General features: G+C 39.0%; 1 protein-coding gene across 2 annotated transcripts; it reads left to right on the forward strand.

Annotated features, from left to right (window-relative positions):
• The first annotated feature begins 4,154 nt into the window (after positions 1 to 4,154).
• On the forward strand, positions 4,155 to 50,245 carry LOC137503013 (zinc finger protein ZFP2-like). Of its 2 annotated transcripts, none has more exons than XM_068230363.1 (5): positions 4,155 to 4,226; positions 11,459 to 11,588; positions 17,553 to 17,648; positions 36,558 to 36,640; positions 49,156 to 50,245. In XM_068230363.1, exons 2-5 carry the CDS (start codon positions 11,523 to 11,525, stop codon positions 49,760 to 49,762), a joined length of 852 nt encoding a protein of 283 aa, XP_068086464.1. In that variant the 5' UTR covers positions 4,155 to 4,226; positions 11,459 to 11,522; the 3' UTR covers positions 49,763 to 50,245. The 2 variants fall into 2 exon arrangements, with proteins under 2 accessions (XP_068086464.1, XP_068086463.1); XM_068230362.1 differs by lacking the exon at positions 4,155 to 4,226 and adding an exon at positions 10,239 to 10,487.
• The last annotated feature ends 21,844 nt before the right edge of the window (positions 50,246 to 72,089 follow it).

Genomic DNA, 72,089 nt, shown 5'->3' on the forward strand with positions numbered 1-72,089 from the left:
ATCAAAATCAATCAAATCAAAATCTCTTTATTTGCAAATGAGGTGTCTACCTCGGTGGAAAATGGTACACTAAAATACATTATTGTCAAGCACTAAATTTTAAATTAACAGGAGACGAAGAAAATTTTCCTAGAATACAATATTATACAATTTACGCTAATAATTTTTTCTATTAAACACACACATCATCCTTAATAAATTTATATTGTTTACAAAATTCTACTTATAATATCTTACAAACATAGTCAACTCATATACAGTACGGTATGTGAAATTACTTCTAATAATACTATACAACTGGTATAAGATTAAAATTAACACTGAATTTATTTACATATTTATATTTTACCCATTTTGGAACCTAAGTAGCATAACGACCTGCTGCGTCTTAACCAGAGCCCCTTTTGCCACCACTTTTCAGAGTTCCTGAAGGGCCTTCACAGCTACCGTAGCGGTCCCAGGGCCCTCGAAATCCCCACTGTACTTCACCCCTACAGGCAGTCCCCTACTTGGGCTGTCCAAACTCCTTAGACCAGGGGATGGAATTAATTTAATCACACACATTTATTATTTACAATATCCTGCATTGGTTGAATGCCCTCTAACATTTAATTTATTATCTCTGTTGTTGTTTATTCTCTTCTTGAATATCTGTACAGATTTTGGAAAAGGATCAAACACTACCCCTGGTAAACTGTTCCACTCCTTCACGCCCTTCCCAATGAAAGAAAATTTACCCCAATCGCTTCTGCTAAAATTCCTTCTAATTTTGTACTTGTGGTCAGTTCTACCAATATAATTATTTTCCAACCGAAGCCTCTCACGGATATCTCCCCATGCTTCTTCTCCTGTATAGGCTCTATATAATCCTATAAGTCTAGTTTTCTCCCTTCTCTTACTTAAAGTTTCCCACCCAAGTTCCTTTAACATTTCTGATACACTACTCTTTCTCCTGAAATCCCCTGTTACAAACCTTGCTGCTTTCCTCTGCACACCATCTAGTTCTTTTATTAGGTATTCTTGGTGAGGATCCCAAACACTGTTTGCATATTCCAATAATGGACGAACCATACTTAAGTAACTTTTTTCTTTTAATTCTTTGTTGCATCCTTTAAGTAGTCTCATTATGACATGTAACGATCTGTATGCTTTCCCAACAATGTCATCAACATGACCCTTCCAGTGCAAATTACTTTCAAATCTCACACCTAAGTATTTGCACTTGCCATCTTTTGGGATAACTACCTCATCCAAAGTATATTCAAATTCAGTTTTAAAGCTCCTGTTTGTAAATGTTGTAACAGTTGATTTGCCTCCATTAATCTTCATATTATTTTCTTCAACCCATTCTTGGATACTGTCAAGGTCCCTTTGTAATTCTGAACAATTCTCAATGTTATTTATTTCCCTATAAACAATTATGTCATCTGCATACAATCTTATTTTCGATGTTATATTGTTCCCTAAATCATTTGCGTATATTAAGAAAAGTAACGGACCGATTATACTACCCTGTGCAATTCCCTTCCAGACTTTCTCTTCCTGTGATATATTATTTCCTACTTTGACTTTCTGAACCCTTGAATTTAGAAATGTTCTTATCCAACGTATAACCCTTACATCCAATCCTATTCCCTCCAATTTCTTTAATAATATTCCATGTTCCACTCTATCAAAGGCTTTGGAAAGATCTATGGCTACTGGTATGCAATCTAACTGGCCTCCTGAATCTAACTGATCTGTTATGTCCTGCTGAAATCCCACCGGTTGTGCCTCGCAAGAAAATTTCTTTGTAAATCCATACTGGCTCCTCATGAACCAATTTTTATCATCACATATCCCTCTGATGTACTTTGCTATTAAACTCTCCAGTATTTTACAAACTATACTGGTCAGGCTGATTGGTCTGTAGTTCTCTGGTTTCCTTTTATCACCCTTTCCTTTATAAATTGGTATTATAGATTCCTTCCATTCCTTTGGTATTATATTACTATTTATAACATAGTCAGAGAAATTTTAAATAAGGCACTGTGTACCACCCCATTGTCTTTAATACTTCTCCAGTAATTTAATCACTTCCTGCTGCTTTTCCTTGATGAAGCAGTTGGATTTCTCTGAAAATATCTTCATTTGTGAATGAGAAGCTTCTTGTTTCCCTCTGTGTCTCTCCCTCTCTATCTTCTGTTACGGTTTCCAAGTCCTGACAATCTTCTACTGAATCTCGGAATTCCCTACTAAAGAGGTTTGCTTTCTCAGTATCTGTTAAATAGTGTTCACCCCCTTCTCCCACCATTGTAGGAATTTGGATTCCTTTTCCTTTTTGATTCCTAATATATGAATACAGCTTTTTCCATTTCCCTTTGTGGTCATTACCCTCTTGAAGAATGCCATTCATATAATTCTCTTTTGCTTCCTTTTTCACTCTATTCAGTTCTCTCATTAGCTGTTTTCTACTTTCTCTACTCTCCCTACCTTCTTTGATTTTCCTGTTTACTATTCTACATTTACTTTTTAATTTTCTTATTTCCCTTGTGTAATAAACAGGGTCTGAGGTCATTTTATCCTTCTTAACAGGTACAAATCTCTTCTCTCCTTCCCAAATGATTCCTTTAAATTTAGCCCAAAGTGTATCCACATTATTCCCTTCACTTATCCAACAACTGAATTGTGATTTAAGGTAAGTCCCAAATTCATCAACTTTAGTTTTTCTGTATAATTTCTTGTCTTTTGTGACCCTCTTATTAAGCATTTTTAGTACAAGTCCTACATCCATTATTACAGCCTTATGGTCACCTATTCCTTCAATTACCTCAGTTTTATCAACAATTTCCCATGGTTTAACCAAGAATACATCTAGCAAGTTATTGAGACGAGTTCGTTCTTGTACTACTTGTGTAAAACCTCCCTCCCAAATTAACTTATTTGCCAGTTTCTGTTCATGGGCTTCACTTGCAGCTCCATTCCATTCAACTTCAGGCAAGTTTAGATCTCCCCCAATTATTACCGTATCATTATTGTTTTTATGAGTATAATCTATTATTTTCTCAAATATTTCCATGTCTCTTTCCTCTCTTCCAGGCTTATATGTTCCTATAATTCCCACCTCCTTCATATTATCACAAACTAATTTTATCCCTAATATTTCATCCCTTTCATCTGTAAACCATTCATGCGAACAATAAGTTTCCTTCACCAGAATAAATACCCCTCCTCCCATTTTATCTCCTCGGTCTCAACGACAGACTGTATACCCTTCTGGAAATACTTCTGTATTACCCACCCCTTCTCTCAACCACAATTCCACTCCTATCACCACATCCGTCTCATAAGATTCCATCAATGTACCGAATTTTAATTGTTTATTTACTACACTCTGACAGTTTACCAAGAGCAATCTCAGATCTCCTTCCCCCCTAAAACGTGACTGTTGAAATTGGGTAACGTTTGACTCATGAGTTGAGAACTTCCCTGGAACCCAGATCCTTGTACATAGATCTTGATTTAAGAGTCTGGGTTTTCTGGCAAGTTTCCCTGCATGTGCCACTTTAGTGGTATGGGTTTTCTTAAGTACAGATTAGTTTGCAAATCTCTGTTGATAATTGTAGCAATTTGTCTACAGAGAGTTGCTTTTCCATTACCATTTAGATGTAACCCATGTCTAGTGAACATTTGCCTGCCAAGACCTAAAGTATCTACTACTTAGACATTTCTAAAACTCTTACTTAATCACCACTTATACCACGGATGCTATGATGACTCGAGATTGGCAACGTCCAAATTACGACCTGCGACATAATATCATGACGCGATTCGCTGTGCTTCGATTAAACTAATGTACATGAAAATATCCGATTTTGTTTCGAAGTGTGAGGTTTGTTATATAAGACGCGTATTAGCCAGTGGTACATCTTATTCCATTAATTGTGTTACAGATTTTCTTCATTGAGGAACTGTGATTTCTGTCATTTTACAGTGTGTTCACAACCTCTAACATATTGTCAGTAATGTTCAAGTTTCAATAATTTACTTTTGCCAAACTTACAGATCTCAATTGAGAATCGTAATAATATTTCTGCTTCAACATTCTACGCTACATATTTTTTATATTTAATTTTCTTAAATTTTACTTTTACTTAAGAATTAAAAATGTATAACTAGCTTTCTTTTTGAACCTTTGTCTCACAAGTGCCGGCAAGTCGTGTTGTAACACACACAGGAAAGAGCAGGTGAAGAAATGCGGACGGTAGTTTCAGAAAGAAATTACAAGGCGTAGTGTGTAATTTGAATTATTGTGTTCATGTTTTATTTACCTCTATGTGGGATTTGAAAGTGATGCAGTGAATGTTGAGTTTTACTTTACACTGTCGGCTGCGAAAGATGGTAGTAGGGTTCGAAATCTTCAGAGTTGTTCCGTTTAGGATATCTGGAATATTATCTGAATATGTAGAATTCTTGGTATATAAGTGTTGTTATGGAGATTCATTACTCCACAACACAGCTATATCCAGTACTTACTCCTCATGTTTTATTTATCAGTAGGTTGCCTCTCTTTCATATTTCCTCATAATTATTGGTTTATGAAATATCTTCTTCAGGAGTGAGTGGCGATGAGTTTGCACAGCTTCAAATTCCGCGATGGGCAGCCCTGAAAATAGTTTCCGTGGTTTCCCCATTTTTTCATTAATTAACCTTAATTAATGCTCCTGTCTTCCTAATCCTAGCCTATTACCTTTGATATGTTAGTGAAACGTTAAACCACTACTACGAATGAAGGAAAAATCTTCAGGACTAAATTCAGTCTCTGGAAACTGTACAAGGTAGTTACTTGCAAGTAAAACCAATTATATATTAATAGAATAACCAGTGATGGGCAGAACAAGTAAACGTGGCACTCTTTAGTAGTGTCCCGTATGATGGAATATGCAAAATTGAATTGATCATAGTTTCCTCAATAGATATGTAGTCTGCTTCCTGGTGGAAGTGGGATGCGCTTGAGAACGGTTGGCTGTTGAGAGAGCTCTTGCATTATTGTAGTGATAAAGTAGTGAAAAACCTACTGAAATAGCTTAATTTTGTGTATATCTGATTCATTTAGTGCTGTTTATATAGTGGTGTTTAGTGCTTGTTGGTAGGAATTGGGAGTAGTGATATTTATTTAAATGTTGTAACAAGTAATTCAGTTGGTCTTCAGTAAATTACGTTTTCTAGGTTAAGTAGGCTACCTAGGTGTACCCTGTTTCGAATTTAGGTTTAGGAAATACTTTAGGTAATAATATTAACTTTAAAAATATTTGTAAATATCGGTCGGTTTGTTGGTTATACTTACAAAGGCAGATTATCATAAGGAATAGTACCGTAACCTCTGCACTAACTTCTCCGGTATTTCGTATAGATATCCGTTCAAACTATCGCGAAGGTAATAATTTACTACATTAAAAACCACGATACGCCTGTAAACTTCTATTTAAAAAGAAGTTAAAGAGATTACACAGTAATAGTTAACAGTCGTCGTATTGTTATTGATTATTGTCGCTCCTCATATTCAAATATTGCATTGTTGGCTACAGTCATGAACAAAGGGTGTAGTGTAGTCAAGTAAATATAAATAAAAATCAGCTGACCTTGTATTCCATTCATTTGTACTTCTGAGCAGGTAGTTAAAGTATCCGTAATTTATATTTCGCGCCCTCGATCTTTCAGTATTTATGAGCGGTTAGCTAATAATAATAAAGTTCATATATCACAGTAATTGCAGTTCAAGTCCCTGGAGTAGTAGTAGTAGTAGTAGCTTTGATATAAATATTTGAGAAATTATTGTAGACAACTTCGTATTTTTCAGTAGGCCTAATTAAGGACACTTTTTTTTTCTCCATCCCGTGGAGTAGGGAAAATAATAGTAATCCACCAACTGTAATAATCACATAACCACATTTCAGTAGAATTGTAGTGAAGATAAGGTATAATATATTTGATAGTATCTTGCCAGTTATATTCGTGTTTTTCTTCGTGTACGGCAATCCTTTTGATACTTAAGCATTTAACCAAACGCAGTGTAGTGTAGTGTAGATACATTGTAGTATAGATACAGTACATTTAGATAGTGCCGTATCTTGCCTGCTATATTTGTGTGTTATCTTTCGTGTATATCTATTAGACCGTAATACTAATAATAATTTGTCTAAGCATTTAGCTTCGTTGGTAATCTTTGAGTACAGTAGTTCTTGCAAATTTCATTTCTGTTGTGCTTAGTAGTGACATACGGTACTGTACCGGTATCGTAATTAGGATACGTCTGAAAGTAGTTTAAAAATTACTGTAGTGTACTGTACAGTAGTATACGAGTAATATCTTATTAGAATTTAGTGTGCTTATTTTATTATTGTAAAATATTTGTGTAGTACTGGTGTAGTAGAGGTATCCGTAGAAACTCTTACTAAAATATTGGTGAAATTAGGATAGGCTTAATTGCAGTTTGGAATTGTGTAGTTCTTGTGTATTACTTTCGACATTCAGTAATTAACAGCAGTTTTTATCCTGTTAGGGGTTGTAGGGTAAAAAATATAGAGCACGACTAAGTAGTATTGTAGTGTAGTCGTATATTAATTACCTTATTGTTGTGTACTGTCTCAGACAATATATCCCTCCGTTCATTTATTTTTTGCAAATAAGTTATTTTATTTTTACTTTCATTTTTCCCCCGTAAAGAATGGCTAAGGAGTGTCAGTGTACTTACTGTGGGTGTGGCGAGGCATTGAGGAGTATGAGGGAGGAGTTGGAAAGTTTTAGGGAGATAATTAGGATTCTCACAGAAGACAGGAAGGAAGATAGGACTCCCTCAAACAATGTTCAGGTTACAGTAGGTGTACAAGAGGGAGGGGAAGGAAAAGGAGAAGTTGTAGAAGACAGGTGATCTAATGTTCTAAGGGGAAGGAGATTGCAGGCTAAGAGCTCTATTCAGGATCAGTATTCAGGACAGGTGTCTGTGCGAAATCGGTACGAGTCACTCCAGGTAGAACAACAGAGGGAAGATGAGGGACAGGGAACTGTTGCTGAGATGTGTGGAAGTAGGAGGAAGGGAAAAGGTAGGAAAGGGAAATGTAGAGTAGAGGATAGGAAAAGACAGGTAGTACAGGCTCATGGGAAGGAGGAAAGGGAGGAGGAAGTAGCTTCTGCAGCTATCAGGAAAGATAGGGCTGACCAGGAGGGGATTGGATCAAATGAGGTGGGTAGGGTTGACGCTCTGGTCATGTGGGATTCCATCTTTAGACACGTGGGGAACGTGTGCGGAGGAAAGGGAACCAGGGTAGAATGTTATCCAGGAATTAGGTTGAGGCAGATGTTGAGGAAAGTAGAAGAGAGAGGAGGGGAAGGAGAAGGTGGTAGTGTTTCACATTGGTACCAACAACGTAAGGCAAGCTGATATAAGTACCAACATAGTTGGAGATGTGTGGGATCTGGTAAATGCAGCACGGGTGAAGTTTAAGAAAGCGGAGATTGCTATTAGTGGAATACTGTGTAGGAGGGATACTGACTGGAGGGTGATTGGGGATTTAAATGAGATTATGGAGTGGGTATGTGGGAAACTGGGAGTGAAATTTCTAGATCCTAATGGGTGGGTAGGAGATAGGGATCTGCGCTTGGATGGCCTTCATTTAAACCGCAGTGGTACGTATAAGTTAGGAAATTTGTTTGGAAGGGTAATAGGGAGGTACATTCAGGGAAACGGGATGGCTTAGGGAGCGGTGATAAGGGAACTGGAAATCAAGTAGGGATGACATAAAATTGTTAGTGTTGAACCGTAGAAGTATTGTAAAGAAAGGAATAGAATTAAGTAATTTAATAGATATATATTTACCAGATATTATAATAGGAGTTGAATCATGGCTGAGAAATGATATAATGGATGCAGAAATTTTCTCAAGGCACTGGAGTGTGTATCGTAGAGACAGGATAGGAATGGTGGGACGGGGAGTGTTCATTCCGGTGAAAGAAGAATTTGTAAGCTACGAAAAAGTTAAAGATGAGACACATGAAATTTTAGGTGTAAGACTCATTTCTAAAGATAATAGGCAACTTGATATATTTGAAGTGTACAATTCGGGAAATGGTAGCACTGACGCGGATTGGGAATTATTCGACAGGATAGTCAGCTATGTGGGAAACGACTTGGAAAGAAATGTGATTGTAGCGGGTGATCTGAATTTATTGGTTAAAAAGTTCCCAAACCTTGACCTAAAGGTTGTTTACAGGCTGAAGATGCCCAAAATAATGGGTGAAACATGTACCTGACCAAACAAGTCTACATAAAATCATGTAGATAATAACCACATTAAACGTGGAAAGTATTGAATAGGTGGTTTTTTATTAAATTATCCTTGATATCCATGCCTAAGATCTGAATTTGCCAGATGTCAATTGGGAAGGAAATGCGAACGACAGGAAACATGACCAACAAATGGCAAATAAGTTAATATGGGAAGGACAGCTGATTCAGAAAGTGTTGGAACCAACCAGAGGGAAAAATATCGTGCTGATAAAACCAGATGAGCCCTATAGGGAAACTGAAGTAATAGATGGTATTAGTGATCATGAAGCTGCTTTTGTGGTCGTTAAAAATAAATGTGATTGAAAGGAAGGTCTTAAAAGTAGGACTTAGGCAGTACCATATGGCTGATAAAGCAGGCATGAGGCAGTTTCTAAAAAGTAACTATGATCGGTGGAAAACGGTAAATAAAAATGTAAACAGACTCTGGGATGGGTTTAAATAAATTGTTGAGGAATGCGAAAACAGGTTTGTACCTTTAAGGGTGGTAAGAAATGGTAAAGACCCATCTTATTATAATAGAGAAATAAAGAGACTAAGAAGGTGGTGCAGACTGGAAAGAAATAGAGTTAGAAATGGCTGTGGAAGTAAGGAGAAATTGAAGGAACTTACTAGAAAATTGAATCTAACAAAGAAGGCAGCTAAGGATAACATGATGGCAAGCATAATTGGCAGTCATACAGATTTTAGTGAAAAATGGAAGGGTATGTTTAGGTATTTTAAGGCAGAAACAGGTTCCAAGAAGGACATTCCAGGAATAATTAATGAACAAGGGAAGTGTGTATGTGAGGATCTTCAAAAGGCAGAAGTATTCAATCAGCAGTATGTAAAGATTGTTGGTTACAAGGATGATGTCGAGATAGAGGAGTAGACTAAGGCCAAAGAAGTAATAAAATTTACATATGGTAATAATGACATTTACAATAAGATACAAAAGTTTAAAACTAGAAAAGCGGCTGGAATTGATCGGATTTCTGGGGATATACTAAAGACAATGCGTTGGGATATAGTACCATATCTGAAGTACTTATTTGATTATTGTTTGGTCAGAGGAGCTATACCAGATGAATGGAGAGTTGGTATAGTAGCCCCTATAAAGGAAAGGGTGATAGACATAAAGCTGAAAATTACAGGCCACTAAGTTTGACATGCATTGTATGTAAGCTTTGGGAAGGCATTCTTTCTGATTATATTATACATGTTTGTGAAATTAATAACTGTTTCGATAGAAGGCAATTCGGTTTTAGGAAAGGTTATTCCACTGAAACTCAACTTGTAGGATTCCAGCAAGATATAGCAGATATCTTGGATTCTGGAGGTCAAATGGACTGTATCGCAATTGACCTGTCTAAAGCATTTGATAGGGTGGATCATGGGACACTACTGGCAAAAATGAGTGCAATTGGGCTAGACAAAAGAGTGACTGAATGGGTTGCTATATTTCTAGAAAATAGATCTCAGAGAATTAGTGTAGGTGAAGCTTTATCTGACCCTGTAATAATTAAGAGGGGAATTCCTCAAGGCAGTATTATCGGACCTTTATGTTTTCTTATATATATAAATGATATGAGTAAAGGAGTGGAATCGGAGGTAAGGCTTTTTGCGGATGATGTTATTCTGTATAGAGTGATAAATAAGTTACAAGATTGTGAGCAACTGGAACGTGACCTTGAAAATGTTGTGAGATGGACAGCAGGAAATGGTATGTTGATAAACGGGGTTAAAAGTCAGGTTGTGAGTTTCACAAATAGGAAAAGTCCTCTCAGTTTTAATTACTGCGTTGATGGGGTGAAAGTTCCTTTTGGGAATCATTGTAAGTATCTAGGTGTTAATATAAGGAAAGATCTTCATTGGGGTAATCACATAAATGGGATTGTAAATAAAGGGTACAGATCTCTGCACATGGTGATAAGGGTGTTTAGGGGTTGTAGTAAGAATGTAAAGGAGAGTGCATATAAGTCTCTGGTAAGACCCGAACTAGAGTATGGTTCCAGTGTATGGGACCCTCACCAGGATTACCTGATTCAAGAACTGGAAAAAATCCAAAGAAAAGCAGCTCGATTTGTTCTGGGTGATTTCCGACAAAAGAGTAGAGTTACAAAAATGTTGCAATGTTTGGGTTGGGAAGAATTGAGAGAAAGAAGAAGAGCTGCTCGCCTAAGTGGTATGTATGTCTCAAATATTATTACAATATTATAAGTCCACCTGTTCAATACAATACAATATGATCCACTATTTCATATGGTCAAAATGTTTTATACATAATACATAAAAGTCAATGGTACATGTTTCACCCTCCTTACGGGCATCATCAGCCTATATCAATCTTAAAAATAATACATATGGAGTCATTCCAATCTTATAAATTATAGGTTAAAAAGTTGAAAAATGATTTCATAAAACATTATACAATAACATCTAAAACAACGATAATGCACCAAAGTATGTTAAAAGAAAGTAAATTAACAGTTTTGAAGATTAAAACGTGGTTGAACATGAAATGTCGAGAGTTTAAAAACTAAAATGGATCCTTTTGTTATAATATCATTAAGACTGTGATGGCCTTGAGTCAAGCTAGCGTTGCTGAAACAACCTGACGTACTTAATACGCACCGTACGAAAAATCCTGATCATTTCTTCCAACTTATGTTTCAACGGAATTATAACATCAACTTGACTGTCTTTTAGATCCAATCGACTACCATAATTACTGAACTCCGCTAGCTTTGACATACGTTTTATCATTAGCAACGCCTCTACAAGAGTTCCATTTTCTTTGCGACTTTCAGATATACCAACCGTATACATTTTAACATGTTTATTACGTTCATACTTCCGTTTTAAATAACTGACAGTGATTTTACCATCTTGGATTCAAACTTTGGGAATTGAAGAAACATCCCCCTTTGATTATTGTGTTTACACTACGTTATTTGTTATTTCAATTTCATTGGGATACAGTTCAAAATGGAACATCATGAAATTTTTATCTTTAAATCTACAATCATGTAAAATTTCACGTCTTTTTAGTATGAACATAATATTGAAAGTCATGTAAAATTACACGCTCATTGCTTAGTGTGTTGTCAAATAACCTAAGTAGTAATGACAGCAGTAAGGTAATATGTTTTTCAGTGCAAGGTCATTGCAAGTAATCAACAAACCCAGTACCTTCCAACTACTTCAGTTGCAATGTGAAATGGACCTGGAAATAAACATCAAAGAGGAACCAGCCTGGCTTGAAGAAACAACAAATGCATCACTTGTAAGTCCCATTCCAGTTAACTTTATAGAGATCAGAATTTAACACATAGCTGAATAAGTTTGGCTGGGGCAAAATTTACTGTGTTTCTTACTCAACGTTAACACCAGCAGTCTTCATATGCTCCATGGGCATCTAGGCATGGTATGTCTCTGTTTTGTTTCTCTGCCTGTGATATGTGATAGTGTGCTACAAAAAGCTGCCAACTCTTAGGAACAACGAACAACAGTAGTTGTGGCATAAGCCCTCAGATTAGGGCTGCCGAGTGGCACATTGTCCTTTAGCATTTACTAGTGGGTGGCAGTGCATTCCTTGTTTGATGGTGACAAAAAGCTGAATTAATGTTGTGGGGTTGATAGTGAAGGAGCCTTGGTTAGGTCCAGCTAGTGAGAAATTTGTGATAGGCAGTGTCTCAACATCGAAGCTTCAGGGCATTTCCTGTGTTAAGTACCCATTGACTGACTGTCTGTCTGTTGTTAAGTGTTTACCTCTGTTGGTTACTGAAATGGATTTCTGGAGGTTATGTGGTTATGAATTTATTGTGCATGGTTTGATAATGAGAATTTTTGTGGGATTGACATTATTCCCTATCATATGTCAGCCCATTGCAGTGCTACTATTCGCTGAAGTGATGGAGAATCTTGGGTGCTAGATTGAATTAGGTTATGACCAGTAGTTCCCCCTGGCTCTCATGATGAGCATATTTTTCCTCCAAAATAAATTCCAGGTAAAATTTGCATCATCAAAACTTCTGTACAGTGTCACTGATGTTGGGTGAGCGTGTAGTAAATTCAGCGTTAGCATTTTGCTGTGAGTGTAGCTCATCCAAAGCAAACACCCTGATGAAGGTGGAGATGGAGTGAAATATTTTGGATAAGGAGCAAGATATTTTCATCACCTTTCCTTGCTTTGTCTGTTGATTCTCTAATGACAGTCCATTGCTATCTTCTGAGTGTGGATTTCAGTTCAGTGGCTCTTCATCTGATAGCTCAGAGGGTAAACTGATGACATGCTAATTTCTGGGTGGCGATTGTGATTCAGGTTTGGTCTAGAGGTATGTGAAGTAGCTGTATTTTCCCAGCACATGCCTGTAGTTGTACTAGCATGAAAGTGAATTCCTGCACGTCATTCTGGCACCTCAGAGTCTTTGGAAACCGTGAAAGTTGGAAGAGAGATGTTTAATGAATAACTGCGACTTGGCAGTAATAATCTATTGCAAACTCTGTGTATTGCTAATTTATAGATGTGTTATTGCCCAAGATTTGCTTAGAGACAAAATTCTGCAGTTAGTGCTCACTATTCTCAGAATAAATGTGTTCATGTTTTCTTCTAAGTTACAGGCACTACAGAAGGGAAATGTGTCTGAACATATCGAAGACCTGAGCGTTTTGCTGTTCAAGGTCTCTACCTTTGATATTTCTTGTTTTGTTCTGTGTCAAACTTGAACCTGACATATGTGCGCACTCCTAATCAAGAACTGTAGGTTTGATATATCTTATAATGCTACTGCATCAAACTTGTACAGATCTCAAAATTATGTTAAAGAAATATGTGTCATTATTGGAAACTTTTAGTTAGTGTGTTAAGTTTGGTGTTGGGTTAGTCTGTATTCTTTACTGTCAGTATCGAATTGAGTTTGGTTGTTTGGTTTAGTAGTCAAACTTCTTCTATTTTCCCCCTCTGATTGTAATAGAGAATGGTTTGTCCATTGTACATGTTTAAAACAGCAATATCCTCCAAAACCACTCTACCACCATTAACACCACATGTAAAAATTTATTACTCCTGTCTTAATTAGTGTAGAAGAAGTTGAATCACAAATCTTTCATCAGTGTTCTTGAGACTGGATACACCAGTCAGCTAAACAGAATGTCAACAGAGGTGTGATTACTCTGGGTTACCCACACATCCACAATCTGCTGGATGATATGTGTGTTAAGGAAAGAGCAGATATGCTGATGGCATACGAGAGTTAAAATCTTAATGTGATTCCGCTCAAAATAAGTATTTTGCTCAGACATTGAATTCATTTAGGAAGGCAGAATAGTGGTTAACCCATTTTATTCCTCAATACAGGTCAGTGTCTATGTTACGTAGAGAACCATGTCTACAGACTCTGGACTATATGATTTCTGAGAAAATTTTCTTTAATGTGCCCCGACACTTTAAGGACTTCAGGCACATTAAAAATTAACTTTTCTTTCCTCTTTGTTTTGTGCATCTTTTTTCATCCGTTCCTTAGTTCAGCTACTGTTCTCTTTCTTCTGTATTGAATAGGTTAAGTTCATATATTCTAGAATTTTATCCTCTAATTCACTTTTATTAATAAATTAACTTATATTAGAATGTAAGCTTTTGATCACACTCCCTCCCTCACCTTCTTTAGTACTGTCAAGGTTTTATGAATACATGTGAAAATTTTAAAGGTCTCATAAAAGATCGTAGAAGAGCTTTTGAAACTGCAGGTGTACACTCCAACACTGCTGATGGTGTTCTCATCCCCACAGTTCTTCACAGGACACAGCATAACATTCTTGTAGCAGTAAAATGTTTTATTTGTAGTCGCTTTGCGTTTGGGCTACGTCACATCTTTCCCTGCTATATGACTGTGATAAGCCTTCTCCTTCCATGATCGTTTTTTATTTTCACATGTGGAAGCATTGTAATATGCGGTTCGAAACAGCTGTACCAATGCAGCATGTACGCCCTGTGATCTCAGCAAAACCACAGTAGAAAATGTGATTCAGATATTTCAAGGTGTTTTTATCTGTCTAAAAACAACTCCATGCTGAGAACAAGGAAAGATTTAGAACTGTTTTAATACTTAAAAGTACCGAGCTCGATAGCCGCAGTCACTTAAGTGCGGCCAGTATCCAGTATTCGGGAGATAGCAGGTTCGAACCCCACTGTCGGCAGCCCTGAAAATGGTTTTTCGTGGTTTCCCATTTTCACACCAGGCAAATGCTGGGGCTGTACCTTAATTAAGGCCACGGCCGCTTCCATCCCACTCCTAGGCTTTTCCTGTCCCATCGTCACCATAAGACCTATCTGTGTCGGTGTAACGTAAAACAACTAGCAAAAAAAAAAAATACTTAAAAGCAGTTCAAACAACCTCTAAGATTTGATTGATATGATTGGACATATGAAAACAATACTGTACCAGGAAACATTAATGCCCTGAAGCATAATTTATAATGTCAATTAGCTGCAACAATACGGCCCGACATGCGAGGAACTGCAACAGCATGGCTCAGGCAGGCAAACATCTAGCTATCTACGTCAGAACTTCAATGTTGGAGACTGACGTCATGATCACGTTATCTACATTGTCGTTATTTCCCTCTCAATTTTGTGCATCTTTCTTCATCCTTTCTTTAGTTCAGCTACTGTTTTATTTCTTCTATGTTGAATTGGTTAAGTCAATATATTCTAGAATTTTATACTGTAATTCACTTTTAGAACATACGGGAAATATATTTACTAACTTTTTATCCCGCGGAGATATCAAATAATGAACTACACCATTCAGTAGCCAATGATTTAAACGTCAACATTTGTAATTGTTTTTAAATCAGCTCATGGAATTAAAAGTTATTCCGCAGTAAACAATGCAATTTTATCATAAGGGGAGGAAAGCTAACACAGCTTTTATATAAAAGCAGGCATTTGTCCTGGTCAGACAGTTCTCAACTCACAGCAATCACGTAAGCATGCTGTTGACCTTGGATATACACGTCGAAAGTCAAACATAGTTATTGCGTAGCAGTACTCTGCTTCAATTATCTTAGGACTTATATTCCAGTGAACAGTGTTGGATTTAGAAATTTTTCAATTATTACTATGATGACCTGGTAACTCACCATTTTTAAAGTGTTTAACAGTGCTGGTGATTGTAACTTTCTTTATGTTTTGGCTTTAACTCAAGTGAACTTGACTATTTAAAACTTACAATTTTCTTCGAGACAGAATAACTTAAAATATTTACAGCTGACAAACGTGTGAAAGTTATGGACATTTTCTTGTAAAATAATATATCATTTACTGAAGCAGGCTATCTCATACTAGTGCTTTAAAGTACAAGTCTAATTAAAATTTTGAACTATCAATGTACTGATCTTTTGTCACATGTGCGTTGTGTGCTGCATTCTACTCTACCGCAATCAGGACTTGTAAACATTTGCGAGATATAACATTCCATCATTCTGAATAGACTTTGATCTCAGTGTGACAATACTTGTAGATATTCATGAGATAATAACATTCGGTCATTTAAATAGACTGTGATCTATGTATGAAAACACTTGTAAATATCCTCAAACTGTGCTTTTTTGAACAATGATTTCCTAAAAAATAATTATTAACAATTTACTGCTAGTGTGCACTTAACATGATACTGTGTTCGTAGTCTGATTCATAAATGTGAAATGTAGGTTCGAGTCCCACTATCGGCAGCCCTGAAAATGGTTTTCCGTGGTTTCCCATTTTCACACCAGGCAAATGCTGGGGCTGTACCTTAATTAAGGCCACGGCCGCTTCCTTCCAACTCCTAGGCCTTTCCTATCCCATCGTCGCCATAAGACCTTTCTGTGTCGGTGCGACGTAAAGCCCATAGCAAAAAGAAGCATAAATGTGAAATAGGTCGGATAGGACACTCGATTATTATTACTAGTCAGTTGAACTTTTTTGTGTTTTTATATCCAACGCAAAATGCATTAAAACTCGACAAGTGCCTATTATAATCATGTGTACCTGTCAACATGGGATTGAAGACGTGGTTTCAATGTGGGATTGGAGACATGGTTTCAGCGAGGGACATGGGACGTGGTCTCAACGAGGGAGTTGAATGTGGTACCTTGGGAGATGACATCACGACACCGGCCACCAGACATGCTGTTTGCTGAACTGCATATATTCACAATTCAGTCCTGAATTCCAGATTACAGGCGATATGAGTGTTTTTCAGACTCTTTTTGAATTCCACATGACTAACTATTCATTGGTAGAATATTAGAATCAGAGATTCTGGATAGCAGTTCAACAAACAATTTATTGACTCTTACTGGGAATTATAATATTCCAACAATATTATCACATTATTTAAACTTCAATTCATAAGAAACTATAAGACCAAAGTTTGTAAGACGAATCATTTTGCGATATTTTGTGTAGTGTTAAATGATTAAAGAGACTCTAGAGAAGGCTTTAACAATTTCAAGTTTTAAATATTTAGAATAGACTCTGGGGGAAACTTTCATATTTTCAAGTGAATGAAACTTGAATTAAATCATTTTCCCTTTTCCCATAATTAAGATGACTTCATGAAAAAACTTTAATAACTTTTAAAGGAAGAGATTGTGCTTCGAAATGAAATTCATTTTGGAATGACAGACATTCATCACAATCAATTTGATATTAAAACTTCAATACTAATATGAGACCATTCATTAAAATATATTTTTGATGAAGCAAATAATAAGGAAATGAATGAATTTTGTCTTAAGAAAAATCAGCTATTATTTCGATCAGCGTATACTTCTCTCTGTTCCTGGTCCATAAGGACTGTTCACCCCTTTGTTTGATCTCATGCCCTTATTCCTTATTCCATATCTTTTCCCAGCAAAGTACATACAATTTAGTGTTAATGTCTATGGCAGTTTCCTTCGACATTTTGTGCAAGATAGCCCCAGTTCTATTTCTGGTAGTATATCTTCTGATATGGCTAGAAAATGTGTATCATTTTATATTTGGTTTTCAGTCCCATCCTTTCTTTGACATAAGGAGTGAGCAAGGATTGTAACCCCATTATCAGTACAGCCATTGGTATTAACAATCCTGTGCTGGTAGAAATCTTCTTTAAACATTAGTAACTCTAATACTGGCAGGCAATGAATTATCATGTTTATTTGTTGGTGACTATATTTGTAGGTGTGTGTTATGTGCATACCTAATATGTCTCATTTTCCACAGGAAAATATTGAACTTGTATCAGATGTGGTAGTTCTTAAAAAAGAAGTTAAATCTGAGTTAACGGAGCCAGGGTCAACACAGGAAGACACTCTACAGGTAATGTACATAATTTGATAAGCCATCAGCAGGTAATGAAAATAGTTAGAAAATGGCTCAACAGATATCAGTAGTTGACCCTTCATTTCAATGCATACGATTGATAGTCCTAGGGAAAATTTATTTTGTTATCAGATTGACTGTTTACTTACGTAATTTTCACATTTCCTTCAAGTTTTTCCATGATCTTGCGTTATGTATTGTGTGGCAGTTAGGATTACTTGAAACACCTCTACCATATTATCATTTCTGATCTGGTATCATTCCTTCTAATACTTTTGACTTCGTAAATATTCTCAGACACAGAGTTTCTATAAGATACATTCTTTTGTTACTGTTACTGGATGGTTTTCTAGTTGCTATCAAATGAAACACCTTTGTAATCGTATTGATTATATTAATTATTGATTTCTAGATAATACAATTATTTGTAGGTACAAGTTGCAGGTGACATGCTTGCTTACTGTGAGCTATCACTTATGTACTATGCACTTTGTAGCCATCTCGTGGCAAGCAAAATTATTCTTATTCTTCCTAATATGGTATGTGGTGTTACTAGTCTATAATGATTTATAATATTACGTAAACTTGCAATGAATAAATAAACGTATCAACAATGATCTTGCCTTTCTGTTTCATACTTCGTTAGGGATGGTGTTTTTGATAGTCCTTGTATTTTGACCGTTACTCACCTGTACATTTGTTACATGCATGAATCTGTCACTACCAGGATACACATTTGATCACTGCCATCGTCCACTGCATAGCATTTGCATTCCCTTCTTTCTGTATGACTATGTTGCTATGGGGTATTTCAATGCCCATTTTGCAATGGTGCAAGGACACAAAAATGGATATAGTAAAACAACAGATAACAACATCAAAGCTCAAAATTACTTACCTTGGGGCAGGAGCCTACAAACATAAAACATTGAAGGGGCCCAGGATAATAGACAGGTAAGGGGGCAAGATCTTAAATTAGCACTTACCTAGTTGCCAAGTCAAAGTAACTAACACTACCAAATGAAGGGACCCAATTAGAATTGGTGTTAAATATTTACTTAATGAATAAAGATTTAAATTTCATGAATGCTTACAGTAGAATTATCATTTTTAATTAATAATATTTATGAAAATAACAACAAATTTGATAACTAATAACTTTAAATAAATTACTAAATAATAAAAATTTAACCAGTTCTATAAAACAATAAGAATACTGAAAAGTTGATGCCTTTCTAGATTATTACTATGAAACTGAGACACTTATAAAAATTAATATTAAATTTTAAGGTGTACCTTTCTAAAACAAAATTAGAATTCTGGTCAATAACTGAGTATTAATCTGGTTAAATTGAACTTTGTTTCGATTCATACTTACGTGAATGTTTAAGCAATTATGGAAAGACGGACACACGCAAACTCAAAATGTGACTTGAACATCAAATAAAACCACACGGATAAAAAAAATAAATTTAAATGACAATAATAAATGGTAGAAAATTCCCCAAACCAATTGCAATCCGACAAGGAAAAAACAATATTAATGGTCTACAATTAACAGAACGATACATGAACTGAAGCCTACAGCTACCCAAGCCAAGCTATCATTAAACAATAAGAGGCAAGGTGTGCCAAAATTAAAGCCTCCACAAGATAAGGGATAAGAGCTTATTGACAAGAATTGTTACAATCAAAAATTTAGGGTTCCGAACATTTAAAACCAACAGCACCTTACGCCTCGGCACACACGCTAGCATCTTTGACTCTCAGCTTCAGGACTTTAAAGTAGCTTTATAAAGGTATGTCCCTATGAATAATGCACCCTTCGCTATTTCCATAGTCCCATACGACCATCTTGTTCCAAGTTCAGCTCTGAGCCCTAGACCATAGCTCATTCCTTTTGCCCTTTAGCTTTTACCCCTTTTGACTTTCAGTGCTTTTGCCAATTTTTGCCCTTTTGTCTTTTGCCATTTAACACTTTTTGTCCTTTTGCCTTGTAGCCGTTTAACCCTTTGGCCTTTTCCCCGTTTTGCAGTCACTCAGCTCCATGGTCCAAGGTCACCTTTCAGTGTTATGCCCCTATGAATAAAGCTCATGTAATAAGCCTTACAGCATCTCCCTAGTCCTATTAAAAGAATGTGTATGGTAACCATCCATTGTCAAGCTCAGATCCTAAAACCCATGGACCATGTCTCATCTTGTCTAATTAGGTTAAGTCTGTAGTCGAATCTCAAACTCGAATCTGTAACGCCCTTGTAAGGTTAAGCCAGGCATCAAATGTGTGCCTGTTAGCTTAACCCAATCACTGCCAAACCTTTATATATATGTTTTGATGGCGTGTATACTTCACCGATCTCACAAATGAACGCAATATAATGTCATGCTTTGAGATTCCGTGGAAATGAAGTTCGGTAAGGCAGATACACCACTCCATTTCACGTGTTTTGAAAGCAATCTTGTGTTATTTCAGCTTTGTTGGAGTGGAACATCTTTCCTGCTTACGTGTAGCCATCATGGTGTCTTGAAGTACACATTCATCTCTTGTTGACGAAGAAATTGAATGTCTCCTCATAAATAGTGATTCTGATAATGAAGGTGGAGAATATCTAATCGGCGACATTGCACTACAAGAAAGTGCGAGACAAAGTTGTAATGATGAGTCTCGTGCGGGATTGTCACCCCTTCCTCAGATAAATATTTTTTTCCCCAAATATAAAAGATTTTGATATTACCAGTTCTTGGATAAATAACTTTATATTATATTTCAGTAATAGTATCACCGAGCGGGTTAGCCGCGCATATTAACATGCTACGGAATGGAGCCAAGCTCAGCACTCGGCAGGCGAGTGGGTTCGAACCTCATCATCAGCTGTCTTGAGAATTACTTTTCATTTCTTTGTGGTTTCCGTTTTGCACTCCCAAGTAAATGCCGGACAGTTCCTATTCATAAGCCACAGCCGATTCCTTCCACTTCTGTACCCTGTTTTTTTCACCATCATCATCATTCATTTCATATGCATTATCTTCTTAACTGAAGTTTGCGTCGGGAAGGGCACCCGGTCGTAAAATATGGTGTAAAGTATACTCTCACTTCATCCCTGAGATCGTATTGGGGTGCAGGGCTAAGGGGACGATATGGAGACTAAGAAGGAGGTGCAGACTGGAAAGAAATAGAGTTAGAAATGGCTGTGGAAGAGAGGGAGGAGGGGAAGGAGAAGGTAATAATGTTTCACGTTGGTACCAACAACGTAAGGCAAGCAGGTATAAGTACGAACATAGTTCGAGATGTGTGGGATCTGATAAATGCAGCACGGGTGTAGTTTAAGAAAGCGGAGATTGTTATTAGTGGAATACTGTGTAGGAGGTATACTGACTGGAGGGTGACTGGGGATTTAAATGAGACTATGGAGTGGGTATGTGGGAAACTGGGAGTGAAATTTCTAGATCCTAATGGTTGGGTAGAAGATAGGGATTTGCACTCAGATGGCCTTAATTTAAACCGCAGTGGTACGTATAAGTTAGGAAAATTGTTTGGAAGGGTAATAGGAAGGTACATTGGGGGAAACGGGATGGCCTAGGGAGCGGTGATAAGGGAACAGGGAACTGGAAATCAAGTAGGGATGACATAAAATTGTTAGTGTTAAACTGTAGAAGTATTGTAAAGAAAGGCATAGAATTAAGTAATTTAATAGATATTGCGCCGTTCCCGCGTCCAGGCATGGACACAAGAGATCCTGACTAGCTCTAACTTCAAAAACTCTGGTAACTAAGTTCTACGGGTGTGAGTTCCGTAACAGAAAAACGTCCAGGTCGACCAACGGTAGTCTCTAACTAACGCAGAAAGACGTCTCTTACTCGTATCTAGTTAGGTACCATTCTCATTAATTCTTATGGAAATCGTCGTCGCTTGTTACTACTACAGTCTTACAACTAATCCTTATTCTAAGAACACAGAGAAAGAGTGTTTAGGTTTCACTATTCCATATTTATTTAAATATTAAATCAAATATTCAAGAAATTATTTCAAATTTTTACTAATGAAGTAGCTCTTGTAATGAGTGACTCTTTGTCAACCTAATAATTCATGTCCGTCAACAACTTTTAGAGAAATCACATCTTTCGACTTCAACCTAAATGAATGCCTTCTCGGCATAAATTGCTTCCTTTCTTAAAACTCATTTATCTCCAAAATCATCAATCATTAGTATAAATTACATGTAACATCTGGGGAGATTCTTGAAAAAGCTACCCTTTCCTTCTCTTTCAATTCACCTACCGAGTTGGGTGATGACTAAATAAATTAAATTGAACACAGATAATGGTATTTACAAGTGCCTTCTTGGCAAGAAAATCAACATTAAAATTAAGTACATTAAGACTATAGGATGCATCCTCAGAGAAGAAAATAAAAAATCCTATTAACTATTATTTACAGTCTTTCTAGTGGTATTCCTTTGAGAAATAAAGAATCGCAAATGGAATTTCTGAGCTAATGTTCAGTTAAGAAATGGAGTTCCAGTTGTTTAAGTCAATTATTCTTTGAATCTGCATTTGATTCTGGTAAATAACACCTAAAACTTACTCTAAAAATTGTCACATTACTTAAATTTTCACTGACTGATTGTCTGGCTGCAGTTTTAAGACTATCAATAAGGCTATTATAAAGCTCTTCTTGCATTGTTTTGACAAGTACACTCGTAGATGTTTTACCTTTTAAACATTCATTTCTGCCTACTTAGTTGCTTCTTATACGCTCATATTTCCTTGTGTTACACATCATGAGCTAAGCTACGTCCATTGTAAGCCGTAATCACCCTATAAGTAACATTTTCGCAAGATTTAATTTATGAACTTAAGGTAAAATGACTTTATCTTATTGACATTAGACTACGTGCGTACGAAGTAGCAAGAAACGTCACCACACTTGTCATACAGAGTTATCATAACACATACTACCAATGGAAAATCTATTTAATCGTATGACACTATCTCCAACTAAAAGAAAAATGATTCTCCTTTGAAAATCTAGGTCACCAGTGATCGGCCTATAGGTTGAAATTTATACAGAAATGTAGTTATATTCAGTGAGAGTTTTCAAGATCATCCTAAGTAAATCAGTGAAGGCTCAAATCTATCCAGAGTACATATATGCTTCTCTAGGTAACTTAATATGGATAAAAGAAAACATTGCAGTACACGTCTCGAGATCATATCCTGAGCTAGGTAAAACTGCGTAGGCTTCAGAATCATTGTGTGGAATTGGCTAGAAATCAGTGACCTTCTCAGCTACACCATTTGAAATCACGAGACCTTACTTCGTACAACTCTGACTATCTCTCTCGAAGAAACAATAACTACAACCATCATACATCATCAACAACTCTGTATCATATCCATGACGCGTCAATTATTACTCATATTTCATATAAAGCCACATTATCACTTCATCATGTAAATCATTACCTTTACTTGCACACCAACGTGCCGTGACATTCCTAAAATGCCTACTTTACTTACTACAGTCATAGTGCCAAATTTTAACGTAAACTTGGAGTAGTCTACTGCCATTCCTTCATAACACACATCCTATGCATGATCTCGAACAGACTGACGTTGCTTAACTTTAGGACACGCAGGTATTAATGCCAACTTCACTCTTTACACATCACTGATAATAATAATAATAACTCTAGCGATCTCTCCTCACATATCTCTGGAAAACATTACGATCGGGACATCACTTGGTGACCACGCCTACAAATGGAATTGACGTTTCATACGGATGAGTACCTACTTCCAATCAATTCAGCTAGATGTTTATCTACGCACTGTGTTCGCACAAACAAATATTAACAAGCAATAAAAGAAATAATATATTCTTACTTACGAAAACGACTTGGATAATGGACTTAGCTTTGCTCAAGATGGTCTCGGCGTTTCCTCATCTCCGGTCATCTGAGACTAGGATCTCGTCATCTGGTTCCTCCACAAGTGGTCGGGTACATCGTAGCTTCTCAACATCGATCACTGGTCATCCGGGACAGCCAACATCGTCTCGCCTCGTCAGGATCCAAGCAGCATCGCCTTGCTTCCTTACAGACCCATGGTGAAGACTCGTGTGTATGGAACAGAACAATGATAGAACATTTGACTCATTGCTGACATCTTCCAATTACTATAGCTCTTGCGTTGCTCAGATTGCATAGGTTTTACTGGGACACAGTTAATCCAATAAATAGTTCAAAATCGTCTAAGACAGATGTTCTGTATATTCTGATTTGAAAATAAATTTCTTTCCGCCGTCTTTTATTAGCCTAAATGCATTCAATTACTGGTCCGTAGGTGTCTTTCAATGTTAAACGGTATCGGGAAAATTTCACCGAGGTTTTGCGTCACTGCGTGACGTAGTTCCACTGTAGTATATTTTATCTCTTCTTTTACGTATTAAATCTCCCGCGCGGCGTTTAAATCTTGATCTCCGCAAATTAGCGTGTCGTCGGGAATTAAATTTTCGTTTCCAATCCCTAGTATACAACTCCGCTGGATAATCCCTTTTAAATCGAGTTTCACGTCTTCTCAACACACCGAAGTCAGATTATACAATAAATGATGAGCATTTTTTTTCTTGAATAATGGTTTCAAATAATGTCCATCTGTCATTTTTTTCTGCGCCTTCTATACGCGGCTATTACCGTAACTGACCGACGAAAAGACTTATAATTCGGCCCGTACTGACGTTAAATGTATTTTATTTGACATTTTGATCGCAGAGACTCCATCTTTGTTACTATAGCTCTTATAAAGAACTGTGAAACGGCACATTAACTTCCCCTACGTTAAAAGAAATATATGGCTTGCTATATATTTATTATATTCGTCTTCCTTCTTAAAATGGGACTTTTCACTGTTCTTTATAAGTTCTGCTTTCTACTATTACTCCTTTCTTCGGAACAATTTGTTTATTCATGATGTAAGTGGCTTCAATCCGTACTTCTTTGCCTCGTCGTCACCTGAGATGGTTTGCCCCTTCTCTATTCCTTGAAATATAACTTGATGTTTGCACTGTTATGTACTCCTTTACTGTTTCCATTGACGTCGTGAATTTCGTATGCATTATTTCTGAATGAACGGCTAATTCTAAATGGTCCTTCGAATAAATGCAGGAATTTCGCAAAGATTTTGTTCGTTGCACTGGAAATTGCGGGTTTCTTTATTAATACAAGATCGCCTTTCTTCAACTCAGGTTTGGATTTCTTATGCTGTACTCTCCTTAACCTTCTCTGTGCTTGTCTGTACAGACTCTCTCGAACCAGTTTGTTAATTTCGTTGATATCTAAGTTAGGTTCAGCAGGTAGGTGAACAATTGTGTCCCAAGGTCTTTCAGGTTTAATACTATGATGAATAATTTTAGGTATCTGTCCGCTGGATTCATGTATATGAATGGATGCTCAAAGTGCCTGTTTCCAATATTTATTTCCAAATATGTTTGTATATTGCATTCCACCGTTTTATCCGGAATTATACCTCTTATTTTAATTTTCGAAACTGGGATGGTTAATAATTTCATTCTTCTACTCATATCTTGGAATAATTCCTTCGAAAGCACACTGATGCTAGCCCCAGAATCAACTAGGCAACGTACTTTCAGCTCTCCAACTCTTGCTACGATAATAGGCAATTCATATTTTCTTTTCATGTGATGTACTGTCAAATCCTTTATCAGTTCTTCCGAATCGATTTCCCATGAATCAACCTGCGTTATGAAATAACTGTGAATTTTGGAATCCAATGCGTTCTTTATATTCTCAACCTCACCTTCTAATTCAAAATCGGCGTTTTTTTTTTGCTTGTTATCTTTTCATTTTCTCTTCTACATTCGAATTCTCTCGCGTTTGGATCGAGGATTTGTTCTTCCTGTTTCCTCTTTTTGTATCTCTGCAACTCAAGACTCTCCGCTCCCTCTACATCAGCGTTGACGTCCTGTTCTCTAATTGCTTTTTCCCACTTGATCTTTTCTTTTCGGTCCTCATTTACATCGCGTGTAGGTCTCCGATTATAAGTTTCCCTTTTTTGGTTGTCTCTCATACTTCTTTTTCCGTAACCGTATCTTCCTCTGAAATTATTTCTTCCTCTGTTTTCTCTATACGGGTTCCTGTATCGCATGTTGGGTCTATATGCTCTATTTCCCCTATATGCTTCTTGGTTGTAGGACCCTTTCCTGCAATAGCATTTTTCTTCATCTCTCCTTCCATTCTCCTGGTTTCCCCATTGTCTCTTCCTGTTCATTTTTCCTCTTTCTTCAGGGGTATTTCCATCGATGTTTTCCTGTGTGAGCACATTAACCGTTTCTTCACCGTAAGCATTCCTAGTCATTCTTTGAGGGTGTGGTGCTGTATTCATATCGATCTGTCTAAGTGTCGTTTCCATTTGCACTGCCGTAGTTGGGTTAGCAGTAGCCAGCAGCCTTTGTATATCTGAGGGAAATTGTCGTTGTATCGTCTTGATCGCTTCAAGCTCACTGGGTGGCGAATCAAGGTCTTGAAAACGGTGAAACTGGTAGGCGAAGTAATCACTAAACCCTGTTTGACCGTTCGTAGCATACTTGCGAGAGTACAACTCTAGGCGTAAATTCTGCTGCATTTCCGGACTCCAAAATTTCTGTAAGAACGCCGTTTTAAAGTCACTATACTCATGGAAAGTATATTTAAATGCTTGGAACCATAAGCTTGGATTAGCATCTAAATGCTTTTCCACTATTTTCAATTTCTTCTCCTCAGCGATGCCATGTTCCTTGAAGTAATCCTCCATTTCCCTAAGGAAACGTTTGGGCGAAATACTGGTGGAATTATTAAAGTGCTTCGGTCTATCATCGAAGGTTTTTATGACATTAATAATCGTAGGATACCCACTGTTTCCGTTATCCACATTTGTTTCCCCCATACTGTGGTTAGAACGTGTGACTGGTATGGGTGTCACTTCTCTTTCATTTATTTGAAACTCAACTCCTCTGTTCCGCTCGCTACTAGACATCATAACAGTCTTTCCTGGTCCTTCCTCTCGAATTTCTTGTAACTGAGCTTGCATTTGCCGAAGCCCTTCTTCAGATTTCGATATTCTTTGGTTTAATTCATCCTTATGTTGTTCTATTTCGTCTCTTATCTCCGTTATTCTGCTTCCAATTTGGTTTGCAGCCTGGTTGTACTTCTTTTCCAGACTTGTGCTCGTGGTTTGCACGTCCTCACCTAGTTTTCCTATACTTTCCTCACATAATCTCCACTTTTCTTGGGAATCTAGGCTTAACTTTTCCATATTATCTGATAAATCTTTTATTACATTCTCCTTTAAAGACTGGAGATAGTTATTGTTCCCTGTCATTTCTCTCCTAATTTCGTTTATTTCTTCTCGTATCTCTCGGTTCTTCTCTTCCATATTTCCACTAATTTCAGCTTTCCATTCATCTATATTGTTCTTCATCTCCTCCATCTTCTCCTGATATTTATTCATTTCTTCCTTTTGTTCTTGATGACCTCTCCTTATTTCCTCCATCATTTCTTTATGTTTTTCTTCCATAAATCTTTGGTATCGTTCCTCTTGTTCTTGCTTCTCTCTCTTCCTCTCCTCTTCCTGCTTCTTCTCCTTCTCCTCTCGTTCTTGTCTCTCTTTATTCTTCTCTTCTTCCTGCTTCTTCTCCTTCTCTTCTCGTTCCTGTCTCTCTTTATTCTTCTCTTCTTCCTGCTTCTTAGCCATTTCTTCCACCTGTTTCTTATTCATTTCTTCCATTATCTTCTTCAACGTCTCTTCCTGCTTTCTCATTTCTTCCTGCCTCTCTTTCTTAGCTTCCTCGTTGCGTCTTCTAGCTTCTTCATCACGCTTCCTGTTCTCTTCCAATCTCTCCTTTCTAGCTTCTTCCATCATTTCTTTTATAGCCTGCAACCATTCCTGATGCTCTTCTTTCTGTCTTCTTTCTTACTCTTCCTGTTCTTTTTGATATTTATCTTGTTTCTCTTCTTGGCCTTTCCGATACTGCTCTTGTTCTTCTCGTTGTTCCCTTTGATACTCCTCAAATTGAGCTTTCAAATGGCTTAACGTCGTCATATCGATATTCAATTAGTATTCTAAATTCTAAAAATCCTAATAAACTCTATATTTTTCCCTAAATTCTCCACAACTCAAGTTCTCCAACAATGTCTCTCCCACTGCTCCAATCAACAATATATATATTCAGCAAATACACAGGCAGGCTTCACTACTTGGATCTGATTCAGCTCACGATGTTGACCCAATCACACTAGGAAATATGAGGTACTTGTTCATGTACTTATAACTCCAATTCTTAACTGAAAATAACTCAAATAACCTCTTACCATCTATCTCTTATATCTAAGTTACATCTAAATAGATTGACATATTAGCGGTAATCTCTCCTTCTTTCCGAGTTCTGACTGCTACCAGCCATTTGCTGCTATTCTCTTCAGAGCAATCATCCATTTCTTCTTTCTCCTATTCCATTATCTACACTGGGCATCTACTCGTTCTCACAGTCTAATATCTTGCTGTGTCCACTTCGATCCCCTAAGATAATAACGCATAACAGTCCAGTAAGAAATTACCGTATGACATCTCCATCTCCATGCAATCATCTTGCTGTTACCATCAATAATTCCTCATCCATTAATTTCTAAAATATCTCCTTCATCTTACCCACTTCTTTGAGTAAATTCTCCCATTTTACTCTAATATTGCACCAAAGATCCGTCATTCGACTATCATCTCTGTCATCTTCTTACCAGGTTTCCTGATGTTTTCCTCATTCTTATTGCTACATATGGGAATCGGCCTCTTCACAGTTCTGTGTCGTATTCTTTCTCTTGGAATTCCCACGACGACTTTCTCTTGAATTTCCACATACATGAGTATCTCAAAAAAAATTCTATTTGGTTTGCAACCAACAGTTCCCGTGGCGTTTTTCTCCATTCGCATCACGTTGAGGCGCCATTTTCTACTTGGCGACCAACGGTTCTTGACCACGGTGTCTTTCTCAAATTGCCTCACGTATGGGCGACATTTTCTACTTGCGCCGTTCCCGCGTCCAGGCATGGACACAAGAGATCCTGACTAGCTCTAACTTCAAAAACTCTGGTAACTAAGTTCTACGGGTGTGAGTTCCGTAACAGAAAAACGTCCAGGTCGACCAACGGTAGTCTCTAACTAACGCAGAAAGACGTCTCTTACTCGTATCTAGTTAGGTACCATTCTCATTAATTCTTATGGAAATCGTCGTCGCTTGTTACTACTACAGTCTTACAACTAATCCTTATTCTAAGAACACAGAGAAAGAGTGTTTAGGTTTCACTATTCCATATTTATTTAAATATTAAATCAAATATTCAAGAAATTATTTCAAATTTTTACTAATGAAGTAGCTCTTGTAATGAGTGACTCTTTGTCAACCTAATAATTCATGTCCGTCAACAACTTTTAGAGAAATCACATCTTTCGACTTCAACCTAAATGAATGCCTTCTCGGCATAAATTGCTTCCTTTCTTAAAACTCATTTATCTCCAAAATCATCAATCATTAGTATAAATTACATGTAACATCTGGGGAGATTCTTGAAAAAGCTACCCTTTCCTTCTCTTTCAATTCACCTACCGAGTTGGGTGATGACTAAATAAATTAAATTGAACACAGATAATGGTATTTACAAGTGCCTTCTTGGCAAGAAAATCAACATTAAAATTAAGTACATTAAGACTATAGGATGCATCCTCAGAGAAGAAAATAAAAAATCCTATTAACTATTATTTACAGTCTTTCTAGTGGTATTCCTTTGAGAAATAAAGAATCGCAAATGGAATTTCTGAGCTAATGTTCAGTCAAGAAATGGAGTTCCAGTTGTTTAAGTCAATTATTCTTTGAATCCGCATTTGATTCTGGTAAATAACACCTAAAACTTACTCTAAAAATTGTCACATTACTTAAATTTTCACTGACTGATTGTCTGGCTGCAGTTTTAAGACTATCAATAAGGCTATTATAAAGCTCTTCTTGCATTGTTTTGACAAGTACACTCGTAGATGTTTTACCTTTTAAACATTCATTTCTGCCTACTTAGTTGCTTCTTATACGCTCATATTTCCTTGTGTTACACATCATGAGCTAAGCTACGTCCATTGTAAGCCGTAATCACCCTATAAGTAACATTTTCGCAAGATTTAATTTATGAACTTAAGGTAAAATGACTTTATCTTATTGACATTAGACTACGTGCGTACGAAGTAGCAAGAAACGTCACCACACTTGTCATACAGAGTTATCATAACACATACTACCAATGGAAAATCTATTTAATCGTATGACACTATCTCCAACTAAAAGAAAAATGATTCTCCTTTGAAAATCTAGGTCACCAGTGATCGGCCTATAGGTTGAAATTTATACAGAAATGTAGTTATATTCAGTGAGAGTTTTCAAGATCATCCTAAGTAAATCAGTGAAGGCTCAAATCTATCCAGAGTACATATATGCTTCTCTAGGTAACTTAATATGGATAAAAGAAAACATTGCAGTACACGTCTCGAGATCATATCCTGAGCTAGGTAAAACTGCGTAGGCTTCAGAATCATTGTGTGGAATTGGCTAGAAATCAGTGACCTTCTCAGCTACACCATTTGAAATCACGAGACCTTACTTCGTACAACTCTGACTATCTCTCTCGAAGAAACAATAACTACAACCATCATACATCATCAACAACTCTGTATCATATCCATGACGCGTCAATTATTACTCATATTTCATATAAAGCCACATTATCACTTCATCATGTAAATCATTACCTTTACTTGCACACCAACGTGCCGTGACATTCCTAAAATGCCTACTTTACTTACTACAGTCATAGTGCCAAATTTTAACGTAAACTTGGAGTAGTCTACTGCCATTCCTTCATAACACACATCCTATGCATGATCTCGAACAGACTGACGTTGCTTAACTTTAGGACACGCAGGTATTAATGCCAACTTCACTCTTTACACATCACTGATAATAATAATAATAACTCTAGCGATCTCTCCTCACATATCTCTGGAAAACATTACGATCGGGACATCACTTGGTGACCACGCCTACAAATGGAATTGACGTTTCATACGGATGAGTACCTACTTCCAATCAATTCAGCTAGATGTTTATCTACGCACTGTGTTCGCACAAACAAATATTAACAAGCAATAAAAGAAATAATATATTCTTACTTACGAAAACGACTTGGATAATGGACTTAGCTTTGCTCAAGATGGTCTCGGCGTTTCCTCATCTCCGGTCATCTGAGACTAGGATCTCGTCATCTGGTTCCTCCACAAGTGGTCGGGTACATCGTAGCTTCTCAACATCGATCACTGGTCATCCGGGACAGCCAACATCGTCTCGCCTCGTCAGGATCCAAGCAGCATCGCCTTGCTTCCTTACAGACCCATGGTGAAGACTCGTGTGTATGGAACAGAACAATGATAGAACATTTGACTCATTGCTGACATCTTCCAATTACTATAGCTCTTGCGTTGCTCAGATTGCATAGGTTTTACTGGGACACAGTTAATCCAATAAATAGTTCAAAATCGTCTAAGACAGATGTTCTGTATATTCTGATTTGAAAATAAATTTCTTTCCGCCGTCTTTTATTAGCCTAAATGCATTCAATTACTGGTCCGTAGGTGTCTTTCAATGTTAAACGGTATCGGGAAAATTTCACCGAGGTTTTGCGTCACTGCGTGACGTAGTTCCACTGTAGTATATTTTATCTCTTCTTTTACGTATTAAATCTCCCGCGCGGCGTTTAAATCTTGATCTCCGCAAATTAGCGTGTCGTCGGGAATTAAATTTTCGTTTCCAATCCCTAGTATACAACTCCGCTGGATAATCCCTTTTAAATCGAGTTTCACGTCTTCTCAACACACCGAAGTCAGATTATACAATAAATGATGAGCATTTTTTTTTCTTGAATAATGGTTTCAAATAATGTCCATCTGTCATTTTTTTCTGCGCCTTCTATACGCGGCTATTACCGTAACTGACCGACGAAAAGACTTATAATTCGGCCCGTACTGACGGTAAATGTATTTTATTTGACATTTTGATCGCAGAGACTCCATCTTTGTTACTATAGCTCTTATAAAGAACTGTGAAACGGCACAATATATATTTGCCAGATATTGTAATAGGAGTTGAATCATGGCTGAGAAATGATATAATGGATGCAGAAATTTTCTCACGGCACTGGAGTGTGTAAATACAAAGTATGTTACAAGTGTTATAACGTGTACTGGAGTGTGTATCGTAGAGATAGGATAGGAATGGTGGGAGGGGGAGAGTTCATTCTGGTGAAAGAAGAATTTGTAAGCTACGAAAAAGTTAAAGATGAGACACATGAAATTCTAGGTGTAAGGCTCATTTCTAAAGATAATAGGCAACTTGATATATTTGGAGCGTACAGATCGGGAAAGGGTAGCACTGACGTGGATTGGGAATTATTTGATAGGATAGTCGGCTATGTGGGAAACGACATGAAAAGAAATGTGATTGTAGCAGGAGATCTGAATTTGCCAGATGTCAATTGGGAAGGGAATGCGAACGACAGGAAGCATGACCAACAAATGGCAAATAAGTTAATATGGGAAGGACAGCTGATTCAGAAAGTGATGGAACCAACCAGAGGGAAAAATCCTGGATGTGGTGCTGATAAAACCAGATGAGCTCTGTAGGGAAACTGAAGTAATAGATGGTATTAGTGCTCATGAAGCTGTTTTTTGTCGTAGTCAAAAATAAATGTGATAGAAAGGAAGGTCTTGAAAGTAGGACTATTAGGCAGTACCATATGGCTGATAAAGCAGGCATGAGGCAGTTTCTAAAAAGTAACTATGATCGGTGGAAAACGGTAAATAAAAATGTAAACAGACTCTGGGTTGGGTTTAAAGAAATTGTTGAGGAATGCGAAAACAGGTTTGTACCTTTAAGGGTGGTAAGGAATGGTAAAGACCCACCTTATTATAATAGAGAAATAAAGAGACTAAGAAGGAGGTGCAGACTGGAAAGAAATAGAGTTAGAAATGGCTGAGGAAGTAAGGAGAAATTGAAGGAACTTACTAGAAAACTGAATCTAACAAAGAAGGCAGCTAAGGATAACACAATGGCAAGCATAATTGGCAGTCATACAAATTTTAGTGAAAAATGGAAGGGTATGTATAGGTATTTTCAGGTAGAAACAGGTTCCAAGAAGGACATTCCAGGAATAATTAAAGAATAAGGGGAGTGTGTATGTGAGGATCTTCAAAAGGCAGAAGTATTCAGTCAGCAGTATGTAAAGATTGTTGGTTACAAGGATAATGTTGAGATAGAGGAGGAGACTAAGGCCAAAGAAGTAATAAAATTTACATATGATAACAATTACATTTACAATAAGATACAAAAGTTGAAAATTAGAAAAGCGGCTGGAATTGATCCGATTTCTGGGGATATACTAAAGGCAATGGGTTGGGATATAGTACCATATCTGAAGTACTTATTTGATTATTGTTTGGTCGGAGGAGCTATACCAGATGAATGGAGAGTTGCTATAGTAGCCCCTGTGTATAATGTAACCGGAGTGAGAAATTATAAAATGAAGCACAGCGCATGGAATCTGAGGGCAAGCTTGCCCACAGGAGCAACATTTTTTACCATGACCTGGTCTCCGACTTTTAAATTGGTGGGCCTATGTCCATGATCATATCTCTCTCTAACCTTTTCATGTGAAGCCTTTAAGTTTTGTTTAGCCTTCTTCCATAGATCTCTAAGATTATCGTGGTCTATTGTCTCTGGTAATATGTTATCAAGTGCCCAAAGCTTAGAGAATGGTGTGTTAGGAACACATTTAAACATGAGAGATGCGGAAGTGAACTTACGGGATTCATGAACCGCTGAATTTAAAGTAAGAGCCAACCAATGCAGGGAAGTATCCCACCTGGAATGATCTTCATGATGAATTGTCAAATAAAGCAGATCTAGTATTATGATTGTCATGCTCAGCCAGAGATGACTGAGGGTAATAAGCTGAAGTAGCTACATGTGATATAGCAAGATCGAAAAATAATGTACGGAATTTACCGTAAATTGACAGGGGCCAAAAGAACCAGATATGGTGTTCAAACAAGGAATAGTAGACTGAGCGGTAGGCAGCTTAGTCTGAAATAACCAGGAAAATCTAGTGAAACAATCTACACACACCAGAGTAACTTTATTGGCATTCTCTTTTATTGAGGAAAAGGTCCGACTTTATATATGTTCCATGGGGCGAGACGCTTGATGACATGACGGTAGACCTAGCTATGTGGACAAGGTGGGCTTACTAAGCAAGCAAAATTTACAAGCTTTTACCAATTCTCAAATTTCACCGTCCATACCTTTCCAAATGAACATTTCTCGGATCATTTCCCGAATTTTGAAAGTGCCTAAATGCCCCCCTAATGGGGTCTCATGATAGTACTTGAAGATCATAGGCACAAGCACAGCTGGAACTACCACCTTCATCTTTTGATCATGCCTCGACGGGAACACAAAACCCCGTTTCTCAACACATAAGGGACTACATGTTTCCCAGAAGAAAGGGTTTCCATTATAGGAGCAAGCACAGGATTTTCACGTTGGTATTTTTCAGTATCCCGAAATAACATGGGGGCATCAGTTAGAATGACATTAATGCCCGAATGTATGTGCATGGGAAGAGAAGAACTATCTTCCTGTTCGGTGGTCTCCGCTTCATGAGAAAACACGGCTTAGTCCATCCGCAATACCATTATATCCGATTCTCGAATATGCCTCACATCAAATTGGAAGGCAGAGATCCTGATGGCCCAGCAGGCTATACGAACAGTACGACGAGGCCTAGAGAAAACCCAACACTAGGCTTGGTTATCTGTTTCCACGTCGAATTTGACATGTTCCAGATAGAAACCAAACTTCTCTAGAGCAAACAAAACTGCCAATCCCTCAAGTTCATAGATGGAATATTTGGCCTCTTGAGCCGAACATGTCCTAGAAGCATATGCAGTTGGTCGACTTCCGAGTTCCGTTTCCTGAAGGACAGCAGCAACCGCTGATGACGAGGCGTCGGTTTGGACACTCAATTTCTTTGAGAAATCAGGCATAGCTAATACAAGGGCATTACAAAGAGCTGATTTCAGATCTTCGAAAGCGGCTTGTTGGGACGGCCCCATTCATATTTAACGCCTTTCAAGGGTGCTGCTCTGTTAGCGAAGTTAGGAATAAATTTCCTGAAGAAATTCACCATGCCTATGAACCTGGCAATACCCTCGATATCCTTAGGAGGTTTGAAATCACAGATGACCTTTGTTCTAGAATGATCAATGGAACACCATCGGGCGACACAATGTGCCGTAAGAATGACATGGAAGGCTTAGCAAAAGCTACCTTGGGTAACTTCACAGTCAACCCAGCCTTACGAAGGCGATTGAGTACTTCCTTTAGATGAACCAGGTGTTCTTTAAAAGTCTCGGAACATACAACATCATCATCAAGGTAGTGATACAGGTATTCAAATTCAAAGACCCTATCTAGCAGTCTAGTAAGAACAGGTGCCCCGTGGGGAGCCCGAAAGGTGAGCGGTTCTACTCATACAAATTCCAATCCGTGGCAAAAGCTGTCAGGTGTTTCGATTCTTCAGCTAGAGGGATTTGGTTGTATGCCTGATTCAGGTCAAGGATGGTAAAGAACTTGGCTTTCCGAAAACATGGAAAACAAGAATGAAGGTCAGGAAGGGGCACAGATTGTAACACCACCGTACAGTCAAAGCCCTATAATCAATCACAGGCCTGAAGCCACCTTGGGGTTTTGGAACAAGAAAAATGGGCGATGAATACTCCGACTTAGGAGGTCGAATAATACCATCTTTAAACATTTGATCGATGATCTCCTTAAGAGCTTTCGTTTTAGGTGGCAATAGCCTATAAGGTGGAAATCTAACTGGAATCGAATCCGTAACCTCAATCTTGTATTCGATAAGGTCAGTAACACCAAGAGTATCAGAAAAGAGTGAAACAATTTACGAATACTTTGAGCCTGCTCCTCACCATCTCATCCTGGGTAGGCGAAACAGATGAACATGACATTACATCAATGTCATGTATAGAAAGATGGGAACAGCGGAAAGTGATAGGTTGTCAGAGTGGAAATAGGGAGCAACAGGAAGGGATATAGAAGCAAGGAATGGTATTGGGTAAGGATTTGGAGATAGTATTTGTCCTTTCGTGTTCCTCGTTTTCTATTGCTTGCCTACTGCTGTCCTGTAATGTGTTCATTTTCATGTTCTTATCTCTCTTATCATTAGCAGTGGTAAAAGGGGCTTTGGTTAAGATGCTGCAGGTCCTTATGCTTGTTGGGTTCCAAAATATGTAAAAAGAATAAATAAACGCAATGTATATGTTAATATTATAGCAGTTGTATGCTATTATTTGAGTAAGTCCCCATAATGTTCATGAGTTGATTATGTTTGTAAGTACAGAAGATATGTGTAGAATTTTGAAAATTGTACCAATTTATTAAGCATGAGCTGCGTGATTAATAGAAAAATTGTTAGTGTAAATTTTATAATACTGTAATTTAGGGAAATGCCTTCTTCTCTTTTTAATTTAAAATTTAGTGCTTGATAATGTTGTATTTTTGTGTACCATTTGCCACCGAGGTTTTGACTGTTCCTCTCCATTCTTATATTTCTAAATTGGGAGATAAATTAATTAGACTCTTATTGCACCAATATGAATTTTATTCTCTCAGCTGTTTCTTGTTTAGGCCTATGTATTTTTATTCCCTTACATCTTTAATCCACTTTTCTTATTTCTTACTTGCAGCCTTCAAAAGGTATAAAGGAGGAAATATTCACAGAACATGGTACAATTGACCAGCTGGTACCATACATCAAAGAAGATACAAAGTATGTACACCACAAACCCTATACGATATTGAATATATAGTACCTGTTCACAGTTGTCTTTTATATCCGAAATCTGGCCATTTTCATCAGTTTAATCCTCTGCAGAAGATTACATTTAAACACTAATATCTTAAAATTCTATTGGTTAAATTATCTAAAATGCTCAGGAACTCAATGATAATACATAATGACCTTTCATGTAGTGTTATCGAATATATATATCTACAAAAGGATCTCTGGTAGAGCTAGATTTTTCTGAAGTGTATTTGTGTACAATACCCTTAAGCAAGTGTGAAAACTATATTCTATCTTTTACTGTCACTGAATCGTTTGTTCATCACATTTTTGTCATCTGAAATGCCATCTGCAACCATTACCTCCAGATATTCTCAGTAATTTTTTATGATTGTATCGACAGCAATGCACAGAAAAAAGGTATAATTGTAGATTATGAACTAAATCTACAAATTCAAAATTGTTATTTTCTATATACATTGTAACCAACATAATAATTTCAAACTAACATAATTGTTTAGCTTCATTATTAATCTATATATTGATGGCTCAGTACAATAGTTCAATAACTCAAAGACTGTTCATTTCAAAATCCTCCATTTGTTAACACCAAATCAGATATTATGTTGTAGAAATTAAACGTGCAGTTCAGTAGTGCTACATCTTAGATACCATAGTTTCGAATAAATCTTTTACATTGTTGTAAGTATAACAGTATATCGTGGTATTGAATTATGTTTGTTCCAGTGTGTGGTCACACTTGCTGATTGCCTCCATTTCCCCACTTTTCATTTTAGTGCTCATTGTCAGTGATGTGCTTGTATTGTGTTGATTGGAAACACATTTACACAATTAATATAAACTAATAAAATGGATAGCTAGAAGAGAAGTTTTAAATTTCGTTCAGGTTGCCTAAACGATTTCCAGAATTCTTTGAGTAAGTGGATTTATTATCTTGTAAAAGTAGGTAAATAATACTGAACCGATAGAAATTTATTTCAAAACTTTTATATTTATCAGTGACGTCACAGAGTAGCGCAAATGTATATCCTGTTTTCAAACTTGTGATGCAGTAGTGTTTCATGAACTGTAGGTGTGCCAGTTGACTACATGCTAATTAAATTTTTGCTGTCACATCTTTGTTGGTTACTATGTGAAACGGTATTTGATAACCCCTGGGAAATGATTGTATAAGCTCGGATTTGTGCTCTTAGGTTCTGCAATAGCTAGTCATAGCTTAAGGCTTGACTTCAAACCAGATTAGTGATGGAAGCTACAAATTATGAAAGGCTTATTTGATTTTAAGGGTGGTGAGAGTCTTCTTTTCTGTTATGTGATGCATTGACTGCTTCCCATTTTTGTTTATATCTCACATCTGGTGCTGTGTTATCTTGACATTCACTACCAGTGGCAAAAAGTATTCATTTCATTCCTCAGAACTGCCCAGTACAAGCTTATACTCTCTCATTAGTCAGAGTAGAACCATGGCACACAACCAAATACAGTAGAGACAATGCACGACACTCTGAGAGATCAAGGGACAGCGATTGGAGCTCTGTCTAGCGGAGTGACCTGAGAGTTCCTTTTTTTGTCATAAGAGCACATGTATTTGTTTGTGAAGTTTTTGGTATTATTTGTGCGTTTCCATTAAGTTGACATAAGTAAATAGTAGCCTGAGTCATTCCTTTATATCTCCTGTCAATATGAGCAGAAAGATATGTGCTCCATTTGGCTGCAATAACCATGAAGTTCAGAAGGATTCGCGGTCTTTCTTCCGTTTCCCTTGTGACAAGAAAATCTAAGTAAATATTGTTTGCAAAAATATTCTTCCAGTACAAACAGATTTTGATGGTACTTCCTAAAGTTCTGACCTGCACGACCTACATTTTAACTGGCTTAAAATATAATTAGCTTATCTTATTGTATAGTGCAGCAGTTAACCTTCAATACTAATGTGTTGTTGTAGGTGAGATCTGAGGGTTTGATTTAATTCAGGAAAATACATACCTATGCATATGTGTGTGGCTGGTTGTGTTCCAAGTTACCCCCTTTGGAATGCCATAATGCGTTGTCAAGCACTGAAGAAAATATGGGTCATTTCAGAAATGTACATATTTTGTTGAAACAATATGATGAAACAAATTTGCTTCACCCTAATGTAATGGCATTATGGCAAGTATTGCTTGTAAGGAAAGTTTGAAAGTTTTTGAGGCTAAATTTATAGATTTTCCTTCTGTTAGTAGGCTTCCAGTTAAAAGAAAAATTGTCCAGCTCTTAAATGTAAATTCATTGAACCATGTGTGTAAGGAATGTACCGAGCTCGATAGCTACAGTCGCTTATGTGTGGCCAGTATCCAGTATTTGGGAGATAGTAGGTTTGAATCCCACTGTCGGCAGCCCTAAAAATGGTTTTTCCGTTGTTTCCCATTTTCACACCAGGCAAATGCTGGGGCTATACCTTCATTAAGGCCACGGCCACTTCCTTCCCACTGCCAGCCCTTCCCTGTCCCATCGTCACCATTAGACCTCTGTGTCGGCGCGACGTAAAGCAACTAGCAAAAAAAATGTAAGGAATGTCCCAAAATTTTTGTTGACAAGTGTTTTGATGTGATGATACAATGCTTTTAAATGATAAAAATGACAAATCTAGCTGTGAACGTTCAGGCAGGAATGCTAAAGCTAGAAAGATTTTCCATAAATGAAAGATCAAGCCCTTTCACAGCAGTCCATTTCACATCTTGATTATATGTCTAATTTCAATCTTGAAATAATAACCTGTTAAATAATTCTTAATTCATTTATCCAGAATTGCTTTAGCAACTTTGTAGTTAATATCTTAATAACACTTTCCTTCTAGACATAATTCATTTATCCATTTCCGTATATACGTTTCCATTGATATTTGAATTCAGCGCGGATTTTCAGGCCACGCCACTAGGTTCGCCACTTGCGACTTGTCTCCCATTTTAACAAGGCTAAATCCGGAAGTGTCGCGAATTGTCTCTACTGTATTTGACACAACTAAAGAGCGCCCAAATACGTCTTCTCTTTGAGATTCAAATTCTCCTTTTTCTTTGTAATTCGGACACAGTAGACCACATTAGAGAAAAACCTTGTAATATGACTACCAGTTGCTTACCAATACTTGTACTTTTCACACAAAATCATTATTTCACAATGCATATTTCTATTTTTGGGTGCAGATTAATTTAGCTTACTTCATAAACATTCCTCGTGAAGAATCACTCTCGATTTAGCAAATCAACAAGCCTTTGTGTGTATTCTATTCCCTTGGTATGAAAGGCAGAGGACAGTCCATTGTCTAAATATATATAAAAGCAAGTCAGTCTGGAGCGATATATATAAATATATCAAAATGAAAGTAGATGCGGGGCCGATGACCTTCCATGTTATGCCCCTTAAAACAACAAACATCATCTTGTAAGTAGACGTGAATTAATGAGGCACGTCCAAAAATCTCAGAAATTTGAAACTTGGTACCGGAAAAGCTGATGACAACAGGATTCGCAGAAAAATGGAAAATTCTCAAAATACCCTGATGGGGGCATGCAGGGGGCCTTCAAATTTTCGGCTCAGAATAAGAACGCAGTCGTATTTTTTATCCAAAGCGACAATCTATAGGTTTAATGGGCTTAAAACTTTTCAGGAATTCCCTCATTTTTATCTCCCTTCCCCCTAAATCAAGATGGCGACACAGTTTGCCAGACGAAATTGAAATTTGGTGAAATTATAGCTTTTAGCCTCTAAAGGACAGAAAAATTTTAACCCATTGAGCCCGGCATATTTGTTCGATTGAAACTGCATTGGCGCTGGGATTATTTTGGAGGAAATATAGTGTCGCTTCATATCATGAGAAATTTCTTAGTTACAAGACCATTAAAGATTTAAATATACATGAACACAAAAGGCTTCCATACCACAAACTGCGGAACAAGGAATACAGTAAAACACTATATTTTATTAGCATCACGGGACCGTAGGCCTACTCAGTCCAACTGCTGAGCTGTAACCCAGTTTTCTCTTTGCACTTTCTCTTCGATTTCCTCATCTATTTGTTATTCAGGAGCATTGCTCACACTAGTACTAATATTACTACTAATTTCACTGAAAAAATTACATTCCTAATCATCATTGGTTCCTAAAAGGGGTTATATATCTGTAAATATCAGTTCTATACTGGCAGCCATCTTGTTTACAAGCGAATCTCAAAGGTAGAGATAGCCCACTTCAAACTAATATTACCAAGCACACTATCGATATATATTACCAAAGAGCATATAACATTGCAAAGAAAGAGTCCCTACACCAATCACAAATGCAACTCACTCTGCCATCTCTTGAGGAAAAGTAGAATTACGTAATAAAATGAGACAACGGAACAGTTCCGTGGTCCAGCGTTTGGTCCACCGAGACGAAGCACGGAACGGTTCCGTGGCTCGGGCCCAATGAGTTAAAAAAATTCAAATTTTTCACTTTTACCCCCAAAAATAATGAAATACAGAGGCAATTTTAATGACTGTGCAGACATTCCTTTTGAGGTATTTGTTGGCTAAACAGTAAGTCGTATCACAATACGGATGGCGCAATCTGAGTTCAATTTGGAGTGATCTGAATGTTTGGCCTTATGATAATTTGTCGTATCTCTCTCCCGCTCCCTACATTATATTTGGCCGTATTTCTGGATTGTTCATAAATTTGGTGATTCTTACACGTATATTTCATTGATTGACACACTTATAGGAAATGTAGTGTCATTAAGCTTGGTGCGCACATTCCTACGATCGAAAGCCATATGTGGACGAAATTTCATCATTCTAGCTTGTATGTAAATATGCAAGAAATAATGTAAAGCGCTAAAATTGTAACCAAATTTGTCCCTGTTCAGATTTTCGAACTCAATTTAACCCATAAATATGGGAGATACGAGGAAATTATTTCACAACAAACATTTAGCAGGATAAGAGGGGCGGCTGATGGTGCAAACCGATTGTTAATATCATGTGAATTTCAAAGTGGAAGAATGCACTTTTAAACGTGCTCATGCTTATGCATCATATATATAAGTCAGTCTGGAGCGACTTATATATAAGTATATAAAAATGAAAGTAGACATGAATTAATGAAGCACTTCAAGAAATCTCAGAAATTTGAAACATGGTATCGGAGAAGCTGATGACCCTAGGAACCCCCCAAAAAAACGAAAATTCTCAAAACGCCATGAATTTTGAGTGCAGCATAAGAACGCGGTCATATACTTTATCCAAAATGACAACCTATATGTTTCGTAGGGTTAAAAAATGTTCAAGTATTTCCTATTTTTTCCCCCTTCTCCACAAATCAAGATGGCGGCACAATCTGCCAGATGAGCTAGAAATTTAAAATTTGGTGAAATTATAGCTTTTAGCATCTAGCCGACAGAAAAATTCCAAGATGTTTAAATTTTTCACTTTTAACCCCCAAAGATCTCGAAATATGGAGGTAATTTTAATGACTGTCCAGACATTCCTTTTGAGGTATTTATTGGCTAAACGTTAAGTCGTATCACAAAACGGGTGGCACAACCTGGGTTCAATGTGGAGTGATCTACAACTTTGGTCGTATGACTCAATGTCGTATCTCTTTCACTTACACGTTCGATTTGGCCGTATTTCTGGATTGTTCGTAAACTTTGTTGTTATTAACGTATGTTTCATTGTTTGACACACTTATAGGAAAGATAGGTTCATCAAGTTTGGTACGCACATTGGCACGATCGAGGGCCATATGTGGACCAAATTGCATGATTGTAGATTATACACAAGTTTGGAAAAAATAAGGTAAAGCGTTAAAAATGTACCCAAATATCACCCTATTTAACTTTTTGAACTCAATCTAACCCATAATTGTGGTAGATGCGAGGAACAGGTTTAGCAGCAAACACGTAGAAGGATAAAAGACGCGTCTGATGGCGCAAACCGTTTTTTAATAAGATGTACCGTTTAGGAGTAGTGAGTCTCGAAGTGGAGGTCTGCACTTTCAAATGTGCTCATGCTTATCCGTCATTTATATACAGCCTGTGACAATAAAGTTCGGTGAATAGTCCTGTACTATCAATATAGATGAACAATGCACTAGAGTGACCTTACTGTCCTTCAAAATGATCTCTGCTGTGCACTGTTGAGATCGGTTATACATGCCCTTCAGAGTCTGCAAGAAGGGTTCCTTTGTGCTGTTCTAAACCCTCGTCACGTTTCGTCGGATGTCAGGAATATCGTCAAATGTCTTTCCTTTCAAAGTGAGTTTTAGTCGATGCAATAGGAAGAAAACTGGAGGATTGAGATCTGGTGAATATAGGGATGTTCAACTTGCACCACCCCCTTTTTTGCCATGAACTGTTTGACGATATTGGCCGTGTGTGGGCAAGTGTTTTCATGTGCAAAAGACCATGAACCTTGTTGTGCGTACTGGGGTCGTACTCTGAGTAGACCTTTCATGAAACTGTTCAAAATTTTTATGTATCATGCAGCATTGAGCGTTGTTCCCTCAGGAAGAAATTCCTTGTGAATAATGCCTTGACTATCAAAAAAGTTGATGGGCATCGTCTTGATGGGTGACTTTTCGGCTCTGACCTTTTTCTGATGAGGGGATCCCGTTGAACGCCATTCCATGCTTTGCCGTTTCGTTTCAGTGTCATACCTGAGACACCAGGTTCCATCCTCAGTGACAATACAGTTCAAGAAATTTATTGTCGCATCCACCGTTTCGACCAAATCCTCTGAAGCCTCTAAACGTGCCTGCTTCTGATCGTCAGTCAAGTGATGTCGCACAATACTAGAAGACGTTTTCCTCTTCCCTAACTTCTGGGTAACGATATGTCGCACGGATTCACAGTTAATCTGCAGTTCATCCGCTATCATGCGTACAGTTATTCACCAATCGTTCGTGATTAATGTCCTCACTTCATTGTTTTCGTCACTGACGGCGGTCGCCGGTCTTCCGCTACGGGGGTTATCAGAAACGCTTTCCCGGCCTTCTCTAAAATGGGCGAACCACTCGTACACACACTTCAAGGACAGTGTTTGATCTTCATAAACACATACCAGCATCGCATGCGTTTCTTTCGGTGTCATGCCGAGCTTAAAACAAAACTGTACATTGATTTTTGGTCGTTCCTGTCCCTGTTCCTGTTCGCATTTCAGAACAAACGCACTAAGCACGCACAGAGTCAAACAGGTTTTACACAGCACACACATGATGCTCAACTGAACAATGTTGGGAGCAGGTGGCGAAAACCTGCTGTTGTTGCCAATGTTGCCGGATCGACCTTTCTGACTTTATTCACCGAACTTTAACGTCATATAACGTAGTCGGTCTGGAGCGATGTATGTATAAATATATAAAAATAAAAATAGACGTGAATTAATGAGGTACTTCCAGAAATCACAGAAATTTACAACTTGTTCCGGAGAAGCTGATAATCCCAGAATCCCTAGAAAATCGAAAATTTTCAAAATGCCCTGATGGGGGCACGCTGGGTGGGTTCAAATTTTGGGCTCAGCATAACAACGCAGTCGTAAAATTTATCCAAAGCGACAACCTATAGGTTTTGTGGGCTTAAAAATTGTCAGTAATCTCCTCATTTTTATCCCCATTCCCCCCAAATTGTCGTTGTTGGTTGCCGCTTGTTGTTTCTGAATAAATATTACTGCAAGAACTGCATGATATGAACTTATAACTAGCTCTTGAAGCTGAACATTCTAAGAGGTACCGCCATACAAGAAAGACAACAAGTATCCATTAAATACTTAACGAATTTATGAGGGTTGGAAACAAACAACACTGTCTGTTCAGAGGAGATTTATTTCCCCACAAAGTATCTATTGCAGGAGAGCAATCAGCCAGTAGGCCTTCGCTGTTCCCGAGATTGAGCTGCATAACCAAGGCGTTTCCATCATTCACACGTAACTTTATACCATATGTTGCAACATAAATTGAAAAAGCATACTTGGGCATATAAGCTATTCTAAGTGCCTCATATAACTGGTTTGGTCCACATACGTTCACATACCTTCATCAACAAATAGGTTGTATATAAAACCTAGACTGTCTGGAGCGGTGTATATATAAATATATAAAAATGAAAATAGACGTGAATTAATGAGGTACCTCCAGAAATCTCAGAAATGTACAACTTGTTCAGGATCTTTTGATCGTGATTTAAGGCTAAAGATAGGAAGTACTGAAGCAGGTGTTGGAGGAATTGTTTGGAAGGAAAGGCAAGATCTGTCCTGTGGTATTTAAATGGAGTTCCGAACTTGTACTCTTAACTCTAGTTTGTTATAAATGACTAGTTAAATCTTTAATAATATGACTTAAAAAGTACGACATATGTGGGAGACCCTCAAAAATACGAGGGGTTCCTCAGCTCTGGAAAGCTCTACTTTATCAACAGAACAAGCAGGTCAGTGAAGGAGAAGAAGAAGACAATGAGACAGGACAAGAACAGTCTACATATGTTTCACAATGCCACAGGCAGCGTAATCCAGTCTTAATCCAGGAGGCGTTGGACAAGAAGAAAGCCAGATAAAACTAATACAAGCACTAAAAGATCAGGTATTCAAGACAAACACAAAAGGAGAAAAAGAACCCTGCAAGTCATTCCCCATTTCATCCAGCTTTCTTCATACCTGACACTTCTTAAATCTGGGATGCAGAAATGTGTTCGTCAGGGGCTGAGAAGAACGTGTTTCTATATTTCTGTATATGGCCTGATTTGCACTACGTTTTCCACTACAGCAAAAGTAACTGTTTACGCCTACGGATAACAGGCAGCTAAAATAGACTGCAAAACCCTAGAACATCTTTGAGTCGTCTTCGATGTATCTCTCGTGAAAATTCCAGTGTTATTCAGTAGCTTTTGTTTTCATGGTTCGACCTGCATGCTGGTGAATTGTGAGTAATAGGCACCCAAGAATTGATGATTATGTAGCCTTCCTCTGAAATCATGTTGGTTGCACATTTCTTAATTTCGATTCCCTCTCGGATCTTTTCTTTCACGATTCTGTGGCATAGCTGCTAAAATCTTCTTTATCAAACAACATTTATGGTTTATTTTTGAGGGATCCTTAGCTACAGCTAAAATGGCCGTATCTTGATTCTTGTTGTAACGGATTCTTGTGTCTGGTAGAAATTAGTGCTTCTTTACGCCTATATAGCAAATTATTTTTCTTAGGGCACCGTCTGCCTATGAAGGTTGGCAATCCAACTGATTATGCTCGCACAAAAGGTGAATTGAAATATTTCAGTATAAGTTCATCTATACCAGCAAAGCAGGAGTTTCTCCTTCTCCCCACAGATCATTGTACTTCACATTCCCCTCGATCACCTCTCATGATGTACCGGATCTACCTGTTAGGAGGACGGCCTTTATACCCAGGGGATTGAAAGCATTTCCGCCTCTCCAAACCTCACAGAAGTACAGGGCAAACATAATATCCCAACATACAAAATTGGCCCTCATAGTGTTGAACAAATTTTTGGTTAGCCAATCCTGGATAAGATTTCTTTCTTGGGATTGCAATGACCAAATAATTTAAAGAAAACACTTGCTGAACAGTTGTGTTATTGTACACGGAGACCTGCTTTGGTACTTTGGAAATTACAATCTGTTTGGTATTCATGAACATACCAAATGCTGCACTGCTTCTTAAATGTCATTAATAATAATTTGAAGATCAGCGAGATAACTGTATCATCAGTAAAGCGGATGTATTAATGACATTGCCATTTATCATGATCCCTTAGTTAGCATCATCGACAGTTTCTCTGAATACAGCGATGGGACAGGACACAGCCCTGTTGCATGCCTCTTCGTATACCTATGTTCTCAGTTTTGACCTGTGGTGTTTCACTCAAGTACAGCTGAGTGATGATATGTAGTTCACCAGCTCAGCATCTTTAACTTTTAAGATCTCAGCAAGTTTTTCAAGAAATACGCAATTGAAAGCTTTTTAGTAGTCGATGAAGCATGTGTGCACGTCGACATTCATATCCAGGCATCTCTGAGTCAAAACATTCAGAGAGAAAAGAGCCTTGTGTGTCCCCAGTCCATTTCTAAAACCAGACTGAGTACGACCAGTTTGGAGTTTGCATTTAGCATAGATACGAGTGTTGATGATAAATGGGAATATCTTGAAGACATAGGACATTAGGCTGATCGTGCAATAATCATCACAATATAACTAACTAGCCTTTATAGGTGAAAATGAAAACCTATGACCTGTTGTCCAGTCTTTGACCAGGTCAGGGATGTAATGAATGATCCATATATAGGCTGTTAGTACGATGGGGTCGCCACTCCCAAAGTGATACATATTCATCACTGATAGATGCTATGAAATGAGAATGGAGAGTGTTCTTGGAATGAAGGATGACAGGGAAAACTGGAGTCCCCGGAGAAAAACCTGTCCCGCCTCCGCTTTGTCCAGCACAAATCTCACATGGAGTGACCGGGATTTGAATCACAGTATCCAGCGGTGAGAGGCCGGCGTGCTGCCGTCTGAGCCACAGAGGCTCCTGCCTTTATTGGTATGGTAACAAAATTTGATTGTAACTGGCCAGATGGAATTCTCCCAGCCGTACATACTGCATTGAATAGTGCATTACTAGCTTTAGGCACAATGGATTTGAGAGTTTCTGCATGTGTCTTGCCTGGACCCACCACTTTATCTTTCTTCTGGAGTCTGATTGTCATGTCAGGACTTGCTTCATTTACAGGGTGGTTTGTCTGGCTACATATCTCAACATACTCGTTCCAGCATGCACATATATGGTATGATATCAGTGGTTATGAATGGTTGATACAAAATTTGTTTAATTTGCCACACACATTCATAATTGGTATTGGTTTCTCAACTTAGCTTCTTTCGGTTCCTCACGTGTTCGAGCCTGGACTAGAAACAAAGCACGGTGACAACCTGAGACTGATAATCAGTCGCCTTGATAAAGAATACTGCAGCGTACAGTAGACCATGGTCTAGACTTGACTCATGGCCAAACCATATTGCAGTAAGTACACATTGGTTTCTGTTAGTACCTGAGCAGTGATACAATGATAAGGATACAGCAGAAGCGTAAGATTTAAGAAGGGACCTGTCTTTGAGGCATGAGTGAAATTATTTTAATCCAGGCTGTTAAGGAAAATATGAACAAAATAATCAATTTGCGACCAATTCAAATCGTCATGAGGTTTATCAAAATGGAAAACAGTGAAGATATCAACCTACACTGAACTGGAGAAGCCTTTGTTGGAATGGTTTTAGCAGAAGCGAGCAGAAGATATGCAAGGATGTAGTGCAATATGCACCAGACAGCCCAATGTGTTGTTTGTTTGGCTAGTGAGATTAGATATGTTAAGGAAGCAAATTGCTTCATCAGTCAGATTACTTCATGAGTGGGCACACAGCTGTTAGTTTGCATCCAGGAGATAGTGGGTTCGAGCCCCACTGACGGCAGACCGGAAATGGTTCTGCATGGTTTCCCATTTTCACACGAAGCAAATGCTGTTGTTGTACCTTAATTAAGACCACGGCCGCTTCCTTCTCACATGTAGGCCTTCCCTTTCCCTTCGTCCCCGTAAGACCTCTCTGTGCCAGTGCGCCGTAAAAGAGATTGTAAAAGAATACCAGTGAATGAAGTTCTCGTGCCAAATAACGTATTCCACAGAAATACTGGTGGTACTTGTAAAAGTAATAGTGCGGACGTCACCGACACTGCAGTTGTATTTATTAGCACGTGATAGCTGACAAGTGCCATCTAGGCCGCCTGCACCTTAATTTCGATGTTCCATTTTGTTCTTCCAAACAACAGAGATCCCTCTTGGGCGATGTGTGACTGGGTTTTAATTTTCTCACATAAACACCAAATAAATCACCAGAGATGTACATCGCGTGATCTTGAAATTCAGAGACCTATACTGTGTCACTGTCCCACGAGTGTCTGTGCTAATATCATTGAGGGAGATAGTAGCGGCGGTAACAATAAAAGAAAGAAATAGACATACGCCTAGCCGAGATGTTAAGTCTTGTTCGGTTCACCAGAAGGGAATGGGTGACTTTCCCCTCGTGAGCTACAAAAACTTATGAAGCGGATCATGTCAATTAGATCAATTTCCGGGGAGCAAAGTGCTGACAACTTTGCCCCACTTGTTCCTTCTGCTCCTCCAAGAGTCTTCGTAGACTTGACCGTGAATGCCGTGCGTGGCTGCCGGATAAAACAGGTCTTAATCTTCTCCTTCGTGTTGCTCTTTGAACCACCTTGCCCCATTTATTTCTTGATTATCCTCCTCTGAGGCGTATATTTCCAAGTCTGCGTGATATTTTGGTGTTAGGCACTTCCTTTTTTTGCTTTTTATTTTCCTACTTTTTCCTCATAACAAGTCTTAGCTGGGTAGTGTTGTTGTTAATTGTCGTAACTTACATGGTTTTATTTTGTCACTGTAGGTCAAGACCAGAGGCGCGTTTCAGGTGCGATGTGTGCGGTAAGATCCTGGCCAGCAAGTGGGGTTTGTCGCGGCACGTCAAGGGACATAGCGGGGTTCGCCCATTCCCGTGCGATCAGTGCGGAAAGTTGTTCAGTCGCAGCAGCCACCTGTCTCAGCACGTCGTGATCCACACAGACCAGCGGCTCTACGACTGCAACATCTGCCACAAGCGTTTCAAATTAAGCAGCACGCTGTCGGCACATACGCGTACGCATACAGGCGAGAAACCATACACTTGTAACATTTGCGGCAAGTCCTTCAGTCAGAGTAGCCACTTGTCCAAACACGATCGCCTGCACGCCCCGCTGAATGTGCACGACTGCCCCGTTTGTCGCAAGACCTTCGACATGTCCGCAGAACTAACGAAGCATATGCGATCACACACAGATGTGAAGCTATATCGATGTACCATCTGTAATAAACAGTTCAGCCAGAGTAGCAGCCTCTCGGGACATCTCATTATGCACACCGAAAAGCGGCTATTCCCTTGCCGCATGTGCAATAAGGCCTTTTCTCAGAAAGATAGCCTACAGGTAGGACTGATGTGTAAACGTGCACAATTTTAATAATTCTTAAAATGTATATTTACTCTAGAGAGTTTTGTTTTCCAAGTAACTCTTCATTACTTAACTAACGGGCGGGTGTAATCAAATACAGTAGAGACAATATGCGACACTCGGCAAGATATCGAGGGACAGCGATTTGAGTGCTCTCTAACGGAATGACCTGCGACTTCTTGATTCTGTCATAAGAGCAAGTGTATTTGTGAAGTTTTTGGGGTTATTTAAGCGTTTGCTTTAACCTGACATAAGTAAGTAGTAGCGTTGTCATTCCTATATCTCCCCTCCATATCAGTGGAAAGATACGTTCTGTGTTGGCTGCAATAAATATGAAGTGCAGAAGGATTCGCGGTCTTCCTTCCGTTTCCCTCGTGACAAGAAAATGTAAATAAATATTGTGTTTGCATATATATTCTTGCAGTTACAAAGATATTTGTTATAGTACTTCCTAAACTTCTGACCTGGGGACCTACATTTTAAATGGCTTAAAGTACAACAAGTTTATTTTATTGTATAGTGCAGCAGTTAACATTCAATACCAATGTGTTGTTGTAGGTGTGATCTGTGGGTTTGATTTAATTCAGGAAAATACACAAGCATGTGTGTGTGGGCTGGTTGTGTTCCAAGTTACCCCCTTTGAAATGCCATAATGCGTTGTCAAGCACTGAAGAAAATATGTGTAATTTATGAAATGTACATATTTTCTTAAAAAATATGATGATGCAAATTTGCCTCACCCTAATGTAATGGCATTATGGCAAGTATTGCTTACAGGAAAAAATTGAATGTTCTTGAGGATAAATTTATAGATTTCTTTCTGTTAATAGGCTTCAAGTTAAAAGGAAAATTGTCCAGCTCTTAAATGTAAACTCATTGAATCATGTGTGTAAGGAATGTGTTGACTTTTCGTTGACAAGTGTTTTAATGTGATAAAATGCTTTGAAATGAGAAAAAACGCAAATCTAGCTGTGAACGATCGGGCAGGAATGTTAAAACTAAAAAAGTAATGCATAAATGGAAGATCAAGCCCTTTCACAGCAATCCATTTCACATCTTGATTATGTGTCTAATTTCAGTTTTAAATAGTAACCTGTTAAATAATTCTCCATTCATTTGCCTGCCAGGTCGCCATGATCGTAAAGGCGCTGGAGTCCAAAACGGTCTGACACCGAGGTTAGCCGGTTCGAGTCCCGTTTGTCGAAAAAAATTTGCCATCACAATGTTGGCCGGCAGGGTAGGGGAGGTGGTGGTATACAATTTCTAATCACTAGATTGGATACCAAAAGCCTGCATTAAATTCCAAACCTCTCCGCAGTGCTCATACGGAGTGAGGGCATATGACGCTCTTGATTGTGACTCGTCCGTCGGATGGGGACGTTAAGCTTTGAGCAGACCCCCTTGGTGCTATTTGACAGGAGTAGGCTATGTGCCGGCACCGGGTTTCATCCTCTCCCTAATATCATATATCATGTCATTCATTTCATCTCATTAACTCCTCTGACTAGGTTGACGTCAAGAAGGGCATCCGGTCATAAAAACCCGCCACGACAGATTCATCTCACCTAAAACCCGATGCTGTAGAAAAAAGGGACCAGGGCTGGACAAACAACAAATAATTCTTCATACATTTATCCAGAATTGCTTTAGCAACTTTGAAGTCAATATCTTAGTAACACTTTCTTTCTAGACGTAATTTATTTATCCATTTCCGTGTATGTATTTTCATTGATATTTGAATTTTGCGTGAATTTTCAAGTCGCCACTAGGAGCGCCACTTGCGACTTGTCTCCCATTTTAACAAGACTAAATCTGGATTTGTCGCGTATTGTCTCTACTGTATTTGGTGTTATGTAAAAGTTTACTAGTTTTGAGAAAATTAAGTTTAAAAATTCATTTCAAACCCCAAAGTCGAGTTGTGGAATAAGTAATATTAATTGTACCTTCAGGAACCTAATACTACTCACAACAATGGGGTAACTCGTCATAATAAATTCCATGCAAGTTCACAGGACTAGTTGTTGGATAAATTATGCCTTAACACACTTTGCACACCCACATTTAATAATATAATGTAATGTTGCACAGTAGAATAGATAAGAATTATCTTTATTAATGAACAATATCACATCCAGTATTAATACGTATATTATTTACATAACATACTCATAATTTTCTCGTAAGTCATTCATTAAAAACAGTGCACTTCAGAAAATGTCCCATTTCCTTGACGGAAGCGTTAAGTTCCTGAGTTCATCATCGCCATCAATAAGGGTGTCGGCATGCAGCTGTCGATCTGCTTGCCGAAGGAATCTCCTTGTAGAAGTTGTGAAAAACTGGCAAGATAAATTGAAGGAGATCCATAAAATCCTTCTTTTTTGTTAAAGGTGTTGTATACTGCAGGTGGGTTAATGATGGCACGCTTCCCCCTCCACAAAATCGAGAACTCTTCAAATTCACTGGCATCAAATTTTATTTTATAATAAATGGTGCCATGTCAATTTTGTCAAAATGCAACCAATATACTTCCCTCCAGTTGCAATGACCTCTTTTTTTCTGTGTCGAAGACGACCTTGCTAATGCGCTGAGAAATCCAAAACTCTTCCCGGTTCATTTCTTTTACGATAAAAGACTTATTCTTGGTGGACTGCACAATCAGTTGAGCCCAGTCATTAGGGTGATCAATGTTTCTGTTGAACCTCTTCTTTTGTTTATCTACCATACTGTAATCACAATCACTTTCCATATTTATATGGTCAGGAATTACAAATTTATTATCGATGGCCTGCAGCATTTCAGAATCTTACAAAGCCATCATAGACATCCCTGTGACGTAACTGTTTTTGGTTTTCCCTCTGACACTTTTCAACTTTTCTTATGGACAATTCCAGTTTCTTCAAAATCATGAGGATATTCATGCACTGACACTTGTTCATCATCATCATTTTACTGTTCCAGTTTCCCTGGTACTGTTGGCGAGCCTATTCCATTCTGTCTTATTGAGATATGTTCTGTTAATGATGCCCCCCAGTGTTGTTCTCCGATCTGCAATGTCCATCCTGTGGGTTCCCGCCACATGTTACCCTGTCACATGTCTCTCCAAGTGAACATATGCTGACCTTGTTGGCGCCATCCTCATTACATTCCCCAACCACCTAAGTCTGGGCATACTGACCTGATCTAACAATGATACAGCAATCCCAGCTCCCTTCCTAACCACATCATACCTTAACTTGTCCAGTTTTTTGAATTGTGGACCTAAGGAACTTCATCTCAGATACCTGCAACCTTGATGAGTCTTTCTTAGTGAGAATGTAGGTTTCAGTACCATTATTTAAGATTGGTTTGATGTACTGATTGAAAATCACCAGCTTTGATTTTATTGGTACTTTGGGATCCCAGAGGAGTGTTTGTACTTGCTGGTAAATCTAAGTGCTCTTCTGCACTCTTTTTTGCCACCTCGTTTAGACTAGTGTATCTCGAGATATTACACTGCTGAGGCATGTAAAGCTTTCCACAATCTCTAGTGCAAGGTTTCCTACCATGATGCTCACTGGCATTCGAACTTTGTGCAATTTTTCAATTAATGCAATGTCACTGACTTTTCTCTCACAATCAGTACTAGGTTCACTCTCATGGATTTAAAAATGAACTACTCTTACCTTCCTACTGTGACATACTCATTTTTTCTGGGGTGTACCATCAGTAATGTCAGAAAAGATGAATCAGATGAGATATCAAAAGTACTAAAGTCTGGGTCCTGCTAGGAATTGTCGAAGTTCAAATTGTACTGAAGTTCTTCAGGAACAGAAGGTGCAGAACTTGAATCTATAAATTAAAGAGAACTACACTACAATCGGTTTTACAGCATATTATAAGAATGACAACATCTATTCCCCAATTATATTATCCACTATTTTAGTTTTAAAATAATTAAGTTAGCACATTCCAATTTTGTGCTTCTTATGTTTATTTCAAAGACAGAATTGATTCATCAGAATTCACCAGTATCCTCACTCACAAGAGCATCTCTGATAACAACACAACTCATAATAATTGTGACTTAAGTAATAAGAATGACAACTCAAGTCCTTTTACATACCGGATTCTCCTCCATTACATTCAGTAGATTGATCCTTGGCTTGCTTTGATGTTAATAAAAAATATTTTCCGTTCTGGAAGACATAATGATCTTTAATTAAGCTCACATGATGTACAGAATGAAAATTGAGCTTCAGTGGACAAAGGAATAGGTGCCGCAACAAGGCCTGTGACAAGCCGAACAGCTGGGAAATGACGATTGAAAATGGGCTTCTTGACCATCCAGTTGGCGGGAATTTAGTTGAGAATGCCTTTGCTGGCAGGATGTAGTGTTTACAGTGCACTATGTCTTCTGGACTGGGCTAGAATAAATGTGTTACTTTCATTGACCTGTCTTAGTCTCATCCTTGGCCTTGACAATATGAAAGTGACCAAGATATGAGCGATTCTAGTAATACCGTTCCTCATGCAGCTAGTTCGTGTTATGAATGGTGTGGGAGTATCGCTCATAGCATCGTTTGGTGCATGAATTTCAGTGGGCTTGGTAGACTGATATGTAATAGCAACTTCTGATTCAGTGAGAAAAGCAATGGAAAACTACCTCAGTCCTCATTTCCCTAGGATGCCTCTTCAGTATGTATGACAGCTGTTGGTGGAGCTGTAGAGGATCAAACCAGCCTTCGGGCTGAATACCAAACATGTACACTCACTCAGAGATTATAATGAGTATGCTTAGTGTAAGAAGTCATTTCTTTATTGTTGGGCAACTTCACGAAGAGCACGAATAAAATGAGGTTGGTCACTACCAACCTCACATAGCGCACTGTACACACTCACCCAGTAAGGGGTCCGTCTGTGTGTGTGTGCCATCTGCTGTATTCTATTTCATGACAGATAGGGCTCCATCCTCACAGACGTGCAGGCCTCTATGGGCGCCACATGCTGTTATTATTATACTAAGCTAATTTTCTTTGATATGTCATCAACATCGTTGACCATTTCCTGTTGCCCGGGTGTGGTGTATGGGCCTCCTCCATCTTTGTCTATGATCCACTGTTCTCTCGTACTGTTGTCCTCTCTCCTGAACATCTTTCTTCACCAGATCGGTCCATTTTCCTTCCGGTCTATACCCACTGGTCATTTTTTTATGAAATTTAATTCAAGTCCTAAGTGTATGCTACCATTAAGTTTTCTGCATTTTGGCATATGCTTTTTCCAATAAAACTACAATAATGACCTTTTTCCTCTGGGAAAACAGCAACGTTAAGGTGAAAGTGCCCAGGTGGCAGATTAGCTAGTATTATTTCTTAACCTCTAACATCCTGAGCTACATCTAATCAGCAAATAATGAAATTTCACTTTTTTTCTCTACAGATGTTCGATAGGGCTATATATTTGACAAAAAATAATTTTATCCCTTCATAAAGTCAGAAGGGTATGTTTTACCCCTGATACGTCAGGACACTATGGAAACAAAATATCCTGAACTGAATGGTAAATACATTTTCATTAGAGTATTTTATATTTTAGGATTATTTGATATTTTCTGAAGACCAAATAGCCACACAAAAATGTTAATAAGGAATTTTTTTATTCTTAATTACATTCAGAATTTTAAAATTAAAAATCTAAAATTTAGCAGTCTTACTTGAATTAACTCATGTTTACAAAAATAAAATTGAATTCACTGAGAATGCTAACAAGGAATACCAAATTATCTGGAAAAATCCCATGTTCTGTACTGTTCTATCTCTTGTGGAAAGCAAGAATCAGTTCCTGTCCAGGGATAAACAAAAGAAAAATTGCACTGTGTACAATGGGTCCAGGTTAATGCATTGCAGCCGGAAAGTCTACATCTGAACCGGTTCTTCTGTTTGTCCCTCATCATTTCTGGCATATGCAGAGCGTTTTCAAACCTGTTACGTGGTGAAGGTAAGGACTGAGGTGTTCTTGGCCTTTTACGTTTTCCATGTTCATTGTCATCATCTTCGCTGTCTTCGATCTCTACTTCATCCCCTATGGTGTTTTTTAAAAGTAAACAAGCTTTTCTGCAAGGTCCAGTTTGAAATCAAAGTAAGTCAGAATTTCTTTCCTCTTAAAACTACTTCGAAAACTATCCCTCCGTATTCTATCATACCGCTGCCAGGACAAAATCCACGAAATGGTGGATCACTCGTATTGTCCATTTATTTGTTCGGCTTCTCGTAGTATATTTTTCGTATATTCTGTCCAGCTAGTCAACTGCTTCACACCGTGGGGTCCTCGGACTTGAATGTAAAGTGCATTCTTTTTTGACCAGCGCTTACATTCACCAACTGGCTGAGCTCCAAACTCGGATGAGGCGACGTAAACAGGCTTCTTGTCAAACCACTTGGTCACGACTTTTTTGACGAGCACTTACATTCATCAACTGGCTGAGCTCCAAACTCAGATATGGCGATGTAAACAGGCTTCTTGTCAAACCACTGGTCACGACTAACTTCTCATCTCTCCTGACAACTTGATCAAAGGTGCCTCTTCCTTCCTTCCTCATGTCTAGGTCCATTTGAACTGGAGACTTTGGGTAGGAGGCTGATCATTATGGTCCCAGTGGCCAATATGGATCTGTGAGTAAGGAGGCTCTCAAGAAGTACCAGTGAAGTAAAATACCTGTCCATAAAACTGATGAGCCAGGAGGTAGTGAATCACAGAGTTTCAACACTACCCTATCATCTAAATTGATTTTGTCAGGGAGGGGTGTTCTCTCAGTGATTATTTCTCCTCCTTTTCTCTGGTACATCAGGAAATCAAGAGGCAGACCACTTGGGGTGGCCAGGAAAAATTTTTTCAATCTAACAGGATTGGGCTTACCTCGGATATACTGTCGCATTTCACTTGGCTATGAAAGGGTATAATTTGTTCGTCAATCGACACTTCCTTAGGCCGGGGATTTTTTTAGACATCCATCTGTAATTGTGTCCAGGAGTGGCCGAACTTTCCAAAAGCTGTCCTGCTGTTTAGCCTCGTTAGACACTGCATTGTCATCAAATATTTTCAGCGCATTTCTGAATAAATAAAATCTTTCCCTTGAAATGTTATCTGCAATTAAGTGCTAACGAGTCCTTCGCTCCCAGCACATCCTTATCCGCGGAAAACCCAACAAGGATGTACAGTTGCAGAACCCCAGTATATGCAGATTTCCTCCCCAGTGTGGCGATTACTTACTTTATGTTTCCTACATGGTATATAAAGATCACCGTTGATTGGAAAACAGGATGTTTCAAATGCAATAGTAATGATGCACCACCGATTCCTCTGACAAAGGTAATCACACCTACATCTCATGAAAACAAAACTGAAACGAGCTGAGTGGCAGGAAGCTACACTGGGGAGGTCCGCAGTAGGTACACAATAAAAACGATGACCACCATTTGATAACGCAGATAAACAACTGTATTAGGTAAATAACTTTGCACACCTCACACACATAATATAGGATCCGAAAATATTAGAGATAAGTATGGATGAAGACCATTATTACTATTCCTACTTTGTTTTAAGAGAAAAAAACTTAGACTATTCACCTTGAAGGTGGACATACAATAAGAGAGCAGTAAAAGAACAGCTTGCCAAGATTTTTTTCGATTTTCAAAATTGTACACACATTATCATGTCAAGTAGTATTCTTTTCAGGAAAACAGACGGAAACTTTTTGACATTTTACCATAACAGGGTGTTTTATAAAAGTCTAACAATCGAGGTAAAACATCAAAGTGAAAGAAGGGGTAAGGGTAAAGGAGGATAGTAATAGCAGGGATAAGAGAGGAGAGTTAAGTCCAAATCCGACTGCGTAAACTTAAGAAAGTTCATGCACCCGTTACTGTCATTAAATGCACTGAGCAAATTATGTCGACGATGGTCACTCTTAGTCCACATTAAAACTTTTCAAAACACATGGCGTGAAAAATTTAAGCTGCAAATGATAACTGTTAAGGCACAGATCAAGGCCTCCAAAAACTAGAGATTATAAACATCACACCTGAAGGGCTAATTTAGAGTTCCAAAGAATAGTATGCGGTTGTTTAGCTCACCCATATCCCAGGACGACGATATTAGAGTTCCAGTTGGACCGAAAAAAACACACATTGCACGGCAAGCCGCACGAGTTCAATAGCCCCTCCACTCACACACACTGTACAAAGGTCGATGCCAGGCTGACCAGATGAGCAAGTCTGTCCGTTATATATTCGTAAGGAAGCGGAGACTAGTAGTTTCGAGAAGTTATGATGATGTATCCGATGACTTAGGTAGTTGAAGGAAGACGCAGAGACAATATGCAATGCGGAAAGACTGGTGAGCAGAAAATATTTAGTCAATAACATCAAACAGTTAATACGTAAAAGCAGGTTAGAGGTAGAAAGTAGATGATCCTATAGAAACGTAGATACGAAGATTATGGCAGAAGCACGTTACACTTGTACAGCCCAGTGATTTTCCAGTTACTGCTACCTGTCTGATGTTCACGTTCTCAGACATATCTTCAAACAGTGATGGCTGAACATATTTGGTGAAGTATTCGAAAGGAATTTTAGGATGCTATTCATCTGGATAGTCTGGTGGTACCTGAGGATATCCAATATCGGGTGGCTCAAAACTAGAAAAAAGATAAGTTTTGTAACCACTCAGGTTGCTAGATACGTGAATAAATTTAACAACGGAACGTAAGTCTAAATCACGCAATTTTATGTAACCAGCCTGAACCTCTGAAATGAGTACTTCCTATAGAAATTTCAGTCTCATCCTCCGAGTCCGAGAGAGAACTACCTTCATTATTATCGTTCACTGCACTCTGTAAACAAGCCGAGAACTCATCATCAACACCATCGTCATGTGAACCTTGCTCTGCGTCTGATGAATTGGGGTCAATTTGATTTACGAGCTCCACTATCTCACTATCAATCCTGCAGCAAAAAAATTTAAAATTTCAAAGAAAAGTTTATTTTTGGTCAAAATTACTGCACCAGATCATACTGTTAAAAGATAAAACTTCTACATAACATGGGATATCATTTATATAACGCTTTGACTCTAAATAAGCCCTCAGTCATGATTTTCAAATTCCCCTGATCACATATGGCGGTGAAAATAATTTCACATGAAAGTATCCACGTTTGCAATTGTAGTGAACGTAATAAACACGAAAATGAAATCCAGTATTATTATAAATACCTCTTATTTTGCTAGCCATGACGGATACATCTCCATCAAGAACAGGCACCGTTGCGGGGAAACAATAGAATGTATGATACATGAAGAAGCTAATCATTTCAAAGCATTTGGAAATTTATCAAACATCTCCTTTGGTAAATTATTGCAGTCACCAATTCTTTTGCTTATAATTGAATATTTGCTTCATCTTGAACTTCATGTTCTGTTATGATCTATTCTGCTTTTAAAAACTGTTGATATCAAGTATACCTGGTGGACTCCACTGTTCACTGCTTCCTTCTCAGAAAGACAGTGAGAGTCTAATGGTTACACAGTGGCGGAAATCGCTTGACTGGTTCCAAGTATATGAAACCTCACAGAGCCTGAGCCATCTGGTAAGTATCCGTATCAACAAGTGAATTACAACTTGAAACTCTTCCCCTGCAGATTGTCCTTCATATGTCGAGGGGAGAATATAAGAGGTTCCAAAGAGCTTGCAGGACTTTGATGTGCCGTATTTCTCCAAATCCAACACCATCCCCTCTTTTTCCTTCATAAAAATTATATCAGGCTTAAAAAGTGCTTTGTCAAATCATATGAATGCCTTCTTGTAGAGTATGCATTTCTAGACTATCTTTGACTTCACGTCAGTGCCAAACATTCGCTTTAATCATGCCATATTTTCTTGTGGCTACACAATTATTCTTTATTTCCGCGAGTTTAACAATCATTAACTTAAAATTGGCATCATAAAGAGGTCCCGTTGAACATTTGCCTGCAGTACCTGTTCTACGCGCCTCTAAAATACGACGATCCACCGGAAAATTTCCATGCTGTCTATAAAACTGTTAATTTTACTCAGCGTCGGGTACAACCGGCTGCCGCTACACGCACGTCTCACTTGCCGGGTTCAGTCAAATTCAGCAGCTAGAAATTTATAATAAAGACGCGGACGCCGAAGGTCAACGAATTTATTCCGCCGTTGTATGGTCATTCCGCCCTTGTATTTTTTCACGCACATACTTCACAATTCTACCGAGCTCGATAGCTGCAGTCGCTTAAGTGCGGCCAATATCCAGTATTCGGGAGATAGTAGGTTCGAACCCCACTGTCGGCAGCCCTGAAAATGGTTTTCCGTGGTTTCCCATTTTACACCAGGCAAATGCTGGGGCTGTACCTTAATTAAGGCCACGGCCGCTTCCTTCCCACTCCTAGCCCTTTCCTGTCCCATCGTCGCCGTAAGACCTATCTGTGTCGGTGCGACGTAAAAGAACTAGCAAAAAAACTTCACAATTTCATCTTCCACTTCTCTAAAGCATCCTCGTTGCAGGCCAGTGGATGTATTTTCTGCAAATTTTAAATTTTAGGCTATCTTTGTCTTCGCGCTAATGTGGGACATTGCCTTTATTTTACCCTATTTTCTTATGGGTACACAATTATTCTTCATTTCTGCATTTTTAACAATCATTAACTTAAAATTGCCGTCAAAATATCGACGAGAACCTGTTAAAACTTCGCGGGCAATACCTGTTCCACCTATATGGCGATCGATCACAAAAAATATTCCTGCTGTCTGTAAAACTCTTAATTTTGCTAAGCGTCGGGTACAATAGACGCGTTGTAACTCTGCAATTGAGTAGCCCTGGCCCTCCTGAGAACTCGAAGTCTCACATATTCTGTTGCCATTCTGCATATTTAAAAAACATTCTTATGGAAGCTAATAGGGGCAATTTTTAAAAATCTATTCAGGGGATTGCCTGGTTTCCTGTTGAGTGAGCTGCGAGCGTGCCTTTCGCCATTTTTTTCTCTCACTATTTCCCGAGAACCAGTGCTGGTACGCAGATGCAATGTACAGCCGTTGTCACAGATAGTGATGTAGCGTATAGGCCTAATAATGAAGCGAACGCAGAAGGTCGAGTTTTATGCGTATGAGGGGCTTGAAGGGAAGCAGCTTGGTAGCTACCAGTGGTGTTCTTACTGTTAGGTCGCGAATACAAGACTACACCTCATTTTTCCTGTGAGATTCTGAGAGAAAAACCTTGGATTCGGAGAAATACATACGGCATATATTGCACCTCTTTCGTCTTTTGCTGAGAATACTTCCATGTTGTGTTGATAGAATTTAGAACAGATCTCTACTATCCCGATTTTTGTAAAGTGCTTCCTCAACTCCACAGGCAAGCTTCCTTTTTTCTCGTATTGAAGTGACGACGTTCTGGCAACATGCACGTTTTTTGTACTTTAAAAGTCCGAAATCAGTGTGACTGTATCACGAACCCTTGTTCACGACATAAGACGCATTGTGCACATCTCCCAGTATTTTGTGTAAAACCGTTCATACATGAGCATGTGTGCTGTTATATTCCAAAGGGATGAGCATGAATTTTGCTTCATCACAGACACACTTGTTGTGATGGTGTGCAGAGAGAAAGATTTGTTTAAAAGGTTTTTATTTCTAACACAGGGTAGGAGAGCTCTGGAGTTACACATCCTATCAAGGTAAGCGTAAAGCACATTCATTACTTTTGCACAAATTTACAAGAAGTCCAACCTTAAAATTAGGTCAGATCAATTTCAACATAGGACTTGAACCACATATTAGCTGTGTTGAACAGAGGAATGCAGATGGTTGAACCTGATAATAAGAATTTTTTAGCCCTGAAGATGATCGGAAGAAATTTTAGCAATGGGAGAAAATCCTGAACCCACCATGCAATGTGGAGAGGGATTACCCTCCTTTCGATACAAAGTAAGGTACTCTCACGAATAATTTTAGAAAGGATCAAAAAGTGAGTTAACTCAAGGCTGAGGAAAGAACCAGCAGGATTTAGAGAAGGTTACTCCTGTACAGACCAGACCAACACACTGCGCATAATTATAGAACAATCCACGGAGCTGCAGTCGTCACTGTATCTACTATTTGTAGACTTTGAAAAGGCATTTGATAGTGTAATGAGGAAGAAGATGTGGAAAGCCATGAAAGAGTTTGGGATTTCAAAGAAAATTATGAAGATAACTCTAGAAATGTATGAGAACTTCACATGCCAAGTTTTACACCAGGGGATGTTGTCTGAGCCCATCCCAGTAAACACAGGAGTTAACCAAGGATGTTCGCTGTCACCTATACTATTTCTGATGGTGCTGGATCTTATGATGAAGAAGGCAATGAATCGCCGAAGAGGAATTCAATGGGGACTGACAGGCAGATTGGAGGACTTGGACTTTGCAGATGACTTGTGTTTGCTAGCCAACAGTTTTAAGGATATGGAAGCAAAGCTGAATGATTTAAAAACCGAAGCATCAGAGGTGGGATTGAAGATAAATGGAAGGAAAACCAAGGAGATGCGCTATAATAACCGAAACAAGGCACTATTATTTTTAGGAAACCAAGAGATCGAACAAGTCAACCAGTTTTTTGCTACCTGGGAAGTATAGTCACCCCTGAGGGAGGAACTATAGAGGATATAGGAAATATAATAAACAAGGCTAAAGGAGCATTTGCAATGCTCAGACCAATCTGGAAATCAAGGGAACTTACCACCTATACCAAACTACGCATCTTCAATACAAATGTCAATTCAGTACTGCTCTATGGGTGTGAAACATGGAAGAGTAACAAACAACTGATTAGCAGACTTCAAACATTTGTGAACAGAAGTTTGAGGAATATCCTGAGGATATGGTGGCCACAAGTAATCTCCAATGAAGAACTGTGAAAAAAACCATCAAACACCCATTGATATTGAGATGCGTCGTAGGAAATGGAAGTGGATCTGGCATACATTACGGCGAGATAAAGACAACATAGCAAGACAAGCCCTGAAATTGAACCCACAAGGTAGCGGGAAAAGAGACAGACCAAGACACACATGGAGGAGGAACGTAATAGCAGAAGGGATGGAGAAAGGAGGGAAGACCTGGACAGAGATCAGGACGATGGCGCAGAACACAGTCCGGTGGCGGAAGTTCATTGATGCCCTATGCTCCTCGTAGGAGATACAGGAAATAAGTCAAGTCACCATGCAATGTGTCAAACCTATGGTCGAGGAATACTTTGTCTTTCTTGTATGCTTCAACAGAGACTCTACAATGTATACATGATTAGACATTAATTTCTATGTTAGTAATTCTGTGTACTAAATGTATTTTATTCTGTCCCCAGGTTCACATGAGGACGCACACAGGCGAGCGTCCATACAAATGCGAGTACTGCAAGAAGCAGTTCTCAAGGTCGGGCGTTTTGGCCGTCCACGTGAGGATGCACACCGGGGAACGTCCATTTTATTGCGAAGTGTGCGGTAAGATGTTTTCGGGTTCTGGGGCCCTCTCGACCCACTCCCGTATGCACACGGGAGAACGACGCTACACCTGCAGTGAATGCGGTAAGTCGTTTGTTCGCTCGGGTCACTTGGTCGAACACACCAGAATCCATTCCCGCGAGTGACCTTACAAATGCAACCTGTGTAGTGAAATGTACACCCAGAGAAGTCAGCTGTCGGTTCATATGCGTTCGCACACCATAGACCGACGCCATTGGTGTACTGTCTGCGGCGAAATGTTCGCTGACGAGAGCGCACATTCCAGACACCTCAAGACTCATATCCCCAAGAGCTAGTGACCAACTCAGTGCTCCGATGCAGGCACCCAGGTATATCTAGAAACTAAAAGAGCCGTTATTGGAACCATCATTTCTACATCATTGTTAGTGTATTCGAAGCAATGACCACAGTCGCACACAGATGCTTCCTTGCCTGTCCTTCACCACTATCCACCTCTCTGTTCCACCACACCTGTTTTCCATTGAGAGCTTCACAATTTCCACAATAGTTTCCAAGCTTGATAATAGTGCATAATATTTTGTAAATAACCCGTGCTACTACGAGTTCTAGAGATCCCGACCGATGAAAGTAAGCTCTATGCTCCTAGGTGTTGCCTGAGTCAACGTGCGTTTAAATACGAGGGGTGTTCTATATTGATTTACACTATTCTCCATCTGATTTGTGAAGATAGTCACGGGCAACCAGTACAGTGTTCCATCACTCAGTAGCATTACTGTCACTGCTGTGCACATTACAGCCCATTTCAAGCATCACTCTTATTGTACTGGCAGATATCAAGTACAGCGCTAGACGACTTTGTTCCTCTCGCTGCAGAGACTCATAGGGAGTTGATGTTAGCGTGCGGAGAACATGCACGGTCACGGAAAACAGGACGCGATTCAACGGAAAAGTAAGTTCTGGAGGGAAGTCTGGCAACATCGCCCGGGCAGAAAAGGCATCACGTTCTCAGAAATTGAGGTGGTCCCCTTATCTTCAGTTAACGAACGCATCTGCCAAATGGATTCCAAAACTCTTTGCAGAGTAAAAGTAAAGGCTGTGGATATGTACAGAGATCTTATAATCAAGATTCAGCAGCCAGGAGACCACCACTGTCATTTATCAGCTAGAATTCATAGTGCACACTCTCCGGACTTGGCGCCTAGCGACTGTCAAAAGCAGATCCCTGCTTGGTGACCTTTTGTAGATTTTGAAGTACACGAAACAAATGTCCAGACACGGTTGCGCAGATGGTTTCAGAAAAAGTTGGCGTAAGTGCGTAGATTTATAGGGAGATCATATTGAGAAGGCGAATCTATCAGCTGTTGTGTAACCTGCCTTAATATCTCGGAAAAAATAGAAGTATGCCCCTCATAATAAACTTGGTATTTCTTTTACAAAACAACATCCTTTCAGCCAGCATTCCATTGGTATTTGATGTAATATGCAATTAGTTTTCATTGACCCCTCATCATATAAGTGTGCTGCTTGGCATTCCTGACCTATCGTTTTTGCTATGCTATTGCTCAGTCTTGAAACATTTCCTAGTGTCGCTTGCTTTGCTTTAGAGCAGCAGAGCTGGGCCTTGAATTGGCAGGCAGCATCGTATTTCTTCGAAGTCAAACAACATGTGGCTGTGTTTATCGTTATTTGCACAAGCAAAACATGGTAGTCATAATACTGCAAAGTAAGAGTGCTTGAATTTTATTTTCGTCTGTTGTGACATGTATCGCCATTTTATACTAGTATTCAAGAGTCCTGTACCTTCCTCATTGCTACATGGGCTTTGGTCCAAGATTTTAACCTTCATTGGTTGAGCCCACTGTCTTGGGGATTGGCTTTGTATGGCATCTTCAGCAAGGCCACGTACCATTTTATTATAATGGTATTGTATGTGAAATGTTTCTGCAGAGGCACATGTGTTAAGTTTGTGTTCCCTGGAAAGTTTCTTCAGAAGCCTTTGAGAATGCAGTTTTTGGTTTTGTAGAGGACTTGCCTTGATACTCGTGGAAAATACAGAGACTGTGAACCGCCTCTTCTCATGAACACGGATCATCACAGGTGGCCACCCTGAAATCTTCCTTGAATAGTCTTCCCCGCTTCGGCCAAGTCAGTGTTTCATTTCTGGCTGTCAAGGACTGGATCACATTGTCATTGACATTTCCATTATACGCTGCTAATGGCAACTAATTATGTGCAAGCAATGTTGATAATTGGCATGCATGAAAAACATAATGAACTTGGAGGCTTTGGGAAGACAGTGGCATGCTATCACTACTTAAAAGAATCTCCATAATGTCCCCGTAACCTGTGCCCACAGTAACCTGTATTTATGTACATGACTTGATTTGCCCCTCGTTTCTTCCTTTCCATTACATCGAAGGCATCCTTCATGCACGTCCCTGCTCATCTCATCGCAGTGTTATCCGTACTTTCTACAAGCACTTATGTGTGCTTTGCTTATTCTGTGCAACATTTCCTTGTAGTCTTATTACTTGCATTTATGTTATTTGTTTATTTATTATATATCATGTTGTAGAATGAAAGGCTAATTTTGTTAGAACCTTCACAATCCTTTCAGTTTGGTCCTCCAGCAGGAAATTCCTTTTAAATCGACGTGAAGGTTTTTAACCTGAGACATGTTGGGATGGTCTTAATGCTTTCTAGTCCTTTTTAACTGGATTTCTGGGAGCTCTAAGTTCGAGTGAACACCCTGAATGCCATGGTTGATGATTCTGTATATTTGTATTGGAGCCTTTACAAACTTATTTACAGTCAACGTAGATATTAACTGTTCAATATTGTGTTTATGTTATGTCAGTGTGACAAACTTGTTCATAAACAAATTCAAGAGTTAGGAAACTACAAATCAGTAAATTTGTAGTCTCAGAGTCATTGTAAACTTATCAAAGTGAAATATACATTGTACTAAAGATGTCTGTGTTACTGTAGTAAATCCACAATCATTATGAAATTTATTAGTTACAGTGTACTTAGGTCCTTGTTCCTTTATTTTTTAAACATATCCTACAGTGACACTTGAACAGTAAATCAACAACCGATAATTTTCAGAATATAGATAGAACAATCATCAGGATAAAGACCATGTTGAGGGCCATTGAAGATTACTACTTAATGAAGTGATCTATCGTGAAAGCAAATCAATAATGGATACAATGCCTTTCTTGACATGTTTTCAGACTGCCTAGTTGTACTTCCTCGAAAAACAATAATCAGCACCACCACCGCCACCTACCAGAAACCCGACTAGTGAAGCAGTTATTTAGTTACCTCCGGAAAAATAAAACAATGAACACTTGGTTCAAAGAAATCATGAATGATTTAGAAGAATTGAATTTACCATTGCTCTAAATTGAAGGTAGAGAATAGGACTCAAAAGAATAAACACTTACGATTTAAGCTCATCACATTTGAACGCAGGAAGTACACCATTACTGACTACCAAAGAAGCTGAAAAGCTGACTATTTATCACAGGAGTGGTGGCGCGGGGTATTTTGTGACATGGCGCAATTTTTTGTTCGATTGCGCTTATTTTTTAACTTAGAGACCTTGGCTGCCACACACCGCTCCGCACACTCCTTGCCTTTTGTCTGCGGTCAGTGGCATTGTAATGAAGGGTGTTCATTGTTAGTAAGAGGGATTATTGTCTACTGGTGCAATAACGTGTCTCATTTGATCCTGCACCACCAGTCCCGTTCATGGGAAGTACAGCAGGAGCAGTGTTGAGTGTTACCCAGTGACCCACTTTGTAACAATGTTCGGAATTCATTCAGTTAATCCTTAATCGCCGAAATGATTCATCAAGAGTATGAGGTAAGGGGGATATGTCTATTGCAGTTTGTGGAGGAGTGAGAGTGAGGATGAACTGACGAGAAGTACTAGACTGCAACGGTGATACACGGCAGAGCGCTAATGTTAGTGATCATGATCTACCTCTTCCTCAACGGTTTTGGACCACAACAGAACAGGACGATTTTACAAAGTGGACGAAAGTTCCTCCTGCTAAAATCTTTTGTACTCGAACCCACAACATTGTCACTCATTTACTGTGAGTGAAACTCATAGCAAGAAGTGTCATCATTGCCTGAAGAAGCTTCGAGCATTTTTTCACAAATGATAATATGTTGCAACTCATTGTAAACTGTACGAATCTGGAAATTTAGGAGAATTATGCAATATAACTTGTTTAATAAAAATTGTTTCTAAGCATGACAAATTTTTACCTTTATATTCTGTGAAGCTAATTAGTATTGGATATGTTCGATAAAATATCATGCTATTGAGTTAGTAAACTAATACATCAATATATGGTGTATAAAAGGGAGTAATTTTTTTTGGTAAAGCTAGTTCAATCATAGCAGTCAGAAAGTACCCCACGCCACCTCTCACATTTCACCAATGAGCGCCACTTGTCCATGGTTAATGTGTGCTCCAATGGAGACGTAAACTACGTTAAAGAAAGATGCTCCCACTGAATTGCGAGGTCGTCACCTAGCATAACAGAAGACATTAAGTTTTCGTTTCCGGAATTAGCAAAGGCGGCCTCATCCCCAGTAAGTTCGTACTTTCCTATGAAAATCCTATCAAACCTGGGATTTGTAAAGGTGTGCCGCCCTGAAGTCTCTAGGTCTTTAGCGACTGAACTGATTGAGCTTCTGCTGTGTAATTACTTGCGAGCGAGCAATGGACGTCGTACCGGGCGAAACTTGCTGATGCACGACATTCCTTTCGATAAGCGAGTCAAACCAACTTGAAGCACACTCTCTTCTCGCAAAATATCACATCAAACAACGACGTTTTTTAAAACACATCCCCACACCCACGATAGTTCTTGCCCCGGAACTTACGCATCTCAGACTCGGTGCATCCAACAGATATGTTCTTACAGCCTCGCGGCATTTAGCTCACCACGGTCCGGTTTCGGCTCATAGCCCCGTCCAGAACCAAGGGGTCTGCTTAACGACAGCGTAATATACACTTAAAGTTCCCAGCATGTATAAAACCACAGCCCGGTGTCGGCACATACCGCCCTGAAGTCTCTAGGTCTTTAGCGACTGAACTGATTGAGCTTCTGCTGTGTAATTACTTGCGAGCGAGCAATGGACGTCGTACCGGGCGAAACTTGCTGATGCACGACATTCCTTTCGATAAGCGAGTCAAACCAACTTGAAGCACACTCTCTTCTCGCAAAATATCACATCAAACAATAACGTTTTTTAAAACACATCCCCACACCCACGATAGTTCTTGCTCCGGAACTTACGCATCTCAGACTCGGTGCATCCAATAGATATGTTCTTACAGCCTCGCGGCATTTAGCTCACCACGGTCCGGTTTCGGCTCATAGCTCCCTCCAGAACCAAGGGGTCTGCTTAACCCTCTACTGCATACTGTTGCCTTTTGGCAACAAATAACTTTTCACCTGTTTAAATGGACAAATATTGTAGGCAGAGGTAGTTTTATGGCACACCTTCAACTGTACAATCAATTAAACACATATCCCAATGATGCCTTGTTTTTTTTTTACATAACATAAGTCAAAACAGCCCTACAACCAAAGGTACTCCTTCCACCCCGCCAACATCCACGCGAACCAACCACCGTTTATTTTACGTGGGCCCTCCCCATCACATTACCACAGGCTTCAGGAGTACCTCTGGCTCAACCTCAAAGACATTACCGACCTACGGTTCTGCAAGTCTCTAGGTCTTTAGCGACTGAACTGATTGAGCTTCTGCTGTGTAATTACTTGCGAGCGAGCAATGGACGTCGTACCGGGCGAAACTTGCTGATGCACGACATTCCTTTCGATAATAATAATAATCGTATGGCCTCAGCTACCGTTTGCAGACATTTCGATTTGACGCCATCTGGCTGTCTGCTCGTCAATTTCGACGTTCCGGTTTACTCTGTCTGCCATCTAGCGGACCTACAGTAAACCAGATCTCTCTTGGGCGTCTATGGCTGAGATTTAATTAATTTTGTCGGGTAAATACCAAATGTATCACCAGAGATCTTTTACATGCCGACATCGTACGACATGGAGTGTCGAATGGATTTTTTTCCGCCCATTCAAAAATCCGACTACCTCTGCCGGGTCAAACCAACTTGAAGCACACTCTCTTCTCGCAAAATATCACATCAAACAACAACGTTTTTTAAAACACATCCCCACACCCACGATAGTTCTTGCCCCGGAACTTACGCATCTCAGACTCGGTGCATCCAATAGATATGTTCTTACAGCCTCGCGGCATTTAGCTCACCACGGTCCGGTTTCGGCTCATAGCCCCCTCCAGAACCAAGGGGTCTGCTTAACCCTCTACTGCATACTGTTGCCTTTTGGCAACAAATAACTTTTCACCTGTTTAAATGGACAAATATTGTAGGCAGAGGTAGTTTTATGGCACACCTTCAACTGTACAATCAATTAAACACATATCCCAGTGATGCCTTGTTTTTTTTTACATAACATAAGTCAAAACAGCCCTACAACCAAAGGTACTCCTTCCACCCCGTCAACATCCACGCGAACCAACCACCGTTTATTTTACGTGGGCCCTCCCCATCACATTACCACAGGCTTCAGGAGTACCTCTGGCTCAACCTTAAAGACATTACCGACCTACGGTTCTGCAAGTTGTACTTGCGCCTTGCAAGTAATTACACAGCAGAAGCTCAATCAGTTCAGTCGCTAAAGACCTAGAGACTTCAGGGCGGTATGTGCCGACACCGGGCTGTGGTTTTATACATGCTGGGAAGCTGTAAGTGTATATTACGCTGTCGTTAACCCTCTACTGCATGAATTATTTTTCGTTTTCGTTTGGTGAAGAAAATTTCAAGCATTAATGCTCAACATACGTTCAGTGTATTCGATGTACCAACAATTCTTAACTGGGGCTAATAGCTTAACACTTAAGTTTTCGTTTCCGGAATTAGCAAAGGCGGCCTCATCCCCAGTAAGTTCGTACTTTCCTATGAAAATCCTATCAAACCTGGGATTTGTAAAGGTGTGCCGCCCTGAAGTCTCTAGGTCTTTAGCGACTGAACTGATTGAGCTTCTGCTGTGTAATTACTTGCGAGCGAGCAATGGACGTCGTACCGGGCGAAACTTGCTGATGCACGACATTCCTTTCGATAAACGAGTCAAACCAACACTCCAACCACAACCAAAGGTACTCCTTCCACCCCGTCAACATCCACGCGAACCAACCACCGTTTAATTTACGTGGGCCCTCCCCATCACATTACCACAGGCTTCAGGAGTACCTCTGGCTCAACCTCAAAGACATTACCGACCTACGGTTCTGCAAGTTGTACTTGCGCCTTGCAGTATGTACCCATGGCCAGTAGGTAGTAATGTTCGGTCTTTGAATGTTAAAAGCTTAGCGTGAAATCGTGAAAAATCGTATATATATTCAACTATGGCAATCCACATCACATATGAGTGTTAAGCTATTAGCCCCAGTTAAGAATTGCTGGTACATCGAATACACTGAACGTATGTTGAACATTAAAGCTTGAAATTTTCTTCACCAAACGAAAACGAAAAATAATTCATGCAGTAGAGGGTTAACGACAGCGTAATATACACTTACACCATCCCAGCATGTATAAAACCACAGCCCGGTGTCGGCACATACCATTCTCTAGCACCAAAGGTTCTGCTCAACACCTCCATGCGACTCTGCCCGGTGCCGGCACATAGCCTACTCCAGCACCAGGGGTTCTGCTCAACGCCTCCATTCGACTCGGCCCGGTGCCGGCACATAGCCTACTCCAGCACCAGCGGTTCTGCTCAACGCCTCCATTCGACTCGGCCCGGTGCCGGCACATAGCCTACTCCAGCACCAGGGGTTCTGCTCAACACCTCCATGCGACTCTGCCCGGTGCCGGCACATAGCCTACTCCAGCACCAGGGGTTCTGCTCAACGCCTCCATTCGACTCGGCCCGGTGCCGGCACATAGCCTACTCCAGCACCAGCGGTTCTGCAAGTTGTACTTGCGCCTTGCAGTACGTACCCATGGCCAGTAGGTACCAGGGTAGTTGAGCAGCACCAGGGGTTCTGCTCAACGCCTCCATCCGACTCGGCCCGGTGCCGGCACATAGCTTACTCCAGCACCAAAGGTTCTGCTCAACGCCTCCATTCGACTCGGCCCGGTGCCGGCACATAGCCTACTCCAGCACCAGCGGTTCTGCAAGTTGTACTTGCGCCTTGCAGTACGTACCCATGGCCAGTAGGTAGTAATGTTCGGTCTTTGAATGTTAAAAGCTTAGCGTGAAATCGTGAAAAATCGTATATATATTCAACTATGGCAATCCACATCACATATGAGTGTTAAGCTATTAGCCCCAGTTAAGAATTGCTGGTACATCGAATACACTGAACGTATGTTGAACATTAAAGCTTGAAATTTTCTTCACCAAACGAAAACGAAAAATAATTCATGCAGTAGAGGGTTTACGACAGCGTAATATACACTTACAGCTTCCCAGCATGTATAAAACCACAGCCCGGTGTCGGCACATACCGCCCTGAAGTCTCTAGGTCTTTAGCGACTGAACTGATTGAGCTTCTGCTGTGTAATTACTTGCGAGCGAGCAATGGACGTCGTACCGGGCGAAACTTGCTAATGCACGACATTCCTTTCGATAAGCGAGTCAAACCAACTTGAAGCACACTCTCTTCTCGCAAAATATCACATCAAACAATAACGTTTTTTAAAACACATCCCCACACCCACGATAGTTCTTGCTCCGGAACTTACG

Source organism: Anabrus simplex, chromosome 14 (assembly GCF_040414725.1).
Source record: "Anabrus simplex isolate iqAnaSimp1 chromosome 14, ASM4041472v1, whole genome shotgun sequence".
Lineage (NCBI taxonomy): Eukaryota > Metazoa > Arthropoda > Insecta > Orthoptera > Tettigoniidae > Anabrus > Anabrus simplex.

What these genes read in the sequence shown, in the direction of transcription:
- LOC137503013 (XM_068230362.1), top strand. Translation starts at nt 10,435, where the DNA reads ATGTTTGGGTTGGGAAGAATTGAGAGAAAGAAGAAGAGCTGCTCGCCT. An exon ending in AAACAACAAATGCATCACTT is followed by an intron (nt 11,589 to 17,552) that starts GTAAGTCCCATT and finishes CATTTTCCACAG; the next exon opens with GAAAATATTGAACTTGTATC. An exon ending in TACATCAAAGAAGATACAAA is followed by an intron (nt 36,641 to 49,155) that starts GTATGTACACCA and finishes TTGTCACTGTAG; the next exon opens with GTCAAGACCAGAGGCGCGTT.